This window comes from Octopus sinensis, linkage group LG2, assembly GCF_006345805.1.
Source record: "Octopus sinensis linkage group LG2, ASM634580v1, whole genome shotgun sequence".
In the NCBI taxonomy this organism is placed as follows: Eukaryota; Metazoa; Mollusca; class Cephalopoda; order Octopoda; family Octopodidae; genus Octopus; species Octopus sinensis.
In genome coordinates this window covers 187189049-187261137 of record NC_042998.1, presented here as the reverse complement: position 1 = coordinate 187261137, position 72089 = coordinate 187189049, and the positions used below count along the sequence as shown (strand labels likewise).

The following is a 72089-nucleotide window of genomic DNA, read 5'->3' as shown; positions in this document are numbered from 1 at the left end:
GATCATAGGTCTTGCTCAATCAGGGCTGACCAGCAAAAATTATGCCATGGTACAATACTGATTGTGCACATACCTCCTGAGGAACTGCATTGAGGCGAATATTCTCACCAAAGAGTGTGACAAGGCTGGCCCTTTGAAGTACAGGCACAACAGAAACAGGAAGAAAGAGTGAGAGAAAGTTGTGGTGAAATAGTACAGCAAGGTTCGCCACCACCCACTGCTGGAGCTTCGTGGAACTTTAGGTGTTTTTTGCTCAATAAATACTCACAACGCCAGGTCTGTATTAATAAATAAAATAACACCTTATTATTGTCATATAATAAACAAACAGAAGTTCATGTATGAAATTGATCTTTTTTCTACTTCAACTATTTCATATTTTCCTCTTATAAAAATACACACATACAGGAGGAGTAAATTATATATATAATAATACTTTGAATGTAGCTCCCAAGAAACAGTAAAAGTAATTACCCAATCAATGACAGGTATTACTGCTAGTATTCAATATTTGACCCTTTCGTTACTGTATTTATTTTGAGATGCTCTGTGTCTCTCTCAATTACTTTAAGTATAACAAAGAATTTAATAAAATAATTTAGTTATCATTCAGCTAGTGTTAGGAACATAAATTGTGACTAAGGTTTGGTGGAAGATTTTAATTCAAAGCTTATGAAAACAAGACATTTGTACTCAGAGCTAGAGCCGGTCTCAGCTGGGTTGGTAACAAAGGGGTTAAAGGCTGCTTTGACCCTGGAAGGCTTCTTTCTTCAATAAGATATTTATCAGATTATTTTCTATAAAAACATCATCATCCTCATTTAATGTTCACTTTTCCATGCTTGGATTTGTTGAGGCAGATTCTCTACAACCAGATGCCACTCCATTCTTCAATTCACATCTATTTCAACCAAGGTATTAATTTCCAATGGATGGACATGTTTACAAAGAAGACTGGAAATGAATGACACTACCTGTATGACGTTGATGCTTACTTACAACAATCACACAGTAGACAAAGAGACACACACACAATGGGCTTTTTTAGTTCATCATCATCATTCTTTAACATCCATGCTACTCCAGACTGATGATGAGCAATGACTTCGAAACTAGTCTCTGGATGCTGGCTTTGCTGGGTGGAGGTGCTTATCTCCCCTTTGTAAACATAAGGACACAGGAAATGTGTCAAGGCCAACAGGAAACAATGTTTCCTAGGGCTAAATAGCAGTAGCATTCTTCCCTTTCGTGGGACTGTTACATTAAGTTGACAACATGCCATCACTTTATTGTGCTGCTACTATATAAATCTCTCGGAGAGATTTAAAAAAATAATCCATTGCTAGTGGAGCGCTAGAAGTACCATATGAGTGAGATCGTTGCCAGAGCAACGAGCTGGCCTCCATGCTGATGGCATGTTAAAAACACCATTCGAGTGTGATCGTTACCTGCGTCGCCTTACAAGTTCTTGTGCTGGTGGCACATGAAAAAAACACATTTGAACAAGGTCGTTGCCAGTGCCGCTTGACTGGCTCCTGTGCAGGTGGCACATAAAAAGCACCATTTGAGCATGGCTTTTGCCAGTACCACCTAACTGGCCCTTGTACCAGTTGCACGTAAAAGCACCCACTACACTCTCAGAGTGGCTGGCATTAGGAAGGGCATCCAGCTGTAGAAACTCTGTCAGATCAGATTGGAGCCTGGTGCAGCCATCTGATTCGCCAGACCTCAGTCAAATCGTCCAACCCATGCTAGCATAGAAAGCAGACGTTAAATGATGATGATGATGATGATTTTCTAAGTTGGGTGGTTTAACCAGGGCTGGAAAGCCAGTGAGCTGCACCAGGTTCCAGTCTGATTTGGCTTGGTTTCTCTAGTTGGATACCCTTTTTAATGTCATCCACTTTGCTGGGTGCTTTTAACGTGGTACCAGCAAGAGCGCTCCTAAATAGAACTGGCATGAGTGCTTTTTATGTGGTTCTATCCACATAATAAGACTTTAGTTGCTCCAGAGCTATAGTAGAAGACCCATAGCCAAGGTGTCATGTACTGCAACTGAACCTCATGTGGTTGGGAAGCAAATTTCTTAATCACACAACCATAACATGGAAGTAAATAATCATATGACTGAAATTATAAATTTAATTAATAATAACAATTATAAACTAAACATGTTATTCTAGACAAATGACCCACATTTGATGTATTTATTCAGTGCATTTGTTGCAATTACTTTATGTTGTTTGTTTATTATTTGGTACTTGAATGCCAATGTAGCATTAGTCTGACAGAGTACAAGGCAACCTCACTAGTTCTGGTACCATGATAAAATGCATTTAGTACATTCTGTAAAATGGTCATCATACTAGTAGAGACAGCATAGGTTCAAAAGATCTCTTTAGTTATTCTGAGGATATGGACACCTCCCTAGTGTTGGTGCCATAATAAAATGTATCTAGTATACTCTGTAAAATGGTTCAATGTTAGGAGGACATCCAGTCATAGATTCCTTACCAAAAATTGGAAAGTAAGAGTGAGACATGCTCCTCTGACCTATCTAAGTGATTCTGAATAAAAACAGGCTTGAACTGTAACATGTCCATCTCATACTGGCAGGGAAAGCAAACATAAACTGATGATGATGACAATGGTGACAACGACGATGACAATGATGATGATAATGATGACAGCAATGACAATGATAAGGTGGAGGAGGAGAAGGAGGTGGAGGAGTAGGCAGTATCAAAAGAGAATCAAACAATATTAGATTATCTGAAGTGATTCTCTGAAAGCTATGTTATCTTTCTCGTTTAATGTTAGTCCTAATGAAAAGACCTGTGATCAAAGGCATTCCAGCTTTGACAATCACATCTTTTTTTGTATATATAGAACAATATTTTCTAATATGTCCTTTTTGTTTCAATTCCTACAAATATTAACAATTCCTAATAATATTTAATTATAAAAATTCATAATAATACTTAATTAAAAAAATTATTTCTAATAACATTTAATTGTAAAAAAAAAAAACTGTACGATTTTAAAAAATATACATTGAATGGCTTTGGAGGTCCAGGAGAGTAAAATAGGAATCAAAGGTATCCATAGGCAAAAGATGGTTGAAAGCCACTGAGTTCCATCACCAGTTTTCAGAGCATACATTAATTTTTATTTTTTCCTTTCCCTAATTTTGGAGTTTTTGAATAATCTTAGAAACTATCCTTATTGTGGCAGTAAAAAAAAGTTACCTTTTTGAGTTATACCAACTCATAAAGGCCAGTTTCTCTGTTTGATGACATATATATGGGATGCCAGTCTATCACAGGAATTGTGGCAGTCACAGTATAGTATAAACCAGTGATTCCCAACATGGGCAGTACATAGGCATATGTATACATATATACATACTTAGTATTTCATATCACACTGTTATATTTAATATATCTAATTTGTTTATCTGCATAATTGCTTCTATATCGATTCAACTTGATCCCGCTTATAGCCATTCTTTACCCCATGAAATTGATACCTTCTAAAGACATCAGAGTCTAAGTTTGAATTATTTGAGCACTACTAAGTGTCTTCTATCCTGAGAATCTCTGGATCTCATCTGTGGACTATATGTATGCACACACACACACAAACACACACACACACACACACACGTGTATATATATATATATATATATATATATATATATATATATATATATATATATATATATATATATATATATATATCATCATCATCATCATTTAATGTCCGCTTTCCATGCTAGCACGGGTTGGACGATTTGACTGAGGACTGGCGAACCAGATGGCTGTACCAGGCTCCAATCTGATCCGGCAGAGTTTCTACAGCTGGATGCCCTTCCTAACACCAACCCCTCTGAGAGTGTAGTGGGTGCTTTTACGTGCCACTGGCATGAGGGCCAGTCTGGCAGTACTGGCAATGGCCACGCTCAAATGATGTTTTTTACGTGCCACCTGCACAGGAGCCAGTCCAGAAGCACTAGCAACGACCTCGCTCAAATGTTTTGTTTACGTGCCACCGGCACGGAAGCCAGACAACTGCTCTGGCAGTGATCTCACTCAGATGGAGCTGTTGGCGCTCCACTAGCATGGGTGCCAGACAATGAATTTGGTTCAATTTTGATTGAACCATGGGCCCCTTTCAGTTCCTGCCAACCAAATCCACTCATAAGGCTTTGGTCAGGCCGAGGCTATATAGTAGAAGATACTTGCCCAAGGTGACATGCAGTGGGACTGGACCCAGAACCATGCGGTTGAAAAGCAAACTTTTTACCTCATGGATTTCCTTTAGTTTCTTTCTATGAATTCCACTCACCAGGTTTTTGTCAATCTGGGTCTAGGGTATAAGGCACTTTGCTCAAGGTATTACACAGTAGGACTGAAGAGATAACACTGTCAAGAAACAAACTTTTCAACAACACCACCACACCTGCTCCTCACAACCATATTAATACTTAATGTTTGAGTACAGATGTAAGTCCATTGGTTTATAATTTTCAGGACAATTAACTTCCTTTTTTGGGAAGAAAGTTTTTAATACGACCTAGTTTTTGATTCTGCTCTCAACTGTTTCCACTTGTTGGCAATAATGTTTTTTGGAAATACAGGAACGAGAATTGCTGAAGTATGGAACAAACTGCCGGCATCAGTTGTTAGTTGTCGGAGCACTGCATTCTTCAAAACTTCCATGCTTTCTGAGATTAGCCAACACTACACCTGATTTTCTCCCCTCCATACACACGCAAGCATGTATCTGACTCATGCATTGTTCGCTTTCCAGACATTTGTACATTACTGCATATACTCTATACGCACTTTCTGACAAGTTGTGGTGCACCTGAGCACTGTATACAATAATTTCATTATTATTATATATATTACCTAGAAATGTGAAATTTTATTCTCTTTTCAAAGATATTTTCTATTTTAAAATGAAATATAATTCATCTGTTCTTTTAGATTTAGGATAATCAAGAAATGATTATTATTATTAACACTAATTAGGCAAGTTTATTCCATCTGTTGTTTTAGATTTAGGATAATTTCATCGAGAAATGATTATTATTAACAATAATTTGGCAAGTTTATTTCAAAATATTTGTGAAAAAAAAAGCAAGGAAAAAAGATGATTAAAAAGAAATTAATTAAAAGATTGAGTTAAGATAATCAGAATAGTTATTTTGTTGCTAAGGGAATCAACTTTCTGAAGAAAATATCTGAGTTATTTTGAGAAAATTTTTTGGGTGTTGCTTGGATGTTGAAATGAACCCAACTAATAAGTTCATTTAAGTCTAGATTTAAGAAGATTATTCTAAAAACAGGTGAAATTATGTCCTCAGAATAATATTCAGATTTTTTGTTTATTTTCACTTTTTTATTTTTTATTTTTGTTTCTGCAGCAAAAGTATTCAAGGGAAGTAACTGTCACCTGATTGAAGATATTAAGTTACAGAAAAGGAGGAAAAGAGGTTCATGCATTTTTACAATAAATAAATAAATACATAAATAAATAAATAAATAAATAAATAATAAAATAAAAATGAAAATGGCAAAATAAAGGGAACAGTTTTATGAAATCTTGATTTTTCAGTTCAGTAAGAATATAGTATAGAAATATGTCACCTGGTGAAATTATAGTTATATAATGGGAGGCAAGGTTTACGATATAGGGTGAATATTGCCTTCTCCTATTAAATCTTGTTCTTCGTGTAGTTCAGGCTCCGGCAGGTGAAGAAAGAAGTCTTTAAGTACAAATGCAATTTACAACTGGTTTATTTACAAGTTTCACTGAATAGGTGAAGTTTGCATTCCATCTCAAGCTGTGTGCGTTCAATTGTATCTCTGTTAACGCAGGCCCATTGCCTCTGGAGATACAACATGCAGACAGGACTAGCTTGGAGGTCCAGCCAGTGAAGTGTGCTCAGCAAGAGCTTGTGGTGAAAAGAGAATGAATCTGTTTTTGTTGGGCCCTTATATCCAGTTTGCCATCGTGAGCCTCGTTGTGATCTCATCATCATCATCTTCATAATCATCATCGTTTAACATCCGCTTTCCATGCTAGCATGGGTTGGACGATTTGACTGAGGTCTGGCGAACCAGACTCCAATCTGATCTGGCAGAGTTTCTGCAGCTGGATGCCCTTCCTAATGCCAATCTCGCGCATGGCAGATGGATGCAGGTGAGGTTTCGCTCCAGTCTCAGACATGGCAGTGGCTGCCACGAGATCTCATCCATTATAGCACTGAATGCTTGTGCCACTACAGTTATGTAGAGACATATTTAAGATGTTCGAATGTACACAAATATATTAAATTTGACTACATATAATTATAATAATATTTCATTCAGTACTGCTTAGTGTGCCTCTAATTAAGTAATATATATTTCTTTATTCTTCTAAATGACAAAGTTATTGTTAAAAAATTGAAATAATCATTTGATATAAATAATCCAATAGGTTACTAGTGCTTATTTTTATCAAACACCAAGCTGGAGAAACCAAGCGAAATCAGACTGGAACCTGGTGCAGCTCACTGGTTTTCCAGCCCTGGTTAAACCACCCAACTTAGAAAATCATCATCATCATCGTTTGATTTGACTGAGGACTGGCAAACCAGATGGCTGCACCAGACTCCAATCTGATCTGGCAAAGTTTCTACAGCTGGATGCCCTTCCTAACACCAACCACTCCGAGTGTGTAGTGGGTGCTTTTACATGCCACTGGCACGAGGGCCAGTTAAGTGGTACTGGCAACAGCCATGCTCAAATGGTGCTTTTTATGTGCCACCTGCACAGGAGCCAGTCCAGCAGCACTGGCAATGACCTCGCTCGAATGTTTCTTTTTCACATGCCAACACTAGTGGGATTTGAATTCCATACTATGAGATATGGAATGAAATATAAAACATTTAGTCCAGCACTTTATTGACTTGCTTGCTTATGCTAGATCGAAAACCTTTATGGGAGAGAAAAATGAATGATGTAAGATAACAATTTTGAATTGAAACCAGATCATAGACACAGCACACCAAGAACTTATTTCTGAAGCGGTTGTCTCAATCCTGTAATAACTACCAGCTGTTTATACATTAATTCATGTCTTAAGGCAGTGAGCTGGCAGAATTGTTAGCACACTTAGTGGTATTTTGTCCATCTTTATGTTTGCATTCAAACTCCAAAAAGGTGAACTTTACTTTTCATCATGAGGTTGATAAATTAAGTACCAATTGAGTACTGGGTCCATGCAATCAACTATACCCCTCCCTGCAAAATTTAAAGGCCTTGTGCCTATAGTAGAAAGGATATATTAATTCATCTTGCTTTCAATTTATACATAAAACATATTAGTTTTAAAGACCACACCTCTAAAGGAAAATTAAAATATAGTAAGGTGAATATAGTTGAGTATAGTCTTCAAGTTCTAGAGCATAAAATCTAGAAGTAAAATAAGTAGAATAAAAACCTTGCATAATAAGAGGATAAGGATTGTAACTTTATTTTTATAAGAACAGAGTATGGATGTTCTGTTGGTTAAAGGAAGTTTGGCATTTTAAACTACACTACTCTGCAGTATATACCTGGATACTGCAGGGTGTCAATACTTTTTGTAGCTAATATTTATTGGCTTCAAAGAGAAAGCCAAGAGGTCATGCACCTAATATTCTATTATATTCATCATTTAGCTTTTAACTGTTCTTTTATTAATTCTTCTTGGCAATAAATAAGGCTGAAAATACATTGAAGATTGAACATACGATATTAGTATAACGATATTACTTTAGAAGCAAAATGTAAAGCTAACTTTGATAGAATTTGTATTTAGAAAGTTGTAAACTGACAAGTATCTAATCTTCTAATTATGTGCTCCACAATTCTGATTAACACCATTACCTTATATATTAGTGAAATAAGGCAGCGAGCTGGCAGAAACGTTAGCATGCCGGGCGAAATGCATAGCCATATTCCGTCTGTCGCTATGTCCTGAGTTCAAATTCCACCGAGGTCGACTTCGTCTTTCATCCTTTCGGGGTCGATAAATAAAGTACCAGTTACACACTGGGTCGATATAATTGACTTAATCCGTTTGTCTGTTCTTGTTTGTCCATTCTGTGTTTAGCCCCTTGTGGGTAGTAAAGAAATATATGTATTAGTGGAATTCTATCAGATTTTTTTCTTAAATAAAACACAAGGCCAATTTTGTTGATATATTTGATGTTATTGATTTATTATTTTCTTTTCTTCCTAGTCACAGCTCCTCTTTACTTATTTTTATATTAAATAGTTTATACACTCAACAATTATTATCATTATAACTACTACTATTATAAAACTCATCTTCATTTTCGAATAGTTTTAAGTGATTGACTTGAAATGATATTAATGTGGTTTTCAAAAGTATTATAGGAATATTTATTTTACTTTTACCATTTCATCATATTACAAAGCAGTTTCCCAGCATCTTAGTAATCCAAACAAATCAATGAAATCATTTCTTGGAGTATTTTAAGCACTGTTTTGCTAATTATCTTAATGAATATCCTTTATTAAGATGAATTTGCTTCAGCTTTCCAGAAGTTTGTGCATGGAATATCGCCAGAAAGTCAATCATCATTATCATTGCTTTTCCTATTTTCCCTTGTGTTCAGTGTAAAAGACTGGCCAGCATGTCTTCAAATATAAAGGATGTGCAAGATTAGTTTGCAGTGGGGGAAACTACGAAACAATGTATGCATACAGTTGAGATAGCCTACAAATGTAGCTGATAGTTTAAGTGCTGTATGTAGTTGTAATGAAGAGAGGAAAGAAGTACAGGGAGCTCTTTTACTCTTTACTCTTTTACTTGTTTCAGTCATATGACTGTGGCCATGCTGGAGCACCACCTTTAGTCAAGCAAATCGACCCCAGGACTTATTCTTTGTAAGCCTAGTACTTATTCTATCAGTCTCTTTTGCCGAACCGCTAAGTTACGGTGATGTAAACACACCAGCGTCGGTTATCAAGTGATGTTGGGGGGACAAACACAGACACACAAACATATACACACACATATATATATACGACGGGCTTCTTTCAGTTTCCGTCTACCAAATCCACTCACAAGGCTTTGTTCGGCCCGAGGCTATAGGAGAAAACACTTGCCCAAGGTGCCACGCAGTGGGACTGAACCCGGAACCATGTGGTTGGTAAACAAGCTACACAGCCACTCCTACGCCTATGCTGTTAGCAATGAAGCAGTTCTTTTTTTTTATTCAAAAGGCAGATTGTGAGAAGTATGCATAAAAGTGTGTTGGTGCATGGCTAAGTGGTTAGGGCGATGCACTCGTGATTTTGGTTTTGATTTCTGGACTGCACGATGCATTGTATTCTTGAGCAAAACACTTCATTTCACATTGCTCCAGTCCACTCAGCTGGCAAAATTGAGTAAGCCTGTGACAGACCTGCATCTCATCCTGGGGGTGATGTATACACCACAGCATCAAAGAAACTGGCCTTATGAGCCTATGACTCAGGAAGGACCTTCATGCTTTTTTTTATGCATAAAAGTATGATATTGCAGATTGCAAGACATAGACATTGAACAGAGATATTGGTGAGAAATGTGATGTGCATAAGCTATCAGGTGTGCAATATTGAACTACATTAAACAGAGAGTACAAGTGAGCTGAGAGAGTGATTAGGCATTGATGACATTGGTTGATGAATGCAAAATAAGCAATTGCAATAGCATGGATATAATAGGAATGAATATATGAGCACAGGATGAAAGTGTCATGTGGTACCAGTCAGGGTATCCTTGGCAGAAGAAAGCTAAGAGAGAAATGAGAAAAACTGATGAGGTGAGATCTTAGGTACTAGGTTTTGCATATAAGATCATAAAATATAATAATAATGATATATACAATTGTATACAGTGCTCAGGTGCACCACAACTTGTCAGAAAGTGCGTATAGAGTATATGCAGTAATGTACAAATGTCTGGAAAGCAAACAATGTATGAGTCAGATACATGCTTGCATGTGTATGGAGGGGAGAAAATCAGGTGTAGTGTTGGCGAATCTTAGGAAGTATGGAAGTTTTGAAGGATGCAGTGCTCCGACAACTAACAACTGATGCCGGCAGTTTGTTCCATACTTCAGCAACTCTTAGCGTGAAAAAATGTTTCCTGAAAAGGAGTAGCTAAATGTTAAATGACTGTCCATCCAACCATGCCAACATGGAAGAATAGACATTGAAATAACGACAAAGATGTGTAAATAGAATGTAAGTACTCTGTAAGTTGGAAATGAAAATCCATTTTAATTACTAGTTATGTTTCCCTTTCATTATGTTGCTAATATCTCTAAAGAAAACATGGATATCACAGTAAGCCATCAGCTAATTTTTTTTAAAACAATGGTATCGCAACTACAATGGGAATTGTAGTTGTGATACCTGTTCCGGTGGCACGTAAAAAGCACCATCCGAACATGGCTGATGCCAGCGCCGCCTTGACTGGCTCCCGTGCTGGTGGTACGTAAAAAGCACCAACCGATTATGGTTGTTGACAGCCTCCCCCGGCACGTAAAAAGCACCCACTACACTCACAGAGTGGTTGGCGTTAGGAAGGGCATCCAGATGTAGAAACACTGCCAGATCTGACTGGCCTGGTGCAGCCTTCAGGCTTCCCAGACCCCAGTTGAACTGTCCAACCCATGCTAGCATGGAAAGCGGACGTTAAACGATGATGATGATGATGATGACTATACACACACAGATAGATAGATAGATAGATAGATAGATAGATAGATAGATAGATAGATAGATAGATAGATAGATAGATAGACAGATAGACAGACAGACATACATACAGACAGACAGACAGACAGACAGACAGATAGATAGATAGCTAGACTGATTGATACACAGATAGATACACAGATACACACACACACATACATGCACATACATACGTGTATGTGTGTTTGAGACTTTATCTGTGTGTATGTATTTGTGTCACATGCTAATTGTAAATGAATGCCACCATCATAGAAGCAGAATCTTTGATTGCCAATCTTCCTTGGAAACATGTATGGTCATCATGCAGTTGATGTTTAAAGGACTGGAGTGAATATTACCATGCCTGGAAAACAGGTTTGGGTTGATGAGAAGTAGAGCATCTGTCCATAGAAATCTACCTTAATGAATTCCATCTGACACATGCAAACATAGAGAAAGTGGACATATGATGATGATGATGGTGGTGGTGGTGGTGGTGATAATGAGGATGATGTTGATGATGGTGAAAATTTAATAGTAAAGGGAATGATAGCATACTTGATGTTGTAAACCGAAAAAATTTAATTAATTAAAATCACACCCACAATGCTGAGAACAAATCATTACCTAATTGACCAATTCTGGTAAAAAAAAATTATATAAAAACACAGGCTATTATATGTGCTAAAGCCATACATTAACTCTCATAAATTTAAAATGATATGAAAAAAAATCAATAATTTATTTTTTCAAATATTAAAGAAATTTGTATCAAATATATTATCAAACAAACAACTAGTTCTCCTTCCCCTCCTTCTCTTACAGAAATAATTGAGAAAATGCCAAAGTGATTTATGGAGTATGGAGGAATGGTGTATTGTATAAACTCAGATAAAAGTGGTGCAAGTGACAGAGAACATATGAGTCAAAAATAGAAGATATATAGAACAATCCATGGCGTATAATGTCTTTCCTGTAACAGGATATCAATAAGTTTGAACTTCCTTCACATAAACATGATCACTTATGTGAGCAGTTTCACCTTTGTAATATATGAACTTCCAAGCCTATATATGGATGGATGAACAAAAGTCTTTTTGTTGCAGTAAAAGAAAAGATCGCACTTATCTATTTTTACTCGCCCCACTAGAGGACAAGAAAAACTCTGTGACATCAATTTTGTGCCAAGTCAGGAAATACAACAAAGAAAGCATAAAATGTATTTGTTTCTTTTGATTATTTCCTCTCCACTCCCTGTAGCTTAAAATTAAGGACAGTAAGGAATGCCAATTGTCAAAATACATATTTAGTACTCAGATTACTCTGTCAAATGTAATACTTATTTATTCACATTGTTTTGAATTAGTCATGCATTATCTCATAGCTGTGAGATTTCCATGATGTGACTCTTTACTTAAGGAATGATATTGTAAGACAGGTGTAAGAGGCTGAATCCGGCTGGTTTGAATATAAAACAGGTAGAATATTTTGGCTGGATATGACTGGTTTCAATGCTAAAGGTTTAGATATTATTGAGTTGATTATTGTAATAATCAGTAGGTGTCAATAGGGAAGGAACAGCACATGTCATTAGAATTTCTCATGTTAATAGACATTCTTTTCTTGTGGGGGTTCAAAACAGCATGTGGTATGAACACAAGACCAAAGAGGAGATTTATGGTCACATTCCATCCATCTCTACAACTGTTGCTCAATACAAGGTAGTTAGGGATCTACGCTAAATTTGTAACCAAGAACTGAAACCTCACTCTTAATGTTCATTTCTGTTGCATTTGGAATTTTGTACTTAGAATTTATAAGTTCACCACTGTCTTTAGTGAAGACGAGAGCTCAGTCGAGACAAGCCTGTTCACATTCACTTCCATTGCTAACGACCTAGTTCAGCTTTAGGAGGGTGATAAATTCAAGACACCCATAGAAAAAAACATTCTCTTTTCTTTGGCCACTTGCAGACAAGTTTACTTCTGCTATGTAGAAATCAAAGACCTAGATTTCACACATACATACACAATGTACACACATGTGCATGCGTACACACACACAAACACACACACACACACACACAAACACACACACACACACACACACACCACACCACACCACACCACACTGGTAACTAACTATGAGTGAACTTCATATCCACTTAGTAGTAGCCTTCTACAAGAGATCCTCTATGAAAGAAGATTAAAATTTGTATTTACTTCCAACTCATAGCAGTTTTGAAAAACTCATAACAGTTGAATAAAATCACCTACCTACCTACCTATCTACTCAACCATCTAGCTAGCATTTGGAGTTCTTTATAATCTCTGATGAGGCCTATGGTTAAATATATAAGTACCCTATTTTTAAATGCCTACAACCTCAATATAATTGACAACTATAGGCAATAAAAATTTTAAAAAATACTTTTAACCATAGGCTGAAACAGCTGTAAGGAGTGATTTTAATGATTTCAATAATTTATATTATGATTTTTATAATTTGTATTCTTATCTTATATGTATTGAATTATAAGGTATATATGTATGCTATTAAGGTTCTCATTTTGTTAAATGAATAAATAGTTCAACATTCTAATATCTGAAAGTTGATGAACAAACTAAATTGTTTCTCCATTTTCTTATTTGTATTATATATATATATCATCTTGCATCAATTTCTTTCAATGCATCCAGAAATGATTAACTATGCAACACTCAGCATCTTCTTTAATTTTCCTCATCTCAATCTGCAACATCCACCAGTTAAATTTAATAGTTACATAGGCTTTGCTGGCTGTTCTCTTGTGCAGAGCAACAGATATATATATCAGATGTTATATTTTGAAGGCTTCCTCACCCAACAGAAGACAACGAAATTAAAGATCAACCAAAGTTAATGTGAGACAGAAATTCCTGGTATGCTGTTGTAAAATGCATCTTGGTTGTGATTTCTTGAAAAAGGAGAGACACATTTTGAATTCTCTTTTGGGAGGACATTTTTGAAGAAGTCAATTCAACCCTTTAGTGTTCACATTATTCTGCCAAAATTAATGCTCCTTTATCCACATTGTTTTGAACTAATCATGCATTTATCTTGTAGCTATGAGATTTCGATGAGGTAGCTGTTAATTTTTAAAATGATATTGTAGGGTTGGCGTAAGAGACCAGATCTAGCCAGTTTGAACATAAAACAGGCAGAATACTTTTGGCCGGATATGGCCGGTTTAAATGCTAAAGGGCTAATATATAAGCACAAATATTCTCAACTCTTTCATCAATCCAATCAATTGAAGTTGAGTTGAAGTGAAAAACAGACAGCTGTATTTTACTATAATCAAGTACAAATATTCACATTAAAAAATAGAAAAATAATGATTTTATAGTGACTTTCTTACAATGTCATATTTTACATTCACAATGTAGCACAGAGAACAATAACATATTTAAAGTTAGAAATGTCTTTATATTTAAATGTATTAAATTATCCAAACTACCTAAAAGATGTTTTTTTTAATGAACAAATTCACAAGAATTAGAAGGAATAGTAATTTTACAGATCATTTAGACACTAATTTGGTAGCAACGATCAGTATTTTATAAAGAACTGTTGCTTGTTTTATTTCTTTTTTTATAGGCGCAGGAGTGGCTATAGGTGCAGGAGTGGCTATAGGCGCAGGAGTGGCTGTGTGGTAAGTAGCTTGTTTACCAACCACATGGTTCCGGGTTCAGTCCCACTGCGTGGCACCTTGGGCAAGTGTCTTCTCCTATAGCCTCGGACTGACCAAAGCCTTGTGAGTGGATTTGGTAGACGGAAACTGAAAGAAGCCTGTCGTATATATGTATATAAAGTCCCAGGGTCGAATTGCTCGATTAAAGGCGGTGCTCCAGCATGGCCACAGTCAAACGACTGAAACAAGTAAAAGAGTAAAAGAGAGAGAGTTCTCCACATTCATTTATTCCTATTTAGCTAATGTTGGTACTCATGACATTTGGTACTCATGACTTTTGCATGACCTCATTGGTAGATGGTTAAAATCGATGTTTTATGTCAATTTCTGTAAGTTATGGATGAAGCAAAGAATCTTGTATGATGTTTGGTGGGGAGACACAGTAAGAATGATGAGTTGATGAGGGAATGATGAAGGAATGTCTTACATAGGGCTTTGGTGGAGTGGGTACGCAGCATATCAATGCAGAAGAGAATTAGCTATCATAGTAGAAGCAGAAGAGACAAAGGGAAGGAAAAGTAAACCAGGGAAATGAATGACTGTAGACCCATCAGTCAGCTGACTGGCCTTTGCCATTGAAATATGATCTACAATGCTTGTGTATGTATCAGCAGTGCTGCCTTAGAAAAATGCCTGATATTTTAATGTGGTTCACAATTATGCTTTAGCCTTCAAGAGGAAACTTGAGCTTTGGAATAAAGTTTAAACAATATTATAGATGCGTGGTGAGTGTGAATAGCTGTCAGAGCTTATGAGGCCGAGCATCTATAGAAGTTATGAGTCACTTGTGTCGAATAGGGGTGGAGTCATTTACAGTGAGTTGGAGGACATTTGTAGTGAGTTGAAGAGCTTAGCTATACTCTTTCTCTTTTTACTCTTTTACTTGTTTCAGTCATTTGACTGTGGCCATGTTGGAGCACAGCCTTTAGTCGAGCAAATCGACTCCAGGACTTATTCTTTGAAAGCCAAGTACTTGTTCTATCGGTCTGTTTTGCTGAACTGCTAAGTTACAGGGATGTAAACACACCACCATGCACACATACTCTTTCTCTCTCTCTCTCCCATATACACATACTCCTTCTCTCTCTCTCCCATTTACACATACTCCTTCTCTCTCTCTCCCATATACACATACTCCTTCTCTCTCTCTCCCATTTACACATACTCCTTCTCTCTCTCTCCCATATACACATACTCTTTCTCTCTCTCTCTCTCCGTCACACACACTTTTATAATACACTGACCTGTTCTCTAAATATAAAACTGATGGTATTGAATCCATTCTTTTCAATCCCAATTATGATGAATTAATCATGTCAGAATGGGTGACAACAGAATTCCAAAAGTCCATATGTAACCAGCACCACAATGGAAGGAAAAACGAAGTACAAAGAGAAGCTCAGAGCTAATCCGAAAGTGAAAAAAGTTCCTCCAGAAATGCTTGGGAAAAACAAACTACATTGCACCTAGTGTGTGTGATTGATTGGTTTTGTGTGTGTGTGTGTGTGTGTGTGTAGTTGCATGCACATTTGTGTATGCGTCTATATCCTCCTCCTCCTCCTCACCACCACCACCACCACCACCACCACCACCACCACCACCACCATCATCATCATCATCATCATCATCATCATCATCATTATTATTATTATTATTATTATTATTATTACTGTCCAATAGTGATAAAATATGGCAAAGAACATAACTTTAAGGAACTGCTGGTAAGTCTCATCTCTAACATCTCACCTACCTTCAGACATGCATTCTTAGTTCCTTACTTCAATCTATGAATCAGGGTATAATTTCTAATACCAAAACCAACTGCTTTTGTTGTGCTTTCGAACAAGAAAGAGTAATCAAGATAATTTATAAGGAATTTTAAGAAAACCAACCATACAATGATGGTCATATCAAAGCAGCCTGTGACAAAGTAATTGGGAACTGCATACAATTTCAAAAACCTATGGCTAGTAGCATGCAGTGACTTCCAGGAAATTTATGAAATAATTCCAGTAGCCATCAATGACATCATCCAGCTGGCCAATGAAGGGAGAATGCAAAATATCAATGAGGAAGGAATGGAAGAATTAATAAGCGTCTGACAATAAGAGTTTATCCATTGAAGAGCTGCAGGAGTTAGCGTATCAACACATAAATAATTAATCCAAAGACCCAACTGGAGAGCCAGTAATTCAGAAAGAATTCTTGCCACTGAATTCCTTAGTAACAACATCAGGAAAATTATGGAAGTCATGGACCAGTTTGCTGAGAATAATTCCTAACTGGGAGTGCAGTTATGAGACTAAAAGAAGTGATCAAGAAATCGTATTCTGCTTCCATAGGCGCAGGAGTGGCTGTGTGGTAAGTAGCTTGCTTACCAACCACATGGTTCCGGGTTCGGTTCCACTCCGTGGCACCATGGGCCGGCCAAAGCTTTGTGAGTGGATTTGGTAGACGGAAACTGAAAGAAGCCCGTCGTATATATATATATGCGTGTGTGTGTTTGTGTGTCTGTGTTTGTCCCCCTAGCATTGCTTGACAACCGATGCTGGTGTGTTTATATCCCCGTTACTTAGCGGTTTGGCAAAACAGACCGATAGAATAAGTACTGGGCTTACAAAAGAATAAGTCCTGGGGTCGAGTTGCTCGATTAAAGGCGGTGCTCCAGCATGGCCGCAGTCAAATGACTGAAACAAGTAAAAGAGTAAAAAAGAGTAAAGAGTAAACTGCCTCATGAGGAAACATTCAAGGTAATGTAGACAGATGCTTCATCAAAAGGTAACCAATGTGTGAAGAACCAGTGCCTGGATCTTCATTTTGTTTATAACATCCTCTGTCCTATTCTGCACTGTTGTTTTTCAACTGAATTAATGGTGAGTATGCTTGGTGACTGCGATTGTCTTCCCAATAGCAACATATAGATGCGAAACCCGGACACTAAAAAAAGCTGACCAGAAGGGAATTAATGCATTTGAGATTTGGTGTTGGAGAAGACTTTTACGGATTCCATGGACAGTGAGGCTCACCAATGGAGAAGTTCTTAAGCAGATAGGGCCGAAAATGTCACTAGAAGCTAGGCTCACCAAGCATAGATTGGCATATTTTGGTCATATTATGCGGAGAAAATCCCTGGAGAAGGACATCATGCTCGGAATGGTCAGTGGCAAGAGAGGAGGAGGCCGACCAAAAACCCGCTGGCTTGACACCATCAAGAGTGATACCGGAATGAACATAGCCAATCTGAAAGAAGCGGCCCAGGATAGAACTGACTGGAGGACACTGATCCAACGAGTGACCGAGAGTCGACTTTGACTGAGCGGATAGAGAGAGATGCTTGTGTACTTAAAGTCGATGGATGTAATCTGTTTAGTAATTTTTATCACATTAAATCTTAATTAAACTTGTTTTCTGATTCTGTCATAGCTTTAGATCACAATATGTAGCATTACAATGTTTGAGGCTCTCTAAAGTTATTATTGAGGGTTTACAAAATTCAACATTGAATCTCTATGTAGCTATCTATAGATATATATCACCTTCATTTGCGTACATATCAGTGCTAAAAATAACCTTTTAAACTCATATTCTTATTTATGCTGTTACAATAACCCAGTTTAGCACTGCCTTTTTAGGAACATATCTAGACCACTGAGGTGTTATCCTGTGTGTGTGTGTGTGTGTGTACACATCATTATATAAGAGAGAGAGAGAGAGAGAGAAAGAAAGAGAGAGAGAGAGAGAGAAAGAGTAGATTGATGTATGCAGATATAGCTGTTTTGTTAAGACATTTGCTTCACAACTTCATGGTTTGGGGTTCAGCCCCACTGCACAACACTTTGGGTGTCTTCTGTCTATTGTTTCAGGTGAGTTGCCAGGACCAAAAACCTTTTGTGGATTCCAAGCGATGAGAATTCTCATGTCAGATGACCCAGAATGACATACATTCATCAGCTCTCTCATGATGCCACACATGAAATAGAAGACCTCAAAAATGTCATGGAAGACAGACATTTGGAGAGAAATATGACAGTCATATGACATGTCTTATTTTTACTGTAGTCCTAAATAACCAATGGCTTGTGAGTGAAATTGATGACTGAAACTGCAGGAAGCCCATCGTGTGTGTGTGTGTGTGTGTGTGTGTGTGTGTGTTTGTGCATACTTATACCCACACATGAATAATCTTGAATGTTGATAATCCATGTTTTTCGCTGCTTGAGTTCTGCCCTTTAAAATAAAAAGTAAACCTTTTCTTGGAAAATAGATAAGATTTGACAACAGGAAGAGCAGTCATCCATGGAATTTTATCTCAAACAACTCCCCATCTAACCCATGGTAGCACAGATGCTAAATGGCAGTAAATTCAGTGAGAACAACAAATGTAAAGTTTCTTTTGGCAAGTGAAGGATATATCAATGGATGTGTCACTGGAATGTATGATTATTGCTGGATGATGATAGTGAAAGCACATGACTCAGTGGTTAGAGTGTCAAGCTTACAATCGTGAGGTTGTGAGTTCAAATCCCGGACCAGGCTACATGTTGTGTTCTTGAGCAAGACACTTTATTTCACTTTGCTCCAGTTCACTCAGCTGTAGAAATGAGTTGCGACGTCACAGGTGCCAAGCTGTATCGGCCGTTGCCTTTCCCTTGGATAACACTGGTGGTGTGGAGAGGGGAGGCCGGTATGCATGGGCGGCTGCTGCTCTTCCATAAACAACCTTGCCCGGACTTGTGCCTGGGAGGGTAACTTTCTAGGTGCAATCCCATGGTCAGTCATGACTGAAGGGGGTCTCAACTCAACAGCTGCCATATTCCTTTTGATGTAGCAGAGCTTGACTGATACAATATCAAGAGATTACTTTCCTTTTTAAGGTGGCAAGCTGGGCAAAATACTCAGCAGTATTTTGTCAAAATTCGTGGAGGTCGACTTTGCCTTTCATCCTTTTTGGGGGTCAACAATAAAAAGTACCAGTTGAGCACTGGGGTTGATGTAACTGACTTACTCTCTCCCCAAAATTGCTGGCCTTGTGTCAAAATTTTAAACTAATATTACCACCCTTTTTTAAATCATGATGATTAGAGTAAGGTAAGTTAAGTTAATTAAATGGTTTGTGGTTAGTGTTTCATTTGGATTGATGAACCAATAAATGAGAAACAAGAGGGCAGCATTGGTTTTGTGATTGGGAAGAACCTAACTAATAGGTGAGATGAATTGCCAATCAGTGCGAATGACAAAATAATTAAACACTGCTTCATGCTGTCATATGACTATCTTCTCTGTCTGTACTGTATATACACCATTTATAGTGATCTTTGCCTGCTGCTGCTATGTTCTGAACTGTATTATGTAATATACTATTCCATCATAAATTCAAGTATAGAGTTAACTAGATACACTCTTGGCTGAAACAGGGTTACAATAAATAAACATTACATTCATGATCTTTGTAGTATCAAAGAATTGCATGGGGCTATAGGTTAGATGGGCTGCTACCTTATATGAGCAAATGTGAAGTTAATTGCTAAGAAAAAGTTTGTATCAAAAACCATGCCGTTCCAGACTGGTTGAATGTTGTCTAACTTCAAAATATTGAAATATCAGCATCTTTTCACAAATTCATCACATCATGGTTCATTCTCAGTCATCAAACAAAAAAGTTTATGCCAATGATCTAATGAAAGCCTTTGACTTAGGGATAGAAACGCACCATGGAGGATCTTTGGAAAAGTTGTGGTCGGTCATCTAAGTTTGTTGATGTGTTTATCAACCAATACATGAGTATAGAGATATAATTTAACTAAAAAAATAAAACAAATATGCTCTGTTGGAACAGAACTTGGTATTAACCAGGGAGCTATACCTGCACCAATTTTATTCTCCATATACTTTGCAGTTATTATATGGTCATGCACTTCAGGACCGTGATCTAGATATTTTTGTCCATTATAATATAATGAAATTATTGTATACAGTGCTCAGGTGCACCACAACTTGTCAGAAAATGTGTATAAAGTATATGCAGTAATGCACGAATGCCTGGAAAGTGAACAGTGTATGAGTCAGATACATGCTTGCGTGTGTATGGAGGGGAGAAAATCAGGTGTAGTATTGACAAATCTCAGAAAGCATGGAAGTTTTGAAGGATGCAGTGCTCCACACAAGTAGTCTGTTTAATCCGAATTAGTTCAAAGCTAAATCAAGGACCCATACAATTCTTTTTCACAATTTTTCGAACAACATAAATAATTGTAATCTTGTGTGTCCATAGCTAATGCTGAGTACAGCACATAGAATTCCACTTCTGCTATCAAGCATGGCCATTTATTTGCTGATGGTGCTGGGGACCTGTCTTTTATCCCACTTATTAGCACCTATACGAAGTTTACCTTGAGGCTCTTCATTATATATAGTCATCACTTTTACACCAGCAAGGCTTGGTCAGGTAGTACCAGGTCTGAGTCATTTCATCCCTCTCTTCTTGGGAGCTGCTGCTTCTATAAAATGATGTTCATACATGTCAGTTCGTTTCTATGACTGGGTGCCCTTCCTATCCCCAACTACTTCAGAGTGCACTGGGTGTGTTTATGAGACATGAACACTTGAGAGGTTGAATAAAGGGACTTCAGAATTCTATGAATTCTCCACTCAGTTTGCAAACAACTTTTCAGGGCATACTGGAAGCGTTTTGTGGTACCAGCGCTCAAGAAATTGTCTCGCTCTTTGATGGAGTGCAAGTTGTTGGCTGACACTTGTAAAAGATATGTGGGGTCTTGTACACAAAACAATGGAGAGAGCATTCAGAATCCAGACATGTAGACCACAGAGGGTAAACAGTGGAGGAGATGCCAGTCATGAGGACAGAATTGGGTATGGAGAGCTAGTATGTACCAAGATTACACATTAACCTAGGGCGTGTACATCTGTTCATGTACCTAAGGTGGGGATTATAATATAAAAATAATAATAATGAAATTATTGTATACAGTGCTCAGGTGCACCACAACTTGTCAGAGTATATGCAGTAATGTACAAATGTCTGGAAAACGAACAATGCATGAGTCAGATACATGCTTGTGTGTGTGTGGAGGGGAGAAAATCAGGTGTAGAGTTGGCGAATCTCAGAAAGCATGGAAGTTTTGAAGGATGCAGTGCTCCGACAACTAACAACCGATGCCAGCAGTTTGTTCCATGCTTCAGCAACTCTCAGCGTGAAAAAATGTTTCCTGAAGTCATGGGAGATGTGCTGTTTTCTGACTTTGTAAATATGTCCACGGGTGTTAGAGTAATGACATCAGAAAAGCCTGGATAGTTAAGTGGAAGAAAAGTGTAGTAACATGATGTAAGCAGTAAGGTCATTTGGCTTGAAGTAGAAAATGATTGGCAACAGCAGATGTGGACGAAAGGCGAGGATAAGGATTAAGATAACAAATCTTAAAGATTTGCAAACATTAATCTCATGTAATACTGTTGAAATATAAAACAGAAAATAATATGAATACTTGCTTGTTAATAACCCTTTAATATTTATTTAATGGAATATTAATACAAAATTGTTATTTGATAATATTAAACTGTATTTCCAATCCGGTTTATTGATCCCTTGTATTTTGTTGAGATGAAAGTGATGGAGTTATTGCCCTTATGCTCAAGAAGTCTGTTTTTGGAGTCTCATTTGAAAATCTTCATTTTATAATACTGAAGTTCTTTAATGCTTTCTTTGATGTCCTCTTGTCCTCTGAAATATAAAATTATAATATAAAATATAGTTTTACACACACGTTATAGCACACTTAGATATCATAAGTAATAATTTACGTGATTAATTACTTTAGGTTTTTTACCTTGATCATAGCAACCTGTGTTCCTGTGTTTGGGGACTGGCGTATAAAAAAAAGACCCAATATTTCCTGTGTCGTGAAGGGGTTGAGGTAGGATTTGCACTCCGACCTTATAAAACTCTCACCAGCAACATGGGTTAGAGAGTTGCTGCCGAATTGGTGGAAATGTACCATCCGCCGGGAGTAGGAATGCACAAACAATTGGTGGATGCAGTGATGCAGTTGCTACAGCACATGGTCCCATACTACTACTACTACTACTACTACTACTACTACAGCAACCTAGTTAGAATTATGTTAATTAATCAACGCTTGCTATGTAAGTTGGGACAAGTGATTTTAGTCTTATGCTGAAATTAGAGGATGATGTGTTTAACTGTGATAAATCAGGTAATTACTGATTGTCCTCATCTGTAATAATTAGTCCATAGATAAGCTAGTGACTTGGCAAAGAATTGTTACAACACTGGATAAAATGCTTCAGAATATTTGTTTTTGAATATTATTGGCGGCGAGCAGGCAGAAACGTTAGTACACCAGACAAAATGCTTAGTGGTATTTCGTCTGTCTTTACGTTCTGAGTTCAAATTCTGCCGAGGTTGACTTTGCCTTTTATCTTTTCGGGGGTCGATAAATTAAGTATCAGTTACGCACTGGGGTCGATGTAATCGACTTAATCCCTTTGTTTGTCCCCTCTTTGTTTAGCCCCTTGTAGGCAATAAAGAAACAAGAATATTTATTTTGGGCTCATCAGTCCCAATTTCAAATCCTGCAAAGTGACTTTGCCTTTCTTCTGAGGTCGATAAACACAGTACCAATTAAGTATTAAGGTTGTTTCCTCTCCTTTTGCTTGGAATTAGCTGAGAAACCAAGAAAGGTACATTCACATTGCAGCCCTACCTACCTCAATTCTTTAACCACCATCCCGTGGACTTACTAAGAAAGAAAGGAAGTCTTTAAGACTTTTTATACACTAAGCTGCTGTGACAAAGATACAGAAAATGTTTTCACTTTGTCCTCACAAAACAAAAATAAATAAATAAAAAATAAAGCCCTTCCCCACCAAAAATTACTAAGTAAATGTAGTATTTAGCTGTATTGTGTGTATCTGAAAATGTCTGTTGCAAATCTTGATAATGATACAAAATAGCACATAACATCATTGTCATTTTTTACAAAGTGACACCTCTCTCTCTTATGGAGGTGAAGGTCAAGAGTTCAAAATATCAGGATCTTCATTGAACACTTCTATATTTAGCTGAGTGGACTGAAGCCACAGGAATCGTACATAACTACTGTAACTAGATTTAAATTCATTGTCAGGGTTCAATAGTCAGTAGTCCTGTATTCTAAATCAGTTATTATTGTTGTTCTTAGGAATATTAAAAAAAAACTAGTGAATATCATAAAATGAAATGAACAGTAAACATCCAAGGTCAGCCCTGATAGAAACAGGTCTACGATTTTAAAACACACCAACAGTGACCATTTCAATTGTTTACCAAGTTCAATGCTCTGTGAGTATATTATCCAGTGTATCCTTTTATAAAGTTATAGGCTGTGATTGTGTTACTATTTCTAGCAAGTCAAGAAACCAATTAGAGGCTGCTTTGTTGGCTTAAGAGATAAAATTGGGTATTTAGGAAATGATTCTTAAACATTTCTTCAATATATAGTCGTATGACCTTTGATTTCTCAAGGTGGGCAAACGTAATTTCATTTGCTTGCCCTGATTTACATGATAAGTGAAGTGAAAAGGCTACAAGCAGGAAGCAAAACTGATGAAATAGGAAACCTTTTACTATTCTGTGGTACCTCAGTAATGTATATGATTGTCAATGAAATGAGTGCTTTACCTGTGCGATAAGGATTTTTCTGGGCTGTTTTTAAATTCATCTTTATACCAACGTCTGAAGAAAAAGAAAAAAAGAGATTTTAAGTCAACAATTTTGTGCACCATTAATCTTATCTTTAGAGATGAATTTCTTTGTTATTTACATCTACAGCATCATCATCATCATCATTGTTTAACGTGTGTTTTCCGTGCTAGCACAAGTTGGACGGTTTGACCGGGGTCTGGGAAGCCAGGATGCCACACCAGTCTTCAGTCTGATCTGGCAGTGTTTCTACAGCTGGATGTCCTTCCTCACGCCAACCACTTTTGAAAAAAGCACCTTACATAACTACAGTTGAAATTAATAGTCTAGGAGTGGCTGTGTGGTAAGAAGCTTGCTTCCCAACCACATGGTTCTGGGTTCAGTCTCACTGTGTGGAACCTTGGGCAAGTGTCTTCTACTATTGCTTCAGGTCAACCAAAGCCTTGTGAGTGGATTTGGTAGACAGAAACTAAAAGAAGCCGGTCATGTGTGGGTGTATATATATATATAATATATATATATATATATATATATATATATGTATATATTGTATATATACATACATACATACATGTATTTATATATTTATATGTATGTATTTGTGCGTCTGTGTTTGTCCCATACACACACATCATCGACAGTAAGTACCTGAAATAAATAACGAAAGCATGATACAAGCTACTACAGTAACCTCAATTCACAATGATAGCTTAGTTTAGTACAATAAATTAGCAAAAATAACAGACTAGTATTGTTACAGTGTTTAGTTACTTCCTTCTACGTTCAAAGTTCAAATGTCACTGCGCTTGACTTCGTCTTTCATCGTTTTGAGGCAAATAAAATAGGTATCAATGATATATCTGTGTTGTTTCATTCTATTATTGTACTCCATACAAAAGTTGGCCTTGTGTACAATCAAAGGCAAAGTAGAACGAAACTAGATTTAAACTCCGAGTATGAAGGGACATAACTAGTATTGTAAGACCACAACGAGTACTCTACCTTGCTTTATTTTCTCCCAAGAAGTAATGTATTGTATTTAAAATGTACTTGACATCCATTCTTTTAAAGGTTAGCTTTTAATGTTATATCAGTTATCCGCAAACTGCGGCCAACGGGGCTTTTTGAATGGCATGACTGATGAAAAATTACCTTAAAGTTTTTTAGTGGTGTGGCCCACTTTTCAAGAAAGCTTGTCCATGCCTGAGTTAGAAACTTGAAAATAGTTTGTTTTTGGTTTACTTTTTCATGAATATTATTAATTATTAACTACTAGTTCTTTTCCCTCTAATTCTCATTCCAAACACGTACTTCTAACATAAGCTCTGCCCTCACAAACCATGCTACAGTACTATATTTTTCATTTATAAGTACAAGTATGATCATGTGTTTATTTGAGTCTGCTAATGTAGCAATAGTAAAATATTTGGATCTTTTCGGTTTGAACAGCACTTTTTAAAAATAATTTCCACGTAACTAAACACTTTTAAACTTCATATACTGGTAGAATGTGTTTATAAATCATCTTTTTCTCTTGGCTTTATCGAGAAAATTCAATAGTTTGTAAGATATTTGTTGATTTTTCTTCAATTTCTGCAATTTCAACCAATCAATGATGTCTATTGAGGTGAAAACATTCTGTGCCGTATGAATATGTCCCTCGTTTAAGAAACAGATTGGGTTTATTTACATTTCTGAAGAAAAAAAAGATACCCTTCCCCCACCCCTAACTCTAACCCTAAAACATTGAAATGCAATAGATCGATACTAGGGTCATAATTATGGGTGACAATTTCATGACACCGCTAGAAAAAATTGCCATTCAAACCGAAAAGATCCAAATATTTTTCTGAGCAACACACAGTATTTAAAGAGATCCATTACTACCAAAAGTCATAGTCAACTGAACAACTGTGCTTTCTTCATGTGCAGCCATGTTAAATAACACTGATCACATGACCACTGGACCAGTCACATGATACAATAAGCTTATAACTTATGTAATTATATAAAAGTTATGGCTTTCCTTTTATTTTTTACACTACATGCATTCTAGGTACTGTATCCGATTGCTGGAATACTCTTATTTATTTTAGCAGACCTACATAGGTCTCAGTGGCAAGTATAGTTGTGTGGTTAAGAAGCTTGCTTCTATGCATGTAATCTCTGGTTCAGTCCCGCTGCATGGCACCTCGGGTAAGTGTTTTTTCTACTATAGCCTAGATCCAACCAGATCCTTGTGTATGAATGTGTGTGTATGTGTGCATGTGCACATACATACATGCATCACATGGTGGTGGTAAAGAAGCATCACCATCATACAAGCAGTGTTGTTTATTTCCAGGTTTCCATAAAAAAACATATGGGGAAACTTTACCTTTCTTGGAAACAGGTGAAAGTTCACAAAAGGAAAAGCATCTGGCCATAGAAAATGAGCCTCAACAAATTCCATCAGACGAATGTATGCATGGAAAAGTAGATGATAAATGATGATAATGACATAGGCTATACAAAAATGCAGCCAAGTACATTCTTTTGAGATACCTCATTATTCTCATTGAATCATATTCAGGTTTTTAAAGATCTATACCTATTTCTTTACTACCCACAAGGGGCTAAACACAGAGGGGACAAACAAGGACAGACATAGGTATTAAGTCGATTACATCGACCCCAGTGCGTAACTGGTACTTAATTTATCGACCCCAAAAGGATGAAAGGCAAAGTCGACCTCAGCGGAATTTGAACTCACAACGTAACGCAGACGAAATACCGCTAAGCATTTCGCCCGGCGTGCTAACGTTTCTGCCAGCTCGCCGCCTTGAAAGATCTATACCATAAGGATCTCATGCACTTCAAGGTACAAGTTGATGATGTATAGCCCACATAAACGTCTTCAGCCTGTCTAAAGAGATAATCCAAATTGATCCCTTTCTTTCTTTTTAATGGCAAACTGAGTCAAATTAAAGTTAAGTTGATACTTTTTGGTTATCAGGTTATCAAAGTGACATGATTACAAACTTCTGTACTTGAACATTTGGTCTTGGGGTCAGCACAATATTTCATGCTGATTTTTTTTTGCACTAGCCTCCTGGATACCCAGACCCCAGTCGAACCGTCCAACAATGCTAGCATGATAATGTTTATTACTATTTGCCCATATTTCTTTACAAGAATTTCATTTTGTGGAAATTTGACAAGAGGAAATATAAAAAGCACTATCTTTGTTGAAAAATAAGTTGCTGTCTTGTAGAACAATAAAAGGTTATGAATTTCTATAGTATGTGCAGATTATAAAAAATGTTAGCTCAAAATGTGATTAGTAGTGAATAAAGAAGGATGAATTAGACAAGATAAATATGTATCTACATATTGTGAACTTCAGAGATATGTTAAATGTGTATAAAGAAAGTGAAAAGGGTGTCAAAAGCATTGGTTGTTTTATATAAGATTGTCTTTATACAGGAATGGGTGTAAATAACTTGGTGAAATAGTGTTCTAAGATGGTATATGAATCAAAAACAGGATCAAAAGATTTAGAATATGGAGTTTGGACTTCATAAATGAAACATGACTAGAATGCAAGGAAAAGACCCATTGCAGACCTATTCAAACAATCCTATACAGAATTTGAATGTTAGCATAAATCGTATGAGAGTAGCTTTCTATGATCAGTCTTCTGTTTTGTCAGAGGAGTAAAAGTAGAACCAGTGACTCTCTTCAGGGTCTCTAAGATTGGTGAGGAGGAGAGCAGAAGTTGTCCTCAGACAGGAGTTCTTGGCTGAATGCTTGAAACAGAGTTGACTCTGCTAACTGTATGCAAGTGTTAGGTGGTGTTGTTAAACCAGGTAAAGGATTATCTCTACCACTCAAAATTTCCCTTACAAGATATTGGTCAATCCCAGAATAAAGTAGAAGACACTTGACTCAAACTGCATAGTTACAAAGCAAATTTCTTAACCAAACTCTCATGATTGCACCAATCTCTACATTTACCTTCATTGTTTGTTAGTTTCTCTGTAAGACGTGACTTTTTTTTTATCAGATTCAACTCATTGATGAAATCTAACTCCTCCCAAAACACTGATATAAGTTACACATACTCATCTCTTAAAATTAAAGGTTTAGGCCTTTTTCTTTGTAGAAAAGAGAATAAATTCATAAAAGAAATAATAGGATGAGTCAAATTGAGAAAATATATACATCATCATTTAACGTCCGTTTTCCATGCTAGCATGGGTTGGACGGTTTCACCAGGGTCCAACCCATGCTAGCATGGAAAACGGACGTTAAACGATGATGATGATGATGATATACAATACAATCAATAGTAGGAATATATTTTAATGAATTAGCAGTGAAAAACTGATAGCTCAAGGAAAATATCAATCCTTACCGACATAGTTCCTTCACACTACTGACATCAATAATACGATAATGTAGGAATTCAGTAAATTTTGGCATATATTTCTGAAGGAACATTTTATCCATATAGATGGAATTTCCAGCCAGAGGGCATTTCTGTTTTGGAACATGCTGTGTTAGAAAAGCCAACAACTTTTCTTCAGCTGATTGCAAGGTGGTGTTGCTTTTTCTTACTGCTTCTGTCAGGCCACTCTACAGGACACAATTAAAATACAGAGAAGAAAAGTGTTTTTAATGAAATAAAATGTGTCATAATTTAACATTTTTTTCTATTGGGTCATCCCATAAATAATGCGTTTTTTTTTTATTTCTTTTATTTTTCAAAATTAAGATAAACAAAGTTCCTTTTAATCTAAAATATACTCTCCTTCATTTTCTACAAGGACATGGCTCTTCCATCTATCTGGGAGATTTGCAAGACTCCTCTTCCAAAATTCACTTCTCTGTGACAAAAAATATTCCTCCAATACTGTTCTGACCTCATCTAGAGGATTCATATTTTTTTCATCCAAATGATTTTGAAGAATGCGGAATAAATGATAATCAGATGGGGTAATGTCTGGCGAATATAGTGGATGGAGCATCGCTTCCCATTCAAACTGCTCCAGTCTTTGGAGTGTCATCCTCGCTGTATGTGGCTGAGCATTAGCCTGATGGAAGAATGCCTTTTGTCTTGAAACCAAAGATGGTCATTTTTCTTCCAGTGCTAACTTAAGCCACTCAAGCTGCTCACAGTAGATCTCCTTTGTTATCGTTTGGTTTATGTTTAAAAGTTCAAAGTGGACTAAACCTTTCATATCGCACCAAACAGATAACAACACCTTATATGGATGAAGACATTCTTTAGCCTTGTGAGTGGATTTGGTAGGTGAAAACTGAAAGAAGCCTGTCGTATATATGTATGTATATATGTGTTTGTGTATATGTTTGTGTGTCTGTGTTTGTTCCCCAACATCATTTGACAACTGATGCTGGTGTGTTTACGTCCCCATAACTTAGCAGTTTGGCAAAAGAGATCGATAGAATAAGTACTAGGCTTATAAAGAATAAGTCCTGGGATTGACTTGTTTGTCGATTTGCTTGACTAAAGGCGGTGCTCCAGCATGGCCACAGTCAAATGACTGAAACAAGAGAGTAAAGAGTATATATATGAGATCTGTAGAATTTTTAGTGGGTTGGCAATGCTGAGTGGATGTGGAAGGTTTCCAATGGTTTTTGTTGTACTACATTAGTCAATATCCTTTTGCTTTGCTACCACTAGTATCTTCAATGTCAAGTCCAACAGAGCTAAGTTTAGTGCTACCAATATTTAGTACGTCAGAAGGCAGCAAGCTGGCAGAATTGCTAATACAATAGAAATCAAAATCAAATTCAACAACTGGCATCTGTGCTAGCAGGGTGCAAAAAGCACCATACGAGAGTGATCGTTGACAGAGCGGCTAACCGGCTTCCGTGCCAGTGGAACATAAAAGGGCACCATTCGAGTGTGATCGTTACTAGCATCGCCTTACTGGCACTTGTGCCCATGCTAGTAGGGTGCCAAGAGCACCATCCGAGCATGATTGTTGCCAGAGCAGCCAACTGGCTTCCATGCTGGTGGCACGTAAAAGGGCACCATTCGAGCGTGATTGTTACCAAGGTCGCCTTACTGGCACCTGTGCTGGTGGCATGTGTAAAAAGATTAGAGTGAGGTCATTGCCAGTACCACCTGACTGGCACGTAAAAAGCACCCACTACACTCTCGGAGTGGTTGGTGTTAGGAAGGGCATCCAGCTGTAGAAACTCTGCCAGATCAAGATTGGAGCCTGGTGTGGCCGTCTGGTTCGCTAGCCCTCAGTCAAAATCGTCCAACCCATGCTAGCATGGAAAGCGGACGTTAAACAATGATGATGAATGGACAAAATGCTTAGCGGTATTTTGTCTGTCTTTTTGTTCTAAGTTCTAAATTCTGCTGAGGTTGACTTTGCCTTTCATCCTTCTGGGGTTAATAAAATAAATACCAGTTGTGTACTGGAGTTGATGCAATTGACTTAACCCTTTTGTCTGTCCATGTTTGTCCACTCTATGTTTAACCCCTTGTGGGCAATAAAGAAATAAATAAAATAAACACCAGTTGAGCACAGGGGTTGATGTAATTGACTTACCCCTACCCACAAATTTTTTGTCCTTGTGCCAAAATTTGAAACCAATATGTAATATGTCAGTTTAGCAGCTGGGCTAAATGCTTAGTGGCATTTGCCCATTTTTACATTCTGAGTTCAAATTCTGCCAAGGTCAATTTTTGCCTTTCATGCTTTTTTGGGGTTCATAAAATGAGTACCAAATGAGCACTGGGGTTGATGTAATTGATATACCCCTTCCTCAAAATTGCTGCCCTGTCCCAAAATTTGAAACCAATATGTAGCATGTTAGTTCCAACAAGATAAAATTCTCTTTGAAGGCAACTTACCTTCCCATGGTGCACTTGGCACCATTCATTCATACCATCAAGCACATTATCTGGCTGGTGAATAACAAATGGAGGTATCTGTGAATAGAAAATTCAGTTAAATAATTTAGCTCAATTATTTCTCAAAAATATTGAGCACAATTAGATAAAATTAATTATATTTTACTATTATAGGGTTTCCCGACCACTTTAGATTTGTACTGACCAATATTAGATTTGTACTCACCAATATTAGATTTGTACTCACCAATATTAGATTTGTACTCACCAATATTAGATTTGTACTCACCAATATTAGATTTGTACTCACCAATTTTAGATTTGTGCTGATCAATATTAGATTTGTACTCACCGATATTAGATTTGTACTCATCAATATTAGATTTGTGCTCACCAATATTAGATTTGTACTCACCAATATTAGATTTGTACTCACCAATATTAGATTTGTACTCACCAATATTAGATTTGTACTCACCAATATTAGATTTGTACTCACCAATATTAGATTTGTACTGATCAATATTAGATTTGTACTGACCAATATTAGATTTGTACTCACCAATTTTAGATTTGTGCTGATCAATATTAGATTTGTACTCACCAATATTAGATTTGTACTCACCAATATTAGATTTGTATGAACCAATATTAGATTTGTACTCAACAATATTAGATTTGTACCAACCAATATTAGATTTGTACTCACCAATATTAGATTTGTACTGATCAATTTTAGATTTGTACTGACCAATATTAGATTTGTACTGACCAATTTTAGATTTGTACTGACCAATATTAGATTTGTACTGACCAATTTTAGATTTGTACTGACCAATATTAGATTTGTACTGACCAATATTAGATTTGTACTGACCAATATTAGATTTGTACTGATCAATATTAGATTTATATTGACCAATTTTAGATTTGTTCTCATCAGTTTTAGAAAAATTTTCCAATCAATTTTAGATTTGTATGGACCAATTTTAGAAAATTTACCAATCAACTTCAGAATTATTTTTTTGATACATATTTCTAAATAAAATATCTCGAACCCAAATATTTTTAATATGTATGCTTACAATCAGGAATTTTACCACTATGTTACCATTATATCATTTATCTAATTTTTCCCTGTAAGTTTGGAGCCATACTCCCTAATATTATTATTATTATATATATAATAATAATAATAATATTAGGGAGTATGGCTCCAAACTTACGGGGAAAAATTAGATATATATATTTATGCAAGTTTAATTCAAAAAAATCTTTAATTGATATAATGATTTAATTGATATTATGGTAATATAGTGGTAAAATTTTTTATTATAAGCATACATATATATTTGGGTTCAAGGCATTTTATTTAGAAACCTGTATCAAATATGTATGTATGTATACAAAAGAGATCGATAGAATAAGTACTAGGCTTACAAAGAATATATATATATATATATAATATATATATATATATATGTATATATATGTATGTATATATATGTATGTATACTGAATTGTCTTCTTACCTCAGCTATTATGTTCAGTTGACTATCAGTGATAACACAAGCTATCTCAATAATCTTATCCGTCTCTATATGAAGCCCAGTCATCTGCCAATGAAGAAAGAATGTAATAATTTAATAAAGGACAAGTACAACATTAATTATTTATGGGAAGTTCTTTGCTTCTTTAATCTTTTATCAATTTTTATACTGTACTTATATTATATAAAAGATGCAAAAAAGAAAGTGTCTGAAATTTTTGAGACTGGTAACAACTTCAAAGGTACACTAGCAAATGATGGAGAAGCAATTTTTTTTTGTTCCTTTTGACATTTGAAGAAAATCTTCATCATCATCATCATCGTTTAACGTCCGCTTTCCATGCTAGCATGGGTTGGACGGTTCAACCGGAGTCTGGGAAACCAGGAGGTTGCACCAGGCTTCAGTCTGATCTGGCAGTGTTTCTACAGCTGGATGCCCTTCCTAACGCCAACTACTCCGTGGGTGTAGTGGGCGCTTTTTACGTGCCACTGGCACAGGTGCCAGGCGAGGCTGGCAACAGCCATAATCATTTGGTTATTTTTAGGTGCCACCGGCACAGAAGCCAGTCAAGGCGGTGCTGGCATTGGCTACATTTGGATGGTGTATTTTACGTGCCAGTGGCACAGTTATCACAACTACAATTTCCATTTGATTTTTTGATGTTGATGTACTTGACTCAATAGGTCTCCTCAAGCACAAGAGTTGAAATATCATTCATATTTTTTGTACCATTTTAAGACAATGAACTGGCAGAGTTGTTAAAGCATCAGATTAAATGCTTTGTGGGTATTTGTTCTGGCTCTATGCACTTTGATTTTAAATCTTGCCAAAGTCAACTTTGCCTTTCATATTTTCAGGTTGAGAAATAAAGTACGGTTCTAGGGCTGTGGATTGCTGGAACTGTTGAAATATCAATCAGGATTACTTTTGGTATCTAATCTAGCTCATGTGTTCTGAGGTCAAAATGTATTTAGATAAGCATTTTAGCCTCTTTCAGGAAGACAGAAAAAAAAAACTCAGAAAAGCAAGAAAGTCAAAAGAGTTGACATCCTTAATTGAACAAAGGCAATCTGAGACCACAGAGTACTCAATAAATAACTATGAGGATGATCCGATGAGTATTTACCTTTTGTAAGCAATTACAAATATCATATACAGCGATAAACAATGACTGGTTAGCAGATGCCAACAGGATTTTGAAATTGTCTATTTTCAGAATATGCCTAAGCAAGTAAATAGTTAAAAAAAAAGTTTTCATATCATTATCAACACTGCTAAATGAAACTGAATAGTTATTTATTTTCTTACATTCATTATACAAGATAAAGTAGGAGACCCAAAGTTTGAGCAGTATACTCAATTATAAGTAACAGTATACTCAATGAAGATTAACTGTTAATGAATTAGTTATACAGTCTGTGTAATAAAGGAAGTTCTCTCAATGCAATTCAATTGGAGATTAAATAGATTATAATAAGAGTTGCAATAGCTTGGCATTTGTAGAAGTTCAGGAAGTAGTATGTTAACAAAAGGGTTTCTCTGGAGTATATGTGATGCTGTATGTTAATGAAGCATAGGTACAGATGGTTTGCAGTATCTGGAGCAGTGGTTCGCAACCAAGGTCCCCTTTTATTTAAATGAGTTTTCCCACAGACCCCTGTTTAATATGCTTATCCTTATGTATATGTATATACATATGAAATTTTGAATTTAGTTCACAGACCCCAGTACTACTTTTGCAGACCATCAGGGGTCTGTGGACCACAGGTTGGGAACCACTGATCTAGAGAGAAAAGAGTTGTATTTGTTCTGTGTGCAATGGCTACTTACTTAAAAGGTAGAACACAACAGAAAGATACCCTTTATTTCTAAAGAGAAAACTCTAAATTTATAGCTATTTCAATTTCATTACAAACACCTCTATGGATGGAAGCACTCCGTCGGTTACGACGACGAGGGTTCCAGTTGATCCGAATCAATGGAACAGCCTGCTCGTGAAATTAATGTGTAAGTGGCTGAGCACTCCACAGACACGTGTACCCTTAACGTAGTTCTCGGGGATATTCAGCGTGACAAGGCCGGCCCCTTGAAATACAGGTACAACAGAAACAGGAAGTAAGAGTGAGAGAAAGTTGTGGTGAAAGAGTACAGCAAGGATCACAACCATCCCCTGCCGGAGCCTCGTGGAGCTTTAGGTGTTTTCGCTCAATAAACACTCACAACGCCCGGTCTGGGAATCGAAACCGCGATCCTATGACCGCGAGTCCGCTGCCCTAACCACTGGGCCATTGCGCCTCCATACAAACACCTCTATAATTGTCAGTTGGATAATCAAATGTCTCCACTACTCATAAATATCTGAGTTATTCATGAATTTAATTTCTTGAGTATCTTTAAAGTCAGCTAGTTACATGTCTGCAGTCTTGCTTTCCATTTATTTTGGTGCCCTCTGGCTGCATTCAATACGGCGATGAGGCAATGGGTCGAATGCAATGTTTCGAGAGGCACGGGCGCTTTAAAAGCGGAAGGCCGTCCCTGGAAAACCTGCCCCGAGCGTTACCCTTGGAAATATGCTATTGCACATCAAGAATTCGTCCCCTAAGTGCAGATCGTCAATCGAGAATTCTACTGTGACATTTTGAAACGTCTGATGGAGGACATTCGGTGAAAGCGACCGGATTTGTGGAGTGCGAAGATGGAATTCTTCACTGAGCTCTTCTCACTCGTGAGTTTCTTGCCCAAAACAACATGATATCGTTTCCGCATACGACCTATTCGCCAGATTTAGCACATGTAGACTTCCACCTCTTCTCCGAGATGAGAATGCAGCTCAAAGATCACTGTTTTAACACCGTTGTCGAGATCCTAAGCGAATCACAGAAGGCTCTCGATTCGCTTACGGAAAACGACTTCCAGGCCGGATCACAAAAGTAGCGGGAACCGGCGTGTTCCTGCTCAGGGTGACTATTTCGGAGGAGATTGTTAAAACTTGGGTAAACAAGTTATTATTTTTTTTTTATTAAACGTAACTAGTACTGGAACCTGATACCATCTCGTATCAGCAAACTTAAGACTAGTTTCAAAACTTTGATGAAAGCATCTAAGTGTCAATTGATATGTTATGGAATTGTGCAAAGAAAAGAAAAGAAACGAGACACTCGAATTCATCGCACCCAATTAAATACTTAATTCAGTGAACTTGTGTGGTGTTACGTTTTTTCTTAATTGATAGGTTTGAACAACCATTTAAAGAAATTACATTCGTTTATTATTTACATTTTTAAAAATTCATAAAACCTTCACTTTAATCCATAAAAATACTCCCGCATTTTAACCGGTAAAACAACTTTTGACAAAGTAAATACTTTAAAGCAGTGCTTTTCAACCCTTTTGCTGGAGCGGAACCCCAAGAAAACATTCCACTGGCTCGAGGAACCCCTGTGCAATAATTTAATTGTCTTATGCACAGGAGAATTAAAAATTATTGTCGATTTTAGCAGTTTTGTAACTTCTTGCGGAACCCCTGGACTGTACTGGCGGAACCCTGGTTGAAAACCACTGCTTTAAAGGGTCACATTTATACCCACTGAACTCCCAACTTTATAACTACCAAATATATGAATGCTAACTTCATCTGGTCAATATATATATATAAAGCAAGAGAGATATATATAGTTTGGGAAGAATAAATACCTCGAGGTCTACCCATACTATTCGTTCTTTGGCAACATCCAGCATACTGGTGGTCATTCCGTTTCTGTTGATCGACAGAGGAGTGCGTCGGGTGAGCAGCGGACAACGAAGTACCTGCCTTTGATATTTCCATAACAAAGGGGTCGTTGTTCGTAAACATCGAAACCCGTTCATATGTAGAACGAATAGACTTCTTAATAGGAATTAGAAATTTTAAATTGGTTGCAGAATAAATCGAGATAAACAATGATTTCCGGAAGTAGAAAGTTTACGAAGTGGAGAGAGAAAGTCGGAGGCACTCGACATTGGTGAGGCAGTTCGAGATGGTCGAGAAGCAGCGCCGTTATGAGAAAATAGAGTTCTTAGGAGAAGGACAAGTAATATATTCGTAGTTTTGTTGTTTATTTTGTAGTCTTAATTTATTGCAGTGAAGTCCCAAGAAGCATTTCCATAACGGGATACATTATTTACCCTTTCTTCTAATTTCTGTTTTTGTCATAAAACAGCATGCTGTTTCAATTTATCACAATGTTTACATCACGGTTCCACTATCTTCCTATATTATAAAATTCTCTTTCCAATTATTTGTGGTACTCATCATCATTAACTTTCTCTGACATCTTTATATATAAAAGTCAAGTTGTGTGTCTGTCTCCTACGATTTAGATTCCTAACTACTCCCACATTTTGCGGTGCAGTTTAACCAAAACCGGGTATCTTATAGTCGTGATTCATATCGAGCCCTTCTGGGTATTAGCGCGTGTCTACGATTTAAAAAAAATTTACCATCATTTTTTATCATTTTAATGCATTTTTTCGCTATTATATAAGGGAAGTAACTCTCTAAAAATGTCTACGATGAGTAAACGATTAAAAAAATATTTACCATAATTTTTTTCCATTTTTAATGCATTTTTTTGCTAGTTTTTGGCTATAACTCTCTAAAAATGCTTATATAGTTATTTCCCTTACAAACCCGAGCAACGCCGGGCGATACTGCTAGTTTTTAATATAATAAGTAATGAAAATTTTTTTCACATCAGAAGAAAATCACCATGAGTTCACTTATAAAAAGAAAATTAATCTTTATTTCTTAAATAATTTATTTGATATTTTATAGTTTTTACTTTTAGCTAGTTTGATTAGTAATCTTTTATTTATCTGGTTCTTATCACATGTAATATTTATTGCCTAAAATCCCTTTTCTTACATCTACCAACTCTTCTAAGAACCTTTTTAATTCTTTCAAATTCTTGCACAATGCCAGCAATTTTGATGGGAGGGGACCAATCGATTACATTGACCCTAATACTTGACTGGTACTTTTATTTTACCGGTTCCATTAGGATGAGAGACAAAGTTAACCTCGACGGTATTTGAACGCAGAACCTAGCGAACCGGAAAAAATGCCGATAAGTATTTTTATCCGATGTCCTAACGATTCTGCCGGCTCGCCTCCTTTTAGAACTTTTTTAATGAATGATACATGCCAAAATTGTTTGTCTGTTCAAGCAAAAGCACTGATACTTAAATTTTATCTGAATAAGGTTCGAAGCTTAAGCTAAAACAACCCCTTCGTTTGATGATAACCAGCGCCTCTACCTTATACAAGACTGCTTGAAATAGCTGCCAAATTTCATTCGAATTACACTCTATCCCTTTAAAAAAAGGACTCTTTAAGTATTGTGACCTGGGTTCCCTGCTCATAGGAAAAAGATAGATTGGCCGCGGATTAAATTATAGATACGATAGAACAGACTTGATGTGGGATTAAATAACTATTGTAGCTGATAAATTTGCTGTTGGTCATTTCTTGGTGATCTCCCTTGTTAACATTTAAGACTACTTTTCCAAAAATACTTACTATATCATTTTTTTGTCTCCCAGATGATATAATCACTTATAATTTCAACCTCTAAACATTAAAATAAACTTTGTTACATATCATGCTCAAGTTGTGACAGATATTTGATTATTATGAGCTGTATATTCTTTTCAATATTTAGTGGTTTTGTGCATACGGTCTTAAACTCTTCAAGTGTGTGTTCTTGGACAATAGACTGCAAACCACAACATACAGTAATATTTAATTTCTTTTAATATGCTCTATGTATGATTGTTACGAACTATTACTTCTTAAAAGACCAAAGATCTTTCAGAATGATATGAAATCAGAAGATCAATATTGTATCTATCCTTGATTTAAATTCCTCTTTTCTAGTTTTACTAATAAATCTTGTAGCTGATCCAACTGAATTTATTGTAAATCTCAGACTGGTACTTCTCTACGAGTCACTTTTCTTCATTTTAAGCAGATCCACTACTTCTACTTTCATCATCATCATCATCATTTAACGTCCACTTTCCATGCTAGCATGGGTTGGACGATTTGACTGAGGTCTGGCAAACCAGACTCCAATCTGATCTGGCAGAGTTTCTACTGCTGGATGCCCTTCCTAACGCCAACTACTCCGAGAGTGTAGTGGGTGTTTTTACGTGCCACCGGCACGAGGGCCAGTCTGGCGGTACTGGCAATGGCCATGCTCAAATGGTGCTTTTTATGTGCCACCTGCACAGGAGCCAGTCCAGTGGCACAAAACAGAAATTATTAATTCCCTGAAAACATTCAGAAAGCTAATATATGGTTACCAGGTGTTTCTCCTAGTGAAGGAAAGATTGTATGAAGTGTGATGTTGCATGGCAAACTAAACATGGACACTGAATGCAGATAATGAGTGAGGATGGAAAGAAATGATGCAAGCATACTCTGTGTGATGTGTAATGTTAGTTTCAATAAACGACATTGTGCAAATGAGCTGAGAGAAAAAGAGGAATTAGATGTAGGATGTAAGAGAGAAGACTGTGATGCATATGGAGGAATAGCAACTGAAAAAAGATATGCCGAGTGATCCAATTTGAATGAATTTGTGGAAGATGAAAACTTTGGGAAATATGGTAAGAAGTAATGAAAGCTGATCTTAAGCTAAATGAAAGAGATGATAAAAGGATTACAACAAATTATCAGATACGATATTAGAGAAGATCCATCCAACCCATGACATTGTAGAAATCTGAATGTAAAAGTAATGATGGTGTTGATGGGGATATGAAATGAGATATGATATTTATGTTTTCCTATGAGTTTAGTATATGAAAAATGTCTTATAAGCTTACACTTATTCACAGACTGCCTCAAAATTGTTCACTTACATTTTATTTCAGTTTGCTACAGTATACAAAGCCAAAGACCTTGTAGATGACAAAATTGTTGCTGTTAAAAAGGTAATATTTTTCATTTACAGCCTCCCAAATAAATGTTACATTTTTATTATAGTAATTTAGAATTTAAAAAATTTATTTTCATCATCTCTAACCATCTTTCACTTTCCCATACACTCTTGCAACCTCTATTCATCTACACCTTCTCCTGCTCCAAATTCCTCTTGCCTCATACCTTGAGGCTCACCTCATTTACTCCCACACTCTCTTCTATAAAGTGAGTAGCCATGCAGCTCCTTTACAGCAAGAAATCCATTCTGTGTGAGTACCTTCTCTCAAAATTTAACCCCTGTCTTCTTGCATAAAAGCCACTTCCCTCTTTACTGGAGCTTCAGTCACTAGAAGGGGATCTTAGTCTTGCAAGTAAGCTGTATGGCTGCCTCACTAGTCCTGGTGTCACAAGAAAGAAATCCAGTACATGTTTCAAAGTGGTTGGCATTAAGAATGGTATTCAATCATAGGAACAATCCCAAACCAGACATCAGAGCCTGATGCAGTCCTCAGATCTGTCTAACCGTCCAACCGATTCACTCACAATTTGGACATTTTGCAGAACTTTATAATCCTTCAATTGCTATTATAAAGTGTGTTTTCTGATGTATTCCTTCTATATCATCCATTTATGATGCTCATGCTATATTTCTTGCCTACAAATATTGATATCATTTTATTGATCCTAGTGAGTCAACTCTAAAAAAACATTTGAAGCATGCTGCTAATAGTTCTACATTATCTCTGACTGTCATGATTATTATACTCTTTTACTTGTTTCAGTCATTTGACTGCGGCCATGCTGGAGCACTGCCTTTAGTCCAGCAAATCGACCCCGGGACTTATTTTTTGTAAGCCCAGTACTTATTCTATCGGTCTCTTTTGCCAAACCGCTAAGTTACGGGGACGTAAACACACCAGCATCGGTTGTCAAGCAATGCTAGGGGGACAAACACAGACACGCAAACACACACATATATATATATATATATATATATATATATATATATATAATATATATATATATATATATATAATGTATATATATATACAATAATAATATATATATATATATATATATATATATATATTATATATATATACATATATATATATATATATATATATATATATATATATACATATATATATTATATATTACATATATATATATATATATACATATATAATATATATATACATATATATATAATATATACATATATATATATATATATACATATATATATATATATATATATACATATATATATATATATACATATATATATATATATATACATATATATATATATATATATATACTATATATATATATATATACATATATATATATATATATACATATATATATATATATATATATATTATATATATATATATATTATATATAGAGGGCATTATACATACATGCCAGACGGCATTAATACATACATGCCAAACGCTAAGAGGGACAATATCATTTCTACCTAAAATATTACTAATCCCACCGAATGCAATTTTTCAAAGTAAGACATTTAAAATATAGACCTATATCACAGTGATTTCATACTTACGTAATCATCACAGCCTATTACGTAAGTATGAAATCACTGTGATACAGGTCTATATTTTTAAATGTCTTACTTTGAAAAATTGCATTCGGTGGGATTAGTAATATTTTTGGTAGAATTACTGATTGTCCTCTTATCGTTTGGCATGTATGTATAATGCCGTCTGGCATGTAGTATAATGCCCTCTATATATAATTAATATGTTCAATAAGAAATAATTATTTTCGAAATTTTCTCTTATGAGTTTTTACGCTATCTACCTGACAATTTCTTGTTAAGTTTTCCTTATTAAGTAGTGTCCTTAATTGCTAAATTTTTATTCTATATATATATATATATTATATTATATATATTACATATATATATATATATATATATATATATCTATATATATATAATACATATATATATATATTATATACACATATATATATACATATATATATATATATACCATATATATATACATTATATATATATATATATATATATACACACTATATATATACATATATATAATATATATTATATATATATATATATATATAATATATATATATATACACATATATATGACAGGCTTCTTTCAGTTTCCGTCTACCAAATCCACTCACAAGGCATTGGTCGGCCCGGGGCTATAGTAGAAGACACTTGCCCAAGGTGCCACGCAGGGGGACTGAACCCGGAACCATAAAAATAATGTTTCTTTAAACATGGCATATTTCATAAAACTGTTCAAATTTACCTTATGTACATCATATCCTTTCTTAGTGCTTACTGTTTGTCACTAGTTCCCCTGTTTGCATAGGATTGTGGAACAGAATTGTCTTCAGAAGTCAACTTTCTACTACCGTACTTTCAGATGTTTATACACTACTATCATTGTTATTGACTAGGCAGAGAAACACTGGTTGCTAAGGGTTATAATGCAAGACCAACAATAGGGTTTCAACTTTTAACTAACCATCCAGTTACCACTCTTCTTTTTTATATAAAATATTTATTTAAACGAACTGTAATCATTTTACCTGAATTTTTTTTCGGGCTCTTTTAGATTAAAATTGGCACCAGAGCTGAAGCAGCTGATGGAATAAATCGTACTGCTTTACGAGAAATCAAATTGCTTCAAGAAATCAGTCATCCTAATATTATTGGTGTAAGTTAAACTGTCTGATCATTTGTTCTTTAAAACTGAGATAACCATATCTATTCAAATTGTTTTATATTTAATCATCATCGTCCTCATCGTTTAACGTCCGCTTTCCATGCTAGCATGGGTTGGACGATGACTGAGGGCTGGCGAACCAGATGGCTGCACCAGGCTTCAATCTTGATCTGGCAGAGTTTCGACAGCTGGATGCCCTTCTTAACGCCAACCACTATGAGGGTGTAGTGGGTGCTTTTATGTGCCACTGGGACAGGGGCCAGTCAGATGGTACTGGCAATGACCTCGCTCGAATCCTCTTACACATGCCACCGGCAGAGGTGCCAGTAAGGCGATGCTGGTAACAATCACGCTCGAATGGTGCCTTTTACGTGCCACCGGCATGGAAGCCAGTTAGCTGCTCTGGCAACGATCATGCTTGGATCATTTTTTTCATGAAAAGTCATGACTATGATTTTCACAATGTTGACTTTGCAGCAGGTGCATATTTACGTACTGCACCAGTTGTAAGGTCAGTTTTAAAATTTCCTTTTGTTTTATTTAGGTGACATGAATTTTAAAAAATTATTTTATATAACAATTCTAATAAATATGATTAACACTCCTTTTTCCATACATTGTAATATTAATGTATGGGTATATATACACTAGCGGCTTTTTTCTGAGATTAATTAAGGGTGCACCTTATACATGAGTGCATATTATACATGAATTAATATGGTGATAGCTGTTTAATTCTCTGCAAATTTGTTATGTAAAAAGCTTAGTTGAAAGCATTGATAAATATTAGTTAACTTTATTGGAATTATATATTTTGAAATAATCAATAGTCAAATTGTGATCATAAATTGATATCTTTTTTAAGAAAAATTCTCTGTGATTCAAGAAATTTTCCTGGTATAACATTCCTGATTCTAGGCTTACTTTTCATCATTATTAGCAATATTTAAAGAATTGTTGAATCTTAAAATTAAAAAAAACTAATCTAGCATTGATCTTAATCTAATGTTTATGGACCAGGAATTCAGTAACTTAATCATTTATTGCTTATTTTTGTTCCAGCTACTAAATGTTTTTGGACACAAATCAAATGTTAGTCTTGTGTTTGATTTCATGGAAACAGACCTTGAAGTAAGTTCCATTGATTTATATTGTATTATTATATTAAGGATTTTGATGCTATTTATTTTTAGAATAAAAACCAACTGTGAATTCTGATGGAATGACTGATTAGCAATTAAATTATTATGATGTTGATGTACTTGAGACCTAAAAAGTCAAGTACATCAACATCAAAATAAATATCAAATGGAAATTGTAGTTGTGATACCTGTGCTGGTGGCACGTAAAAAGCACCATCCGAACGTGGCCGATGCCAGCGCCGCCTTGACTGGCTTCTGTACCAGTGGCACGTAAAAAGCACCAACCAATCGTGGCCGCTGCCAGCCTCCCCTGGCACGTAAAAAGCACCCACTACACTCACGTAGTGGTTGGCGTTAGGAAGGCATCCAGCTGTAGAAACACTGCCAGATCAGACTGGAGCCTGGTGCAGCCTCCTGGCTTCCCAGACCCCGGTCGAACCGTCCAACCTGTGCTAGCACAGAAAACAGACGTTAAACAATGATGATGAGAGTGGAGAGAAATTTCGTAAAGCATGTGCCAAACTGTTATAGTATGCAGCTGTGAAAGTTGATGCTGTAGGCAGAAATCTTAAATTGAGAAAGCGGTTGTATGCAGGGAAGCATAGTTATAGTAGGGTCACTTGAGGTGTAAGATGTTTGAGAATGTGTTATGAGCTGGTGATGGTGGAGGTAGTGGAAGTGGAAACAGATCTAAGAAGTAGATCGGATTTGTACAAACTTTCCTCATAGAGGAGATGGAAGACTGTATGATTGCATTCCATTCATAAGAAAATGAATGTTTTTAACCTTTTAGCATTCAGACTGTTCTGTCAAAAATAATGCTTATTTATTCACATTGCTTTGAATTACTCAGTCATTATCTTGTAGCTTCAAGATTTCAGTGTGAGTGGTTATTTTTAGAATAATATTGTGGTGTGAGAGGCCGTTTCTGGCCAGTTTGAACATAAAGCAGGTAGAATATTATGACCAGATATAGCTGGTTAAAAGCTAAAGGGCTATTGTGTTATATAGACAATAGATTTGAGTTCACAATTTCTGTTGTTTTTCCTGTTTCCTCTCAACTGTCTATCATTTCACTTCTATTTTGTATTTACTGGCTTCCATAAAAACGGGAAACAGATTTTTTTTGTTTCTTGTTATTGTAGTTTTTTTTTTTTTTTTGTAATTATGCAGCTGTAAATTTGTGGCAGGAGTTGGGAAAAAATACTTGTATTTGGTGTGTCAACCCTTTTGCTACCAACCCGGCCAAAATCGCCTCTGGCTCTGTAGTACAAATGTCTTGTTTTCATAAGTTTTGAATTAAAATCTTCCACCAAACCTTAGTCACAATTTATGTTCCTAACACTAGCTTAATGATAACTAAGTTATTTTACTAAATTCTTTGTTATATTTAAAATTAATTGAAAGAAACACAGAGCATCTCAAAATAAATACAGTAACGAAAGGGTTAAGGTAATCCAGGTTTGCATATGAAGTGACACTAATAAGCCACTCCACTCAGTTTTGGAATCCTTTCTGGTTCTTATTTTGCTATCATATACTGTTATTGGTATTTATTATGCTTATCAATGTGCTTTTATTGTTTTGCTGAAGAAGGATCCCCCCACCACTTGTCCTCAACATCTTGGGGCCTTCTGGCTGATAAATGAAATCATTATTATTAGCGATGGAGGATGATGCTTTGAAAGTATAGTTGCCAGAATACAAATTGGCTAAAGAAAGTTCAGAAAACTTTTACTCCTGTTAGTAACAAAAGGTCTCTCTCTCAGAATGAAAGGTAGATTGTACGATGCCTGTGTATGAACAGCAATGCTACATGACCATGAAACTTGGGCTGTGAATGCAAAGGACATGTGAAAACTTGAAAGAAATGAAATAAGTATGCTTTGATAGAGGTGCAATGTCAGTGTGCATGTATGACAAAGCACAGAAAAACTGGGCAAAAGCGGCATCAAATGCAGGAGAGAAGATTGCACTGGTATAGTCATGTGACATGGATGGATGAGGATAGCAGTAGATAGAAGTGCCAGTCGCTAAACCTGGAAAGAACATGTGGAAGAGGTAGACCTTGGGAGACATGGGATGAAGTGGTGAAGACTGACATCAAGATGTTGAGCCTCTCAGAGGAGATAACGAGGAAATTAGATGAATGGTGTTATTCTGTGCTTGAGAAGACCCATCTATTTCAGCAAAACTGAAGCTGTGTCAAGCCTTCACCCACAATTCATTGATTTTCTTGACTTCCTGCTATACTGAACTGATATCCTCTGCACTCAACTCATTCCCTATCTCTCATCATCTGTCCCACTATTTTCTCCCAGTGCACTTCCTATTCTGCCTCATTTTCATATTGCACCTAGACCTCACACATCTTCTCTCTCACATTCTAGGTGGGCAAGCCATGTATTCACTTCTTCAGCAAGACACTTGCTTCTCTCTCTCTATCAGTTTCTTTCTCCAGTCTAAACCCCACTCAGTTAAGGGGGTCTTATCTTGCAGGTAGTTGGCAACCTCACTGGTGCTGGTGTCATGTAAAAAGCATCCAGTACACTCTGTCAAGTGGTTGGCATTAAGAAGGGCATCTTGCTCTAGAACTGTGCCAAAGCAGACATAGAAGCTGACGGAGCACTCTGGCTCATCTGTTCTTATTGAACTGTCCAATCCATGCCAGTATAGACAAAGGGACATTATATGATGGTAGTGATGATGATGATGAGTGCCAGAACTGTCGGAGCATTGGACAAAATGTTTTGCAGCATTGCTTTCTGACATTGTATGTTCTGAGTTAAAATCATACTGAGGTCAACTTTGCTTTCAAAGTCAATAAAATAACGCATCAATTGATTACAGGGGTCATTAACTAAACACCTCCTCTCAAAATTGCTGGCCTTATACCTTAATGAGAAACAAATATTGCCTTGTTGTCTTTTAAACCTTCCTTTGATTTGTTTCAATTTCAGATAATCATCAAGGACTCCAGCATTGTGTTAACACCAGGTCACATCAAATCATATATTCTACAGACCTTAGAAGGCCTTAACTACCTCCATGCACACTGGATTTTGCACAGAGTAAGTTACTTGTGATTTTTTTCTCTCTCTTCTGATTCTTTTTGTTTATTTCTTATGACATTTTATGATCCTTAATTATGAAAGGAGTGAAATGTAAATATTTATTTGCATATTTGATTGGAAAAGCATGGTGACAGATTTTAAGTTTGTGAAGTATGGTGCCAAACCTGAGCTTCTGTCTTATAGTATACTAGCAGTATCGCTCGGGTTTGTAAAGGAAATAACTATATAAGCATTTTTAGAGAGTTACTTCCCTTATATAAACTGAGCAAAAAATGCGAAAAAATGATGGTAAATTTTTTTATCATCGTAGACGCGCGCTAATACCCAGAAGGGCTCGATATGAATCACGACTATAAGATACCCGCTTTTGGTTAAACTGCACCGCAAAATGTGGGAGTAGTTAGGAATCTAAATCGGAGGAGACAGACTCTCACACACACAACTTCAGTTTTATATATAAAGATAAGACCTTTTAAGGTCTAGTCACTGACCACAGAGCTACTCGGCCATGTTCCAGCGACAGACGATCAGCCAGCCAACCATGCTACTGCTCCAGCGATGAAGACGCTATTATATACCAGCACCGTATGACGTTCTCCATCGCCGCCACTGTCATCACCATCGTCGTCCTTCAACTCTATGTTGTCTCCATCTCCGTCGACTTCAACATGTACACATCTACACACCGACCAGGTTTAACTCCACGCTGTTTGTGAGAATATTTCACCAAGGAAAAACAGTTTACCTAAAGGACTATAATCGCATAAATTAGTTTAATGCTTAATTTACATATTCATCATCTCAACTCCTACTCTCATCATTAAAGTTACCTGAAACCTCAACTGGATTTGTATAATTAGGTGATGCACACAAATGATTCACTGTGGGTGCGTAAAGTTTTGAAAATTGTATATTATAGAATGCTTGAGATGAGCTTTTGAGAAAAATTTCCTGAGGCAAAGGGATGGATGTAATGTAAATATTTTTTGAAGATGTAAAATAATTTTCTGTGAAAAACAAAACAAAGATATTAAACTAAATTAGTCATTAAAAATAATGTTTTGTTTTTTTGTTCTTAGGATCTGAAACCCAATAATTTACTAATTAATGATGAAGGAGTTCTAAAACTTGGAGATTTTGGTCTGGCTAAATTTTATGGATCACCCAATCGAATCTATACACATCAAGTTGTTACAAGGTTAGTATGAATAACACTTTATTTAAACAGAAATGTTGACAGGGTCTTCTTTCTTCCTTACTCAAGATATCTTAGACTAGTCATGGACAAACTGCAATCCACAAGACTTTCTGAATAGCATACGTGCCTAATGATAAATTACCTGAATTTTTTTTCTTTTTAGTGGTGCAGCTCACCTACTGATGAGCCAATTCTAGTAAAAGGTTGTTCATGCTTGTCTAAGTATGGGTCTCTCTCACACACACACACACACACACATAAATGTTTTAGACCACATTCTGTGTGATCGTTACCAGCGTCGCCTTACTGGCACTTGTGCCTGTGCTAGTAGGGTGCCAAGAGTACCATCCGAGCGTGATCGTTGCCAGAGCAGCCAACTGGCTTCGTGCCGGTGGCACATAAAAGGGCACATTCGAGCATGATCGTTACCAACATCACCTTACTGGCACCTGTGCTGGTGGCATGTGTAAAAAGATTCGAGCGAAGTCGTTGCCAGTACCACCCGACTGGCTCCCGTGCCGGTAGCACGTAAAAGCACCCACTACACTCTCGGAGTGGTTGGTGTTAGGAAGGGCATCCAGCTGTAGAAGCTCTGCCAAATCAAGATTGGAGCCTGGTGCAGTCATGTGGTTCACCAGCCCTCAGTCAAAATCATCCAACCCATGCTAGCATGGAAAGCAGACGTTAAACGATGATGATGATGATTCTTCAAAACCTGATTTGTAAAGATTCAACAACTAGCTTGTAGATATGTGTGTTTTGTCTCTGCCTTTTTTGTACCACTACTTCTCTGACCTATCTAGTTGCAGACTGTCTCCAGTTAAGGCCATCTATCTCATCTTATCCTTGCAATGTTTTGCCTCTTAGGTCTCATGCCTAATACTTTTCCTTATTGTTCCTCAACTGAACTACCACTGTCTCATTTCCTACAGTGAAGTCATTAAGTAACTTGCAGGACAAAAAAAAGAGTCCCCTTCAACTGAGTGAGGGTGTTGTTAGAAAGGGAGATTGCTTTATGCTAAGTTTTGAGAGGTTAAAGTAGGATAGAGAGACAAGAATAGGAGTCATGCTGTAGAGAAGATACATGGCTATCTTGTATTATATAAAGGTGGGTGGGAGTAGTTGGGAAGATAGATAAACATGTTCTGTTGTGTCTGGGGAGAGTCATTTTCTTTTTGTGCCTTGTAATGTAAAACACTCACCGGTAAAATTTCCACTTATTTCTTATTTTTATTTTCCTAAAATTTTCATTGTGTCTTGCAACCTTTTCGAGAGTCAAGACTACTGAAAAGGTTACAAGACGCAACGAAAATTTTAAGAGAATAAAAATAAGAAATAAGTGGAAATTTTACTGGTGAGTGTGTTACATTATAAGGCACAAAAAGAAAACGACTCTCCCCAGACACAACAGAATATGCTTCAACACACGAACTCATATAAAGAATCTTACAAACCAAATCCCAAAACGAAAGATAAACATGGTAATGATGAAATATCAGGGTGTTTTCTCAAGGTACAAGAAAGTGAGTAGAAGAGAGAATAGGGACAGAAGACCAAGTAGGGTGGTGGTTAAGTTTGTGAAGGGAAAGTGACATGGTTGGAGACAGAGGTAGAGATGAATGTAGTGAATGGTGAACAAAGGTGGAAATGTAGTTGATGGTAAATACAAGTTTGTTGGGATGGTGAACGCAAATGAAGTGGCTTAGAAATGAGATGATGTTAGGTGGTGGTATAGAAAAGGTGGAGAGCAACATGTTGGCTTTGATGGCATGTGCCATTGCAGTGCACCGCTGCATCTGGACTGGATGCTTTTTACATATCCCATAATCCTGTGAAGCATCCTGGTACCAAAGGAGTTCAGCAGTGTAAAAAAGATGTGGATAGGTGAAAAATAAGATGATGGGTGGAGTAGATAAAGGGTAAGTTGGGGTAGGGGAGAGAAAGAGGTTCTGTTGCACCCACTACACTCTCGGAGTGGTTGGTGTTAGGAAGGGCATCCAGTTGTAGAAACTCTGCCAGATCAAATTGGAGCCTGGCGCAGCCATCTGGTTCACCAGTCCTCAGTCACATCGTCCAACCCATGCTAGCTTGGAAAGTGGACGTTAAATGATGATGATGATATCTTGAGGTGGTTTTGATAGATTGTCTGAAAAAAGACAAGATAGTCATAGAATGCCATTGACCATTATGGATTTGTTTGGTCAAAGCTGACTTGCAGGGTCAATCAAGAACTGCTAACATGATTGTTATAACTCTACAAAATGTAATGTTTTTCTGGTTTTGTTTTCTTATAAATTCTGTTTATAATTTTCTTTTCATGAATAATGTTTTTTTTTTCTTTTGTTTGACTGTTAATATTCTTTTATGTTTCAGATGGTATCGGTGTCCAGAATTACTGTTTGGTGCTAGGAACTACAGTACTGGTGTTGATACCTGGGCTGTAGGTTGTATTTTGGCAGAACTGCTTCTCAGGGTAGATCGTGTTTTATTTTTAAGTTATATTATCTTCTTAATCATATCCATATTTACTGATCCTTTGATAGCAATAATTCTTCCATTATGATGATGATGATGATCATCATCATCATCATTGTTTAACGTCCGCTTTCCATGCTGGCATGGTTTGGACAGTTTGACTGAGGGCTAGTGCTCCAGAAGGCTGGACCAGGCTCCAATCTGATTTGGCAGTTTCTACAGCTGGATGCCCTTCCTAACACCAACCACTCTGAGAGTGTAGTGGGTGCTTTTTACGTGCCACTGGCATGAGGGCCTCTCTGGCGGTACTGGTATCGACCACGCTCAAATGGTGCTATTTACGTGCCACCGGCACAGGAGCCAATCAGGCGGCACTAGCAACAACCATGCTTGAATGGTGTTTTTTATGTGCCACCAGCACAGGAGTCAGTCAGGCAACACTGGCAATAATCACGCTCGAATGGTGCTCATGGGAGCCAATCAGGCAGCACTGGCAATGATCACGCTCGAATGATGCTTTTAATGTGCCACTGGCATGGGTGCCAATCAGGTGGTACTGTCATCAGCTACAACAATGATTTCACTTGCCTCAATATGTCTTTGCAAACGCAGTTTATTGCCCAATGATTGAAGGGTACTTTTAAGTGGGCTGGTTATGCTGCACTGGCATAACCCACAGTTATGGTTTCACTTGGCTTGCCAGGTTTTCTCAAGCACAGCATATCTCCAAAGGTCTTGGTCACTTGTCATTTGCCTTGGTGAGGCCCAATGTTCGAAGGTCATACTTCACCACCTCACCCCATGTCTTCCTGGGTCTACCTCTTCCACAGGTTCCCTCTACTGCTAGGGTGTGACACTGTTTCATACAGCTATCCTCAATCATTCGCAACACATGACCATACCAGTGAGTCATCTTTCTTGCACACCACATCTGATGCTTCTGTGCTAATCCTGAGGGTGTGGGAGGTGTGAGACTCTGGGATGGGGGACAGCAGCGTCATACACCTGAAGAGAAAGCTCGCATTTAGCAGAACTCATAAACATACAATAGCCTTCAACTTGCATGCACTACATAATCACTACATTACATAGGAGATAAACCCTAAGTAGGGATGGGGGAACATTAAGCCTTTAGTAGTGTTCATGAGAGAGGTCAGAGGATAGAGACTTCCGGTACAGGTGGTGGGGGGCCGGGAGGGCAGGTGCACTGCGAAACACCAAAAAAACTCAGGCTGCCAGTGTCAGAGAATATTATGATAATAATATGGGCATTTGCATTCTTAACTAGAGCTACAACCAACAGTTTTCGGTCAGCCAATCTGTGACGAATTAGATAAATGAATGAATAAGTGACAATAATAGATGAGCGTGAAAGAGAGGGAGAAAGAGGGAGAGCTGGATCAAATGAGGGGGATGATACAGATATGCCTATTATTATATATTGCTTTATTATATTTTAATTATTTTTTGTTTTGTTTTGTTTTAGGTTCCTTTTTTGCCAGGAGAAACTGATCTAGACCAATTGACACGAATCTTTCAAGCTATGGGTACACCAACTGAAGCCACTTGGTCGGTAAGTTTTGGTGTTTGATGATGGAAGCAGCAGCTTTGGATCCAACTGAAATTATAGAATAAGAGGAAATAAAAACAAGCATAAGTTACTCCTTTGAATTTATATGAAATCATTTTTAGAATGGAATTTCAGTGAAAAATTTTATTTCAATGGGTTTATGCCAGTGCCGCCTTGACTGGCTTCTGTGCTGGTGGCACATAAAAAGCACCAACTGATCATGGCCGTTGCCAGCCTCCCCTGGCACCTGTGCCGGTGGCATATAAAAAGCACCCACTACACTCATGGAGTAGTTGGCGTTAGGAAGGGCATCCAGCTGTAGAAGCACTGCCAGATCAGACTGGAGCCTGGTGCAGCCTCCTGGCTTCCCAGACCCAGGTCAAACAGTCCAACCCATGCTAGCATGGAAAACGGACGTTAAACAATGATGATGATGGGTTTCTCTTTTTCTCATCATTGATATTTATGGAGAGTGCTTAGTGAATAAGGTACTGAATAAACCTATCTTTGTTGCTGAGGCTGACATTAGTCTTTTAAAGGTACAAACTACTTAGCTATGTAAGTTCCCTGGCTGAAAGTTGCAGCAGCACTGTTAAATGGGAAAGTATTTTGTTGACTCACCATGCTAAGTTCAGTTTATCTGGTAGGAAAAACTATTTGCAATAGAGACCATTTATCTTTTCTCATCTGTTTAATGCAAAGAAAACTGGAGGCAAGCACTAATCCAATTTTCACTTATATGACTTTAGTTGACTTGAGTCTGTGGAAGAAGACATTTGTCCAAGGTGTCTTGCAGCAGGATCAAACCTGAAATCGTATACTTAAAAAACAAACTTCTTATCCACGCAGCCAGAATTATACTTACTGTGTATCAAGGCATATAAAATTGTCGTTAAATTTTAGCCTTTTCATTGTAGCTCCAAGTGTATATATTATTTCCAAAACTTTTGTACAGCTATTTTTTAATGCTGATGTCACTAACAAGACTATAGTAATTTCTAACTGTATTTTCAGGCCATGAAAGAGCTTCCAGACTACATCCAGTTCAAGGAATTTCCACCCAATCCCTTAAGTTCTATATTTACAGCAGCATCAGACGATTTACTGGACTTGATGGCTGAATTACTAAAGATGGATCCATTGAAAAGAGCAACAACTGAAAAGGTACAGTTTTCACTTGTGTATCTAAAATATTTCTGAAATTATTTATAGTATACGGTTGTGTGTATACAAATATGTATCTTTTGAATGTACCTGCATGGCTACACACACACACACACATACTCACAAGGATAGTGTTAAAACAAAACACAAGTTCGCTGATTCTGCCTAAATGAAAGTACAATGTCTCACATCATCAACATCACCATCATCATCTTAGTGTCCACTTTTCTATGCAAACAGAATTTGTTGAGGCAGATTTTTTATCGCCGGATGCCTTCCCTTTATCAATGACCGCGTATGTTTCCAAGTAAGGTTTTTTTCCCCTTGGCTGGATCTCTCTTCACAGAAGTTTGGTGACAAGGGACAGTACTCATATGATGGTGATATACATTTACAACAATCCTGATATTAAATTTAGTGTCCAGTGAAGGACACCATATATACACACATACACACACACACACACACACACACACACACACACCACACACACACACACACATACATAGGTGCAGGTGTGGCTGTTTTTTTAACAAATTTCATTCCAAAACACATGGTCCTGGGTTCAGTCCCACTGTGTGGTGACTTGGCATGTGTCTTCTGCTATAGCCTCAGACCAACCAAAGCCTTGTCAGTGGATTTTATAGACAGAAACTGAAAGAAATCAATCGTGTGTATATATATATATATATATATATATATATATATACGTAAGTCTATATGTGTGTCTTTGTGTTTCTCCCTCATGATTGTTTCACAACTGCTGTTCATTTATTTACATCTCCATAACTTACTGGTTTCACAAGAAGAAACTAATAGAATAAGTACCAGGCTTATCAAAATAAAAAAAAAAACCACTAGGCAGTGTCTCATATTTTTGGTTGCCCACTCAGTTGTATCTATCAATTTATCTTTGTTTGTGTGTGTGTGTGTGTGTATATATATATGGATTTCGTAGACAGAAACTTAAAGAAATCAATCGTATATGTATGTATGTATATATGTAAGTGTATGACTTTGTCTCTGTGTTTCTCCCTCATCACTGCTTCACAACTGCGGTTTGTTTATTTACATCCCCATAACTTACTTCTTTCACAAGAAGAAACTAATAGAATAAGAACCAGGCTTATCAACATAAAAAAAAGCACTAGGCTGTGTCTCATATTTTTCTTTGCCCATTCAGTTGTATCTATCAATTTATCTTTGTGTGTGTGTATGTATATATATATATATATATATATATATATATATATATAACCAATCCCAAAAAGAAGGATTTGGAGGCTAAAGAACCCTTCACATGGTCAGAGATTTAGGGACATCTACATCAAGAAATTTTAGGAGAGAGAAGAGGATCTACAGACATTGGACATAGAAGGTAGCTGGAAATTCCTACGGAACAGCTTACTGAGTGCCACAGACCAGGTCTGTGGCTGGTGCAAAGTCCCTTCCAGACCTAGAGTTATGTGGTGGTGGAATAATATGGTAGACAAAGCTGTTAGGGCAAAGAAGCAGGCCTGGAAAGCCTAGAAGGATGTGGGTAGCAGGGAATGGAACCAGGTAGCCAGAAGGGAGGCTGGGCGGCAAGTATACATATCCAAGAGCGAAGTGGAAAAGAAGAAGTTTGCCAATGTCCAGAGACATTAGGACCAAAGAACTGACGTATTTCGGATTGCAAAACAGTGTGTGAGAGAAAATTGTGATGCCACAGGAGAGAAATGTGTTTGAATGGATGATGAGGCACTTGCTTTTCGTGATTCTGAAAAGAAAGAGGCTTGGAGAAGCCATTATGAAGGACTGCTGGACGTGGAGAATGAATGGGAGGAGGAGAGCTTGCCAAATGTTGACCCAGTAGAAGGACCAGCTATCCGTATAGATAGCTCCCTAGTAGATAAGGCAGTTAAGGGTATGAAGCCAGGAAAAGCCCCCGGCCCATCAGGAATCACTGCTGAGATGCTTAAAACATCTGGTGGTGTGGGCTACGGCCTAGTCACCCGCATTGTAAACCAGGTAGTTCATGATGGAGTCATACCCAATGACTGGCAAAGCAGCACCATAGTCAACTGCTACAAGGATAAAGGTGATGCTCTAGATAGAAATAACTACAGGGGTATCAAACTGCTGGATCAGGTAATAAAGATCATGGAGAAGGTCATAGCCCATCTCTTCAGGGAGAGAGTCTGCTTAGATGAGATGCAGTTTGGATTTGTGCCGGGTAGAAGCACCACTGATGCCATATTCATGGTTCGACAACTGCAGGAGAAATACCTAGCCAAAGATAAACCCCTATACTTAGCTTTTGTGGACTTGGAGAAAGCCTTTGACAGGGTCCCCCGATCCCTTATCTGGTGGGCAATGCGGAAACTGGAGAGTGATGAATGGTTAATAAGGGCTGTACAGGCCCTTTACAGAGAGGCTGTTAGTAAGGTTAGGATTGGCAATGAGTTCAGTGAAGAATTCTGGGTAGAAGTTGGCGTCCACCAAGGCGCAGCCCTCAGTCCCCTTCTATTCATCATAGTCCTCCAGGCAATAACAGAGGAATTTAAGATGGGTTGCCCCTGGGAGCTCCTCTATGCTGATGACCTAGCCCTCGTAGCAGAATCAATACCAGAACTAGAGAAGAAATTTTGTGTGTGGAAGCTAGGTTTAGAATCAAAAGGCCTTAGAGTCAATATAGCAAAGACCAAAGTTCTAGTAAGTAGGAAGGCAAACTCACCACATACCCCTTCAGGTAGGTAGCCCTGCTCAATCTGTAGAAAAGGTGTAGGTAGAAACTCCATAAGATGTACCCAGTGTAATCTATGGACACATAAGAGATGTAGCAATATCGAAGGAAAATTAACCGAGAAGATAGGTTTTGTGTGCGGCAGATGCACAGGGGCAACAGACACCACAGATACTCAGAAAACAGATTCCATAACACTCCTGGGAGAGAAATTAGAAGTAGTTGATAGTTTCTGCTACCTAGGTGACCAAGTTAGTAGCGGGGGTGGATGCTCAGAGAGAGTTACCACTAGAATAAGAATAGCCTGGGCAAAGCTTCAGAAGCTTCTACCCTTACTGGTGATAAAGGGTCTCTCACTCAGTGTGAAAGGTAGATTGTATGATGCATGTGTGCAAACTGCCATGCTTCATGGCAGTGAAACGTGGGCTGTGACTGCAGAGAACATGCGTAGGCTTGAAAGAAATGAAGCTAGCATGATCTGCTGGATGTGTAATGTCAGTGTCCATGCACAACAGAGCGTAAGTGCCCTGAGAGAAATGTTGGGCATAAGAAGCATTGGATGCAGCGTGCAAGAGAGACAATTGCATTGGTATGGTCATGTACTACGGATGGATGAGCAGAGATGTGTGAAGAAGTGCCACTCCCAAACTGTTGGAGGAATTTGGGGTAGAGGTAGACCCAGGAAGACATGGGACGAGGTGGTCAAGCATGACCTTCGTACATTGAGCCTCACAGAGGCTATGACGAAAGACCGAGACCTCTGGAGATATGCTGTGACTTCGAAGACCCGACAAATGAAGTGAGTTCATGGCTTGCAGGTTGGCCTGCTGTACATGAGGAGACCTATTGTGTCAAGTTAATCAACATCAAATAAAAATCGTATGGATATTGCAGTTGTGATACCCGTGCCGGTGGCACGTAGGGCCTCACAGAGGAAATGAAGACCGAGACTCCTGAGATATGCTGTGACTGTGAAGACCCAACAAATGAAGTGAGTTCATGGCTCACAGGATGGCCTGCTATGCTAACCTTGGATCATAGAGTGACCCGCTGTTGTTGAGGAGACCTATTGAGCCAAGTACGTTAACACCAACATGAAATGAAAATCAAATGGAAATTGTAGTTAAGATACTCATGCCGGTGACACGTTAAAAGCACCGTCCAAACATGGCAGATGTCAGCGCCGCCTGACTGGCGTCTGCGTCGGTGACATGTAGAAGCAACAACCAATTGTGGCCGTTTGCTAGCTTCATCTGGCTCCTGTGCCGGTGGCACGTAAAAAGCACCTACTACACTCGCGGAGTGGTTGGCGTTAGGAACGGCATCCAGCTGTAGAAACACGGCCAGATCAGACTGGAGCTTGGTGCAGCCTCCAGGCTTTCCAGACCCCAGTTGAACTGTCCAACCCGTGCTAGCATGGAAAATGGACATTAAATGATGATGATGTGTTACTTATACATTCGAAAACTGCTGCACCAATCATAATGAAATTTGGAACACAAAATCCAAGCCTAGGGAGAAGGGTAATACTGTGTGTTTCATACAATTTCATGGACCAAAATTACTGAATGGATTCTTACGATATTTGAAACTTAGATTCAATGCATAAGGATGGGTATAATGCAACATGTTTGGTTTGAATTTCAGATGGCTTAAAGGGGGCAGAACTCCCATGAAAATTCATATATTTTTGATGTTGATGAAATTTCAACCATGGGTAATTGATACACATCAAGAAGTATTCTCAAAGTTTCCACTGCACATGAGGATTCTAAGACACCCTAATGGGGGCCTTAACTCCCAAACTTTAGTCATTTCTTTTATGATCCAAAACTAAGTCAAAAGTACCGAATGGATCTTTACAAAATTTGGAAATTATATTCTATGCATAAGGACCATAACCCCCATGACAATTCATATATTTTTGCTGTTGATGAAATTTGAACCATAGATATTAGACACAAATGAAGTAATATTTATAAGGCCCCTTTCATGGGGACTTAACACCCACAATTTAGTCATTTTATCTAAGAAAAGACGAATACAGCTGTACTCTTGGAAGCTGTAGGGTCACCCAAACATAAAAGATGAGCATTATTTGTAATTCAATGGTACAGCAGTGTAAGAGTTTGCTTTGACATATACTTAGATTGTGATTTCTGCAATGTGGTGCATAAATTGTCAAGTAAATGAGAAGCATCTTTGCTTCCACTGATTCAGTTGCAAAGTGTTGAGTAAAGTTATTTGATTGCAGACCTCCCTTCAGTCTTTTTATTATCACTGGGTCACACATAGTCCCTAGATGGTAACATTGATTTCAAGGCCTTCCCAGATGAGTGACTTCAAAGACATTTATAGATTGTAAATTTATTCTATCCAGTTACGTATCAGTATAGTGGTCATTTGCACACTCCAGAGGTGACAATTTCATTTCTCCCTAGCCCTCACATCACACAGTTGTTAATGTTTATTTCAGTTGGGTCACGCCCTTCCAATTGCTATACATTCATAATGCATGTTACGGCTGTGCCTGTCACCTGGATGGTGAGGAATCCTACATTGGGAGTAGTAACGACTGCTTATTGTGATCATTCATCTTTTGGTTTCCTGTAGCTTTGCTCTGTTTTACAAACCATATATTTCCTATTTCAAAGAAATTCAAAAAATAGATATAGTACCCAAGTTAAAAAGATTCTCAACAATTCAACTTCTCTGGTTGACATTAAGACACCCACCCCCAATAGGGGCCTTAACACTCACATTTTAGAGCTCCATGACCTCCATTTTTCAGGAGCAAGATCCTTTTAACAGGTTCTGTAAGACTGGAATTTTGGAATATGCACATAAAAATCAGTAGTAAGGGATACATGTGGCACGATTATTGTGTTAAACTGTCGTATGTCTAAATTTGGCCAAATGTGTTTTTTTAAGTATTTAATTTTGCTTGCAATAGCCAGTTGTTTTTGTCAAAGTATCGTATCTTCAGCTGCTTCAGATGCCAAGATATGAAAATTGTAAAAGTGGAGTACATGAGTCTAACATTTTTCAAAAGTGTAGTAAGTTCCACATACAACAGTTTTGCAAAAATATTTCTGACTGAAAATATCATACTTGCACGGAATTATGATTTCATGCACCCAACAAAGTATTATTGTTAAACTGTTGCTAATGTAAAAAGAAATGGAATGTTGAAACTGTTTTTTTGTTTTATGAAAGAGTAACGTTGTAGATTTACGACACTTTTATATAACGGGGTTTTTTCAGTTTCCATTTACCAAATCAACTCAGAAGGCTTTGGTTGGCTCAAGACTATAGCGGAAGACACTTGCTCAAGGTGCTACACAGTGGGACTGAACCCAGAACCTTGTGGTTGGGAAGCAAGCTTCTTACCACAGAGCCACACCTGCACCTGTGTGTGTGTATGTGTATTTACTGCTTGGTGTATAGGCCATTGAGAATTAAGTGACTTTGCTAGGGACTCAATGCACATACTAGTGAAAAGATGCAAGCAGGTAATGCTTTAGATATTAGGTTCACACCCTAATGACTTACTGGCTTTGATTCATTGAATCCTGTGATTCTGTTAATATCGTTACTATAAAGGAAATGGATATATGACCTTTGGAGATGATTAAAAATATGAAAATATATAATTAAATTTGAATCAGTTTTTCAATCATTGTTTTCTGTTTAGTGTTTTAATTTCTCTTATTTAATTTGTCAGGCTTTACAAATGCCATACTTCAGCAACCAGCCAGCCCCTAGTCTTGGCACTGATTTGCCTCGACCCAGACAGAAATCAAATAAAGATGACCAAGATCCAAGGAAGTCAATGAAAAGAAAAATAATTGAAAATTCTGGTCAGTTCCTATATATTTCGATATATCACAAATTGATTCTGTTTCTCATGTGTAGGTGAGAGCATGATTTATTTATTTGAAAAGTAAAGAAACCAATACTGGTAATGAAAATGAACAAAGGGAGAATTCACTGAGCAAAGTGTTAGGTGCAGGGTTGTGTCAGGAGATAAAGTGCAGAAGTGGGTGTATGTGGTGGGCTTCAGCAGGGGTGTTATAATACTTGGGAGTTCAGAAGAGCCAAGTAAAGGAAACGGCATGTCAGCCAGATGATAATTTTATTTTTGGTTGTAGCCTAATATGTATTTGTGTGTGTAACAACAAGCAGCCCATTGTTCACCTGTCCCAATGGTGAAGAGCAGAGTGCATCAGATTGCATGGATGCTGTAGTATTTACCATATAGTTGTTTCATTGTGAGTTCATAAGACTTTCAATGGATGATCAGAGTTCCTGCAAACAGTTCCTGTCTATATTTGTAAGCCACCATACATAATTAGTGGCAGGTCATCCACGCATTTTGCCTTCTCACTGTAGGATACTCACAGACACAATTCAACAATCCACCATCTATTTCTATTTCATTACTACCCAAAAGGGGCTAAACACAGAGGGGACAAACAAGGACAGACAAACAGATTAAGTCGATTATATCGACCCCAGTGCTTAACCGGTACTTATTTAATCGACCCCGAAAGGATGAAAGGCAAAGTCGACCTCTGCGGAATTCGAACTCAGAACGTAATGGCAGACGAAATACCGCTAAACATTTCGCTCTGCATGCTAATGATCTTGCCACCATCACCAGGAAGCCACCAGATTCCAGAAGAGACATCATCTGGAATTTACTATTGCACTGCTGGTGTCAGACCTGTCTGCCCTGGGTGGCCCTATCAGGGACTTGATGGCATCGCTCTGGCACTTGTTTCAAAGTGGATATGAAACTTATTTCTGACCCTCGAGTCTTTGGCATTTGTTGCTGGAACTGGAAGTGGCTTCAACATACTGCAGAATTGGCTACCGATAGATGTGCATGGATTGCCTTGACCCATGATGTGGTGAACTCAATAGGAGCCAGCTTAATCCCTCCCAGGCTAATGCAGTTGCAAGACAAGTAACAGCAGCATCATACCAGATACGTAATGAGTAGTCTAAAGTTAGTTACACTTGGACTTCATAGAGGGTGACCAAATGATCAGAGCTAAAGTACTTTTTGGTCCTAAAGCAGATACCTAGCAACTGGTAATTGTATTCTATGCAGGTGCAGATATCATCTTTAGGAAAGAGCCTGGATTTTAGAGATGAACCAGTAATTGTGTCTCTGTTGAAAAAAGTAGAAGTTGCTTCTGTGTTAGTATGTGGTGGTTAGGATAAAGATTAGACCAATCATAATTATCATCATCTTCATTTAATGTCCGTTGTCCATGCTGGCATGGATTGGATGGTTTGACCAGGCTGGCACGCTGGAAGGATGCACCAGACTCCAGTCTGATTTGGCATTTATAAAAAAATTTTAATGGAATAATCACACCACACGTTTCTTTAGAAAAGATGTGAGCATCAAAACACTTCTGCTTGTTGGGGATTAGGTGACACAGAACCAGGTTCAGTACTTTTCAGCATTGAAATAATTCAAATATAACTTTAAATTTCATTAGTGTAGAGAAGGGTGTTGTTTTTATGCAAATCAACATTAAAAAAAAAAAAAAAATCAACATTACTAACGGTGCCCCAGCATGGCCACAGCCTTAGGGCTGAAGCATATAAAAGACCCACCACCATTACGAATATATAATCTATAATCATCATCATCATCATTATCATACATGTAAGAAATTGTTGTTTTATTTACAGGTAGTTCTCTTGCGAAACGTTTGATTTTCTGAAGATCCCTATTACATAATGCAGACATTTTACTGAAAGTTTTCTCAGGATTAAAATCTATTACTTTACGTATCCTTTTTCTTCCAAAAACTACATTTTTTTTTCTTTTTGTAACATTTTATCTTTTTCATACTGTCATAATTTAAAACAAAAACAAAAAAGAAAATTAAAGATTTATTTTAATTAATTTGTTTATTTTGTCTTTTTTTAATGGTGATTTTTTTTTAAAAATAAGGAGGAAATGATTGGCAACTGAATATGAAAATACTACTGAAACTGTTGGGATATGTTGAATCATTATAGAGCATGGATTGAGAAACTCATTAATAGTAAGATAATAGATCTTACTGTTATTAATGAGCATTTCTTCATTGGAAGGACTAAGATGTTATTAAAGAAATATATGAATGTTATGATGCAGACATTATTTGTTATTTGGTAACTAGTAAATAGCTATATGGTGACTGTAGATAATACAACTCACTGAAAGACAGTTAAATGTTGGCCCTGGCATCAATAATAATAATAAAACATTGTGTACAGTGCTCAGATGCACTACAACTCATCTAAAGTGTATGTATAGTACATAGGGTAATGTACAAGCGTCAGGAAAAGAACAGTGCATGAGTCATGACATACACATATGTGTATGAGTATGGAAGGGGGACAATCAGGTGTAGTTTCGGCGGATTTCGGAAAGCATGAGGGCCTTAAGGGATGCAGTGTCATGGCAGTCAACAACTGACGCAGGCAGTTTATTCCATGCTTCAGCAACTCTGAGCGTGAAAAAATGTTTCCGAAAGTCATGGGAGCTGTACTGTTTTCTGACTTTGTAGGCATGTCCACGTGTGTTGGACACATGGAGATCAAAGAGGTGTTCAGTGTTGTTGTTGGTGAGGTGGTTGATAACTTTGTGGGTGTTTACCAAGTCCATCGCCAGACGCTGGAGCTTCAGTGAATCCAATGTAGCCCTTTAGCATTTAAACCCACTATATCAGGCCCAAATATTCTGTTTTATGTTTAAAACTGCTCAGATCTGGCCTTTCACATTTATCCTACGGTTTCATTCTCAAAATAAACAATTACCTCATTTTGAAATGAAGAGATAAAGCATGATAAATTCAAAACAATGTAAATAAATAAGCATTACATTTGACAGAGTAATTTGAGTGCTAAAGGGTTTAGGTAGTTAAACTGAAGAGAATAAATTAAATGCATGACCCCTTGCAGCAAGAGAAGCAGACAAAATAGTGATGATGGTAACATTTGATAGTACTACCTTGAAGTTAAATGTTTAAGGTATAACTCTAGTGGTGGAGGCGCAATGGCCCAGTGGTTAGGGCAGTGGACTCGTGGTCGGAGGATCGCGGTTTCAATTCCCAGACCGGGGGGCATTGTGTGTGTTTATTGAGCGAAAACACCTAAAGCTCCACAAGGCTCCGGCAGGAGGTGGTAGCGACCTAGCGACCCCTGTTGTACTCTTTCACCCCAACTTTCTCTCACTCTTTTTTCTGTTTCTTGAGAAACGCTGTGATGGATTGGCGTCCTGTCCGGGGGGGGGGGGACACATATTCCACAGAAACCGGGAAACCGGGCCCATTAGCCTGGCTAGGCTTGAAAAGGGCGCATAAATAAAAATAATAACTCTATTGTGCTCTAGTATGGCCTTTGCTAAAATAAATCAAATAACTAATTAGTATAGTTTAAATCTTCTTGTGTTCAGTGGAGTGACTGATCTTGAATCTCATTCTTTATAGATTTATGTGTTTGATCCAGTAAGTTTGGTAAACATTCATAAGCACACACCAACAACAGTTACATTCATATTGGTTTCAAATTTTGGTACAAGGCCAGCAAGTTCGGGGCATGGGGTAAGTTGATTCTATTGACCCTAGTGCTCAATTTGGTATTTATTTTATTGACTCTGAAAAGATAAAAGGCAAAGGCAACCTCAGCAGAATTTGAACTCGGAGTGTAAAGATGATAAAATGCTGCTAACCATTTTGTTTGGGATGCTAACGATTCTGCCAGTTGCCACCGTAACTGTCATATTAATATTAATGCATCAATTATGTATTTTCTTTCTTTCCATTCTTGTTTTATTGCATAGGAGTGGCTGTGTGGTAAGTAGCTTGCTTACGAACCACATGGTTCCAGGTTCAGTCCCAGTGCGTGGCACCTTGGGCAAGTGCCTTCTACTATAGCCTTGGGCCGACCAAAGCCTTGTGAGTGGATTTGGTTGACAGAAACTGAAAGAAGCCCGTCGTATATATGTATATATATATATATATATGTGCGTGTATGTTTGTTCCCCTAGCATTACTTGACAATCGATGCTGGTGTGTTTATGTCCCCGTCACTTAGCAGTTCGGCAAAAGAGACCGATAGAATAAGTACTGGGCTTACAAAGAATAAGTCCCAGGGTCGAGTTGCTCGATTTAAGGCGCTGCTCCAGCATGGCCGCAGTCAAATGACTGAAACAAGTAAAAGAGTAAAAGAGAGAGAGTGGTCTTCCCTTCTCTTAGTTTGCTTACTCTATGATTTCCCCACAACCTACACACACTCAGTGTATTTGTTTTTGTCACTTTTAAAGCTTCCTCTTTCTCGCTTTTCTTTATCGAATACTTTTTTCTGAAACCTTCCTCTTGAGAAATTCATTCATCTAGAATGAGATTTCTTTCATCATCATTATTTTAACGACCACTTCTCCATGTTTGCATGAGTTGAATGAAGCTTTATTGAGGAAGATCTTTGGCCAGATGCCATTTCTGTTGCCAACCACTACCATTTGCAAAACATGTCGCATCAGTTGTTGTCGGAGCACTGCATCCTTCAAAACTTCCAAGCTTCCTGAGATTCGCCAACACTACACCTGATTTTCTCCCCTCCATACACACGCAAGCATGTATCTGACTCCTACACTGTTCACTTTCCAGACATTTGTACATTACTGCATATACTTTATACGCACTTTTGACAAGTTGTGGTGCACCTGAGCACTGTATACAATAATTTCATTATTATATATTATTATTATATTTCTCCATGGCCAGACATGTTTTTGCAGAATATTGGAAATGAATGAAATTCATTTACAAGACAAGGAGATGCAAACATACATACACTCACACACATATGCATATGATGGGCTTCTTTCAGATTCTGTCTACCAAATCCACTCACAAGGCTTTAGTTGGCACAGGACTATAATAGAAGACACGTGCCCAAGATGCCATGCAGTTGGACTGAACTCAAAACCATGTGGTTAGGAAGCCGGTGGCGCGTAAAAAGCGCCCACTACACTCTTGGAGTGGTTGTCATTAGGAAGGGCATCCAGCTGTAGAAACTCTGCCAGATCAAGATTGGAGCCTGGTGCAGCCATCTGGTTCGCCAGCCCTCAGTCAAAATCGTCCAACCCATGCTAGCATGGAAAGCGGACGTTAAACGATGATGTCAAACCTAATAGTTGCCTCTTATAACATGCAGTATTGCAAGAAGTCAAAAGAGCTCTGAATTAGCTAAAAACTAAGGTCTACCATATTTTCCATGATAGAAAGACTGAGATAGCCTTTTTTTTTTTAAAGGGAGTGATGATATTAGTAGCTTGATGGTCTATTTAGTTTTCAAGAGTTATACTAAATGTTGGAGTCACTGTTAGACAAACCTGGTTATGTCATGCTCAGGGTTAGAACAAAATAGCTGCAGTAGTCAAATTCAAACTTCTGTCCATGGGCTTAGTAGTTCAACATCTTAACTTCCCAGCTACCATACCTCATTAGAGACTTCATCATTAAAATAATCAGGTTATTATATAAATATGAGTGCTACAATGTAGGAAGTGTGATTGTTGTTTTGCAGCAAGTAAAATGCATGCATAGCAACTTTAAAATGCGATGGGATTGGTTTAGCTTACACTTGTGAATACCAGTTACATATGAAATTACTTGCATCAGTGAGAGTTGGCTAAGTTTACCTCAGTACAGGCCACCGTACTTTGTGTGGTGAGCAGAAGTTAATTGTAAGTTATAGTCCACATGTCACAAAAGGTCAGTATTAATGAAAATTGGTTCTCACAAAGAGGAAGGGAGAGTACTCCTGAAATTTCAGTAAAAAAAAAAAAAAAAAATCAATTTTGAAGGGGATAGGCAGAGGACAGGAGTGGGTCTGATCTTTACTTACCATGGTAACGATTCAGGACATGTTTTGTTCTTAGTGGACCTACTCTGCAAAAGGTCCACTGATGACTCACCATGATTTCAGAGTGAGACATAGAGAAGTTTGTGCGTGACTGGATAAATTTAAATAATGACATTAGAAAATTTCCCAAATGTGGCTCCTGTACGAAGAATATAAAGTTAAATGTCTGCTACTATACTTGAAGCATAAGCTGGAAGTACTTTTCGTTACTGGAATTATAATGAGATATTTTTGTAATGCAAAAAAAAAAAAAGTTTATCCTCAAAAGAAACAGGCAAGATAACTTCTGAAATTTCTGTCGACCCAAAATGTATTTAACTATGGTTACATTTTAGTAGTGGAGCAGAGATTACTTGTGTGTAGCATAACATAAAATAAATAATAAATGATATCCTCAGTCAATTCAGCAGCACACGATTTACTTAATCAGCGAGAGCTCTGCTGATAATCAGAAGTGGATTTCATCTGAGACGAAAGCGAGTTCTTGAAAAGGGCAGGACACGTTTAAATTCATTCTAAACTTTATAACTCCACCGGAATGAAGGGTGGAGGAATCGGTCATTTCGCTCTCCGGATCTTTTTGGTTTGACCGGCAGTTTTTAAAAAATAATTTCCACGCAACTAAACACTTTTAAACTTCGTATATTGGTAGAATGTGTTTATAAAACATCTTTTTCTCTGGGCTTTATTGAGAAAATTCTATAGTTTGTAAGATATTTGGGGGTTTTTTTCTTCAATTTCTGCAATTTCAACCAGTCAGTGACGTCTATTGAGGTGAAAACATTCTGTGCCGTATGAATATGTCCCTCGTTTAAGAAACAGATTGGGTTAATTTACATTTGTGAAGAAAAAAAAGATACCCTTCCCCCTAACCCTAACCCAAAAACATAGAAATGCAATAGATCGATACTAGGGTCGTAATTATGGGTGACAATTTCATATGACCGCTAGAAAAAACTCGTTCAAACCGAAAAGATCCTTCTTTCGGAATGAAAGGTGGGGAAATTGATCATTTCGCTCTCGAATAGGGACCTATATTTGGTACAATGTAACATAAATTTGTAGCCCTGGTGTTGAGAGTAGCGACTTAATAATGTTCTCATTATTTTAAGGTGTCACTCGACACACTCAAAAGTCTGAGTGTAGGTATCTCTGCCTGAGTGTAGGCTGAAGGTGGGCAACAGTCGAACGTTTCGTTAGTGCATAGCTGAGATCATCCCACAGACAAAATTTTTTAAAAAGTACTCCGACAGACGGATGCTTATGAAGAAATATCTCTATTAAACATCGATAAAATTTGATGAAATCGGAAATATTACAAAATTTCCTTCAAGTTTGAAGTTTTAGCAGAGTTATCTCCCGCTATATATTTTTTTTAGAACTTTCGTATGTGACCAGATCACTGACAAAAATCTCAATTCTAAATTAACTACAAAAAATTATTCACGAACATTTCTCTCTTACAAAAACAGGGTTACTTGGCAATAAATAATAACGCGCGCGCGCACACACACTTGAAATATTTCAAGTAAAAAGCCATTTCGAAAATTTGGACATTTCGAAAATGTAAAATGTATTTTCGGCAAAGTAAAACTTTACACAAATTCCTTGAAGACAATCATGAAGTCTTCAGCATGATTATATACTATATAGAAAACGATAAGAAAAAAATAATTATAAATAAGTGTAACTGAGGAAATAAGATAGATAAATCCCCACAAATTATTCGTTAGTTCAGAAAACTCTGAAACATCTAGAAAGGATAAATATAGGATCTTTTCGGTTTGAACGGCAGTTTTTTCTAGCGGTGTCATATGAAATTGTCACTTATAATTATGACCCTAGTATCGATCTATTGCATTTCAATTTGTTTTAGTTTTCGGGTTATGGGTGGGGGGAAGGGGTTTTTTCTTTTCTTCAGAAATGTAAATAAACCCAATCTGTTTCTTAAACGAGGGACATATTCATATGGCACAGAATGTTGTTTTTTTTACCTCAATAGACGTCACTGATTGGTTGAAATTGCAGAAATTGAAGAAAAAAACCCCAAATATGTTACAAACTATAGAATTTTTTCAATAAAGCCAAGAGAAAAAGATGTTTTATAAACACATTCTACCAGTATATAAAGTTTAAAATTTTTTAGTTACATAGAAATTATATTAAAAACTGCAGTTCAAACCGAATGGATATTACTCTCTCTCTCTTTTACTCTTTTACTTGTTTCAGTCATTTGACTGCGGCCATGCTGGAGCACCGCCTTTAATCGAGCAAATCAACCCCGGGACTTATTCTTTGTAAGCCCAGTACTTATTCTATCGGTCTCTTTTGCCGAACCGCTAAGTGACGGGGACGTAAACACACCAGCATCGGTTGTCAAGCAATGCTAGGGGGACAAACACAGACACACACACACATATATATATATATATATGACAGGCTTCTTTCAGTTTCCGTCTACCAAATCCACTCACAAGGCATTGGTCGGCCCGGGGCTATAGCAGAAGACACTTGCCCAAGATGTCACGCAGTGGGACTGAACCTGGAACCAGGTGGTTTGTTAGCAAGCTACTTACCACACAATGTTTTAAAAGAAAATGTGTGAGATTGTGTGAGCAATTTTCGTCTGCTCAAGTATGTATTAATTGTTTAACTCCAGCTCAACCCAGAAGTCGGTCTGTGTTTTAAGGCATTGTAACCGCAACTATCCCTGTTTTTTTTTTAAAACATTTTTCTTCTAGACGTAGTGCAATCTGGGACTACACGATCTACTCCCTTTTTTCACGACGTACTCAATCTGCTAAGAATAGCACCCAAATTTCGTTCAACATATAATTGGCCGCATTTGATAAGAAAAAGACACATGAAGAGAATTTAGTCCAAGATATTCTTAAAAAGAGCCAATGGTCACAATTGGAATGCAAATCTGTTCAGAGTTGATTTAGTAGTGGCGATGGCGGTTTAGCAGTAAAAAAAAAAATGTAACCATGTAGAGGTTTCCGCATCAGTTCGAGTATACTTGTTACCAATGAAATACTGTTAGAGAAGAAACAGCGGGTATAAAATCGTAACAGAAGACTAAACTAAATGCAGGAGTGGCTGTGTGGTAAGTAGCTTGCTTACCAGCCACATGGTTCTGGGTTCAGCCCCACTGCGTGGAATCTTGGGCAAGTGTCTTCTGCTATAGCCCCGGGCCTACCAATGCCTTGTGAGTGGATTTGGTAGATGGAAACTGAAAGAAGCCTGTCGTATATATGTATATATATATATGTATGTTTGTGTGTCTGTGTTTGTCCCCCTAGCATTGCTTGATAACTGATACTGGTGTGTTTATGTCCCCGTTACTTAGCGGTTCAGCAAAAGAGACCGATAGAATAAGTACTGGGCTTACAAAAGAATAAGTCCCGGGGTCGAGTTGCTCGATTAAAGGCGGTGCTCCAGCATGGCCGCAGTCAAATGACTGAAACAAGTAAAAGAGTATTTATACTCACACACACACACACACACACACACACATATATATACATATATATATCTCGACTTTGCGAAGGCATTTGACAAGGTCGAACATGGAATGATATGCCACAAAATATGGGGACTCGGCATCACCGGTAAAGTCGGAGAGTGGCTGTATGATTTCCTAAAGGACAGGAGCCAAACTGTAGCAGCCGACGGCGCTCTCTTCGCAGAGGCACCAATAGGCAAGAAACTCAAAAGAGGGCAGTTGCATCAAACTCCACCCTCCACCATAAGCTGCTCTGACAAAGGTGGAAAGATGATCCCAATGGCAGTACTCCAGCATGGCCACAGTCATTAGACTGAAACATATAAGAGAATAAAAGAAAAGAAAGAATGTATATACATCTGTATGTATGTATATATATATATATATATATATATATATATGTATATTTGTATATATATGTATATATATGTATGTATATTTGTATATATATTTATGTATATTTGTATATATATGTATATATATGTATGTATATTTGTATATATATGTGTATATATATTTGTATATATATGTATGTATATTTGTATATATATTTGTATATATGTATATATATATTGTATATATATTTGTATGTATATATATATTTGTATATATATATATGTATATATAAACATATATGTATATATACATATGTGTGTGTGTATATATATATATATATATATATATATATATATATGTATTTATGTATATATATAGGAAAGGAAAAGATAATAATAATAATAAGGCAGAATGCTAAACTGATAGCAAATCTTTATATAAATGGGTGTAAGAAAAATTTAAAAGGATTTCAAACCGGCTCTTATTGCATCGCAGATTTTCAAGATAAGATAAGGAAAAAAATTATGTTTTTCCAAAAAAATAAATAAATATACCAATACATCATTGTGTCTTTAAGCTTTTAAAGTTCAATAGTATTCCATGAAATAGCTTGTTTGAAGGATTAGGATGCATGTTTTTAAGTGTAATCTTTTGTTCGAGAAGGTTGGATGTTTATGTGTCAAATAGGAAATGGGGTAGGAGCTATCCAGTTCCTGTGAATAAGGGGAGACAATTCTGTGGGTTTTATTCTCTTTAATTGGAGTGCTGGATTTTTTTGTCAACAGGATGCTTATGTCTGTTCTTAGAAATACAAGTAACAAATATATATGTATTTAATTAGGTAGGCCAGAAAAAGGAATACGGTCACTGTGTAGTTAGCATATTAAGAAGCGTTTGGAATTTTTCAATAAAAAGATTCCCCTTGTTGATTCTTTCTTGTGTAGAGATTCTGTCTTTACATTGATAGAAAGGGAATATAAGAAATTTGGGATTTTTATTTCTAGCACAAGAGTCTACGTGGCCACTGAGTGGAATTTGACAGTATTGTGGGAGATTTAGCTGTTCTTTATGGACTGCTACTCTTCTGCGTAAAGGAAGGCTCGTCTGTTTAAAATAAAGACCAACTTCTCTTGTTCCTCCAAGAACCTCATGTTCTTACATGCGCAGGTTGCCAACACAACTATATTGTGTGTCTGTGTGTGTGAATCCCTAAAGCTTGAGAACTACACAACCAATTTCATTCAAATCTTACACATGCCTTACTTAGGGTCCATGTAGTGTCATAGGCCAAAATAATGTTTAACTTCTTGCTTAGTGGTAGCCCACAGCAATATCATATCTTCTCCACTATTTCAGTATTACGTATCAAAAGTGAAACAATAACATCTCTCTGTTGTAATGTCAGATACTTTCATTTTGATAGTTTCACTTTAATACTGAAACTATTATTTCACATATTTCACATATATTCAGGCATACATACATATATATAATATATATATATTATGTGTGTGTGTGTATATATATATATATATATATTATATATATATATATATTATATATATGTACATTTGCACAAATGTATGTATATAGATACATGTATGTATATATATATATATATATATATATATATATATATATATATATATATATACAGACACATATATATATATATATATATGTATACACATATAAGAGTGATGATCTGTGAGTGGACATCCATTATGCTAGAAGATCTGCTATGGTCTTACCACTAACAAAGGAATGGTAAGACCATAGCGGATCTTCTTCTAGCATAATGGATGTCCACTTACAGGTCATCATCCTTATATGTATGTAATATAATTTTTTTTCAAAACTTCAGATTTTCAATATGCTACACCATTGGTTTTAAATTGATATTAATCAAATTAATATTCAATTTTTCACCCTTATTATATATATATAGATATATATATATATATACATGTATATATATAGATGTATATATATATATATATATATATATATATATATATATATATATCTATATATATATATATATATATACATGTATATATATAGATGTATATATATATATATATATATAATGTATATATATAGATGTATATATATATATATATATATATACATATATATATATATAGATGTATAATATATATATATATAATATATATACATGTATATATATAGATGTATATATATATATATATATATATATACATGTATATATATAGATGTATATATATATATATATATATACATGTATATATATAGATGTATATATATATATAACAATTCAAGATGTATATATATATATAACAATTCAAGAGTGTTTTCACTCCACCCCTTGGGCATCTCCAAATCACCAATCCAACTGACTTTTTTACCACTGCAGATATAAAATCAGAGGCGGCGACGATAGATTACATCGATATAAAGGAAGACGATGTAACCAAGGCTATAGATGAAATGAAAACAGACTCAGCTACTGGCCCCGATGGATTCCCGGCAATCCTCCTAAAAGCATGTAAGAGAGTCCTAGTAAGACCACTGCAGTTCCTCTTTCAGAGCTTCCTTGCAGCTGGCAAACTTCCAG

General features: G+C 37.0%; 2 protein-coding genes across 3 annotated transcripts; one reads left to right on the top strand and one right to left on the bottom strand.

The window, feature by feature from the left end:
- Positions 1 to 22020: 22020 nt before the first annotated feature.
- On the bottom strand, positions 22021 to 36562 carry LOC115232525 (oligoribonuclease, mitochondrial). Of its 2 annotated transcripts, XM_029802446.2 has the most exons (6): positions 36357 to 36562; positions 32646 to 32729; positions 31114 to 31191; positions 28636 to 28856; positions 24219 to 24272; positions 22021 to 22259 (listed from the first exon to the last, which is right to left on the bottom strand). In XM_029802446.2, exons 1-6 carry the CDS (start codon positions 36528 to 36530, stop codon positions 22193 to 22195), a joined length of 678 nt encoding a protein of 225 aa, XP_029658306.1. In that variant the 5' UTR covers positions 36531 to 36562; the 3' UTR covers positions 22021 to 22192. The 2 variants fall into 2 exon arrangements, with proteins under 2 accessions (XP_029658306.1, XP_036356455.1); XM_036500562.1 differs by lacking the exon at positions 31114 to 31191.
- A 32-nt stretch (positions 36563 to 36594) lies between these two features.
- LOC115232524 (cyclin-dependent kinase 7) lies at positions 36595 to 61520 on the top strand. Its single transcript, XM_029802444.2, has 11 exons — positions 36595 to 36733; positions 39579 to 39638; positions 42255 to 42356; positions 43428 to 43496; positions 46468 to 46578; positions 47661 to 47779; positions 50153 to 50252; positions 51741 to 51827; positions 52839 to 52988; positions 59438 to 59573; positions 61423 to 61520. Exons 1-11 carry the CDS (start codon positions 36680 to 36682, stop codon positions 61452 to 61454), a joined length of 1020 nt encoding a protein of 339 aa, XP_029658304.1. The 5' UTR covers positions 36595 to 36679; the 3' UTR covers positions 61455 to 61520.
- Positions 61521 to 72089: the final 10569 nt, after the last annotated feature.

What these genes read in the sequence shown, in the direction of transcription:
- LOC115232524 (XM_029802444.2), top strand. Translation starts at nt 36,680, where the DNA reads ATGGTCGAGAAGCAGCGCCGTTATGAGAAAATAGAGTTCTTAGGAGAA. An exon ending in TGGCAGAACTGCTTCTCAGG is followed by an intron (nt 50,253 to 51,740) that starts GTAGATCGTGTT and finishes GTTTTGTTTTAG; the next exon opens with GTTCCTTTTTTGCCAGGAGA. An exon ending in AAAGAGCAACAACTGAAAAG is followed by an intron (nt 52,989 to 59,437) that starts GTACAGTTTTCA and finishes TTAATTTGTCAG; the next exon opens with GCTTTACAAATGCCATACTT.
- LOC115232525 (XM_029802446.2), bottom strand. Translation starts at nt 36,530, where the DNA reads ATGAACGGGTTTCGATGTTTACGAACAACGACCCCTTTGTTATGGAAA. An exon ending in AACTGAACATAATAGCTGAG is followed by an intron (nt 31,192 to 32,645) that starts GTAAGAAGACAA and finishes TTCTATTCACAG; the next exon opens with ATACCTCCATTTGTTATTCA. An exon ending in GCCAAGTGCACCATGGGAAG is followed by an intron (nt 28,857 to 31,113) that starts GTAAGTTGCCTT and finishes TGTGTCCTGTAG; the next exon opens with AGTGGCCTGACAGAAGCAGT.